Source organism: Carassius auratus, chromosome 22, assembly GCF_003368295.1.
Source record: "Carassius auratus strain Wakin chromosome 22, ASM336829v1, whole genome shotgun sequence".
Taxonomy (NCBI): domain Eukaryota; kingdom Metazoa; phylum Chordata; class Actinopteri; order Cypriniformes; family Cyprinidae; genus Carassius; species Carassius auratus.
This window is the reverse complement of record NC_039264.1, coordinates 32,638,115-32,710,203: the sequence shown is the minus strand read 5'-3', so window position 1 is coordinate 32,710,203 and position 72,089 is coordinate 32,638,115. Positions and strand designations below refer to the sequence as shown.

At 37.4% G+C, this 72,089-nt stretch overlaps 3 protein-coding genes and 1 long non-coding RNA gene across 4 annotated transcripts; 2 read left to right on the top strand and 2 right to left on the bottom strand.

Moving 5' to 3' along the window:
* The first annotated feature begins 15,181 nt into the window (after positions 1-15,181).
* LOC113040591 (GTPase IMAP family member 2-like) lies at positions 15,182-27,681 on the top strand. Its single transcript, XM_026198893.1, has 2 exons — positions 15,182-15,185; positions 27,104-27,681. Exons 1-2 carry the CDS (start codon positions 15,182-15,184, stop codon positions 27,679-27,681), a joined length of 582 nt encoding a protein of 193 aa, XP_026054678.1.
* A 7,048-nt stretch (positions 27,682-34,729) lies between these two features.
* Positions 34,730-51,860, top strand: LOC113040589 (trichohyalin-like). The gene is given in 6 exon segments (XM_026198892.1): positions 34,730-35,882; positions 46,229-46,861; positions 47,034-47,077; positions 47,079-48,309; positions 50,026-51,412; positions 51,494-51,860. Coding segments are annotated over 6 exon segments (4,305 nt in total). The 5' UTR covers positions 34,730-35,239.
* Positions 37,443-38,212, bottom strand: LOC113040424 (uncharacterized). The gene is made up of 3 exons (XR_003275223.1): positions 38,106-38,212; positions 37,884-37,953; positions 37,443-37,667 (listed from the first exon to the last, which is right to left on the bottom strand). It is a non-coding gene; the product is annotated as an uncharacterized LOC113040424 (long non-coding RNA).
* Positions 51,861-55,129: 3,269 nt separating the features above from the next.
* LOC113040419 (uncharacterized) lies at positions 55,130-68,836 on the bottom strand. The gene is made up of 5 exons (XM_026198771.1): positions 68,583-68,836; positions 62,691-63,020; positions 62,293-62,616; positions 61,757-61,863; positions 55,130-55,197 (listed from the first exon to the last, which is right to left on the bottom strand). The coding sequence occupies exons 1-5, from the start codon at positions 68,683-68,685 to the stop codon at positions 55,177-55,179; spliced, it is 885 nt and encodes a 294-aa protein (XP_026054556.1). The 5' UTR covers positions 68,686-68,836; the 3' UTR covers positions 55,130-55,176.
* Between the last annotated feature and the right edge of the window lie 3,253 nt (positions 68,837-72,089).

Genomic DNA, 72,089 nt, shown 5'->3' with positions numbered 1-72,089 from the left:
AAATAAAAAAGTAAGTAAGTGAAATTTTCACTTATTTTTCACAAGATCTTGAAGTGTTTCTGTAGCTCAGTGGTAGAACATTGCATTAGCAAGCTCAAGGTTGGGGGTTCGATTCCCCGGGAACACATGATCGGTGAAAATTGTTAGCCTGAGTGCATTGTAAGTTGCTTTGGATAAAAGTGTCTGCTAAATGCATTAATTTAATATTATTTCATTAAATTTTACTCAATAAAATGTACTTATTATTATTTAATTTTTTTTACTTAACTTAGTTAAGTAGATTTACTTAATTTCCAAATGTGTTAAATTTACTTGAAAAATGCTTGTGCAAAAACTTGCCAAATAAAAATTAAGTAAATTTACTTATTACTTTTTTCAGTTTATGTACCATTTCTTTGAAAGGTTAAGGTACAATATCAAGAGCCAGCCCTGATTGGCTGCTTGATTTTCATTTGAAAAGAACGTCCAGTTCGCGTCTTTCTTTTGGCAGAGACGAAGTCATAGCATGGTTCTTACAGGGCTTTCAGTAAAATCAGCAGTGTAATATTTGCAGTGTTAAAAGTCATTAATTCCCAAAGAGTTTAATTTAAATTAATTAATTAATTAAAATTAACCGCCGAATTGTCTGGACTCCGCCTGGAGGCGACGACGACATTCTTTCCTCAAGTGACAGAGACGGTGAGTTGGATTGCTTTTCCCTAGATAAAAGTACACTGGAAAAACATTTTTTGTTGATAATTTTACTCAAAATATGATTGGTGGTGAACACATTTAGAAATTACTAACTGCGAGTGGTTTTGTCAGGTTTAATGATGATCGTAAGGTGCAGAGAAGTAAGTTACAGAAGCGTTAAAGTTTCTCATCATTCGGTTTCCTCAAAAAAGGTGATTAACGTTACGTTACGTGTAAAATAACTTTTTGCAATGTGCTTACAATGTAAGTCATTTATGCTCTACATTTCTTTCATTTTTGTTCGTTGAAACGTCCTCTCTCGCCTCTGTTCCCGCCAAGGCCTGGATTTACTGGAGTGTGGCGCCGAAGACTGAAGCAGCTTACTTTACATTTGGTAGGTTTTCTACTCAAATGAGAGAATTCATCAAATGGTAAATATATTTGTTTTTGAAAGCATTGAGTGCGGCATTTCATTACGCGCTAATAACAAATTTGTTTTTCTGACTCATAACACCATGTTGAAGTGTCTGTCTCGCCGCTGCAGATGTGCAGTCTTTCTGCAGCCAGAGCTGCCAGAACGCGGAACATTTACCAGTCATTTGATGGACGTTATCTAATGCAAAACTCTGAGAACTAGAGCATGTTTAAAAACTTCTATTCGCCACTGTCTTGCGTTTCTTGTTCTCAGCCCTGAATGTCATGTCTGTCATTTCATATTTGAGTCAAGACACAAACGCGCTATCATCAAGTTTTTCTTAAGACAGTTAACATTACGTTTATGCAAGTATCGAGAAAGTACGCGCAGCCCGGCACGTCATCTGTAGGAGAAGAAAATACAGTCTGTGGCGACGGTTTGCAATCCATCCTGTCAGTTCATAAACCAGCACGGTTTGTTAAACCGAGGGAACAGTTTCAGAAACCGATGGGACGGGTTGCAAAACCGTCGCCACAGATTGTATGTTTTTCTGCGTATGAAAGTGAGTTAAAGGTAACGTAGGTGAAACTGTAAATCTGTCAGTCTTTCAGTTTACTTCGGTGTTCATTCATGTACTTTATCAAGTCATATGGCATCCTATTTTGGGTTAAATAATGTCCCAAATGCTTCCAGGTATACAAAGTTACGTGTTAATGGAGCAACATGTCTGAATCTATCTATAGTTTCTTTTCACAATATAAATAATAAAAAGATAAATTCTTAACAAGTAATGTATTATAGTGTTCATTTAAAGATGTCTTATCCCTAATGTTACTCATTAAAATTATGTACAAATGTAATTTTTGAATAAAAGTTGTAAAAATACAAATTTATTTAATAATCAGATTAAATAAATACTTAAATTGTTTCAGGCCTCCATGTGAATATTGCACAATGTTTCAATTAATTAACCCTAGAATGAAGGCTATATATATATATATATATATATATATATATATATATATATATATATATATATATATATATATATATATATATATATATAAAATAAAGTTTATGATTTGACACCCGTTTTATACACAGCAAAAAAATCTAAGTGAAATTAACTCTGCTGGGAGTACATGTGAGACCACACTCAAGAGTGTGAAAGTGTTAAAATAGGAGTGTTAAATTAACACTGAAGCAGAGTTAAAGTTAATTAGATAATTAAGTGATTAATTGAGTGATGATTGACCATTATTGACGAGACCTGATGTTAACATGCAGAATCCCAAAGACGAAAATCACTATTTTAATGGTTGTCACCATTATAGTGGTCAGTGTTTGCTTAAGTTGGGCTCTTGACCCCTAAAATGTTAAAGTCAGATTTTAATTGTCAGTTATAACTAAGTTATAAAACTGATGAACAAGCAAATGCTCTTGTTATTCCTGAATTACTGAGTTAAAGTTACATTGTTGATTATTGCAGCCCTGTGATTCTTCAACAATGTATTTCCAGCATTTTAAATACAATCTGAGGAATTTGTTAAAAGTTGTTTGCTTAATTTTTTTTCAAAAGAGGCTTTTGGTTAGACATGCAAACATCAAGAATCGACCTGTGAATCTCAACAATGGTGAAAATCCAAAAAGCATGTTGCAGTGCATTCTGGGTGCCACCTATCAAAATTCATCCATGACTCCCATGATGCATTGCGGCATGCATAAATTATTAGCAGAATTGTTTCAGTAATTTATTTTATTCTTACTATTCTATTTTTGTTTTTTAATGTTACTTTTAGTAGTTTGTTTCCTAATGTTTAGAGTTGTTCTGTTTTTCTGAATATGCTGTTTGTCACCGTTGTTGAGATTCCTACACTAATTTTTTATGTATGTGTGTGCCTAAAACAAGCTTTTTTTTTTTAATTATCAGAACAACTTTCAAGAAATCCTTTTAATTAACAGGTACTGTACAATCACAGAGTTGTTATAATCAATGAACTCTGTTTAGGCTTTAGTTGAGTTTTGTGATTCAGGTCAAATGCCCATGTTTAGATTTTTTTTTTCTTGTCTGCACTCTCAGAAAAAAAAGTACAAAACGGTACCTTTAAGGAACAAAAGCTTGTCACTGGGGTGGTACCCTCAAAGGTACATTATTGTACCTTGAGTCAGAGGAGCAAATTTGTACCTTACTTTATTGTACCTTCTAAGGGCCAATACTGTACCTTTGAGGATCAATAATGTACCTTAGACAAAGGTACAATAAAGTACCTCTGGAAAAAGGTACAATTTTGTCCCATTAAGGTACCACCCCAGTGACAAAGCCATTTTGTACCTTTAGGTGGCAAAAAAGTTCCTTTTTATTCCCTAAGGAGTGAAAGAAAATGAAGGCAAACAACAACTAACTGAATTTTAAGACATTTATTTTAGTCCTTAAATGGAAAACAGTTTAATTCACAGATTCAATAATAATTCATCTCACAACCATACAATGTAACAACCCACAATAAAATGTAACAATGTTTAGGATGTCATGTCTGATATAAAAACATTAAAACTAATTAATAATTACATTTTTTTAAGAAGCATTTCACTGACAAACTGACAACTTACTGCCACTCCAAAAACAAAATGAACAGCGATATCAAAGAATAAATACAATGGAACCATTTATATTTTCCTTCTTTCAATTTCATGAACATCACTAATAAGAACAGCAATATAGTGCAGAAAAACATGAGTTTATTATCAAAGACCAAGCAAAACACTTTAGCACACCACACCAAAGTAAAGAGAGTCACTTAACAAATAAACTAAATGACACTTGATGTGTTCTGGATTAAAAAACACAAGCTTTGAGCTCATCCACAACCCTCTTCAGCCCTCCCAACACAGCTTAACATAAATGCCCCATACTAACAAACAGTTTATCATGGACACAGTATGTATCTGCTGTAGCCTTCTCTGAATGTACCGGGACAGACTCGAGGGTTAGTGTCACGGTTTCTTTCCACTGCTGAAAAAATTGGTTGAATTTGGCTTGCTTCTTAAACGATCCTTCAAAGAGGCATGAAATCATCCTCTCAGTCAATCCATAGTCCACTGCTTTTCCATCAACATCATTATCTAGACAAAAGAGAAAAGAATAACAGCAATGTTAACCACCACTTTGGTAACAACATACAACAATTTAAAAAGGCCGACTGTAACGTTAGTGTAAGTCAATGGGGAAAAAGTTTGAGTCTAGTTCGCACGAATGACGAATTCGTTTTACCCCAAACAAATTACATTTTATCTTGAACCACTAGAGACATCAGAGCCAGCGGCAAATGTCAGAAGGTCTATCCGAGCTGAGGCTGCTCTCGGCGGATACATGATGATGGAGCTCCCGCTGATCATGTGGAGCTCATGTCTCCGAGATCGGCGAAACACATTTTTTAAATAGACGCTCTCTTTATAAATAAACCGCATATTTAAAGACTACATCATACTTTCAAACAGTCACTGGCTATCGATAGTCACATTCCGCCCAAATGGCTTTGCTTTAGCTTTAAATATTCCAGAACAAGAGACTGTTGGGCGGCAAAAAGGTTTTTTTTTTTTTATCGTTCTCCTCTGACGCAGTCCAGCTAGCTCACATAAGTCAGAACAAAAGATTTTTCGGCGGCAAAAACGCTTCTCATCCAACTCTGACGCAGTAGTTTTACAGCTAAGCTATAATGATGGGGAAAAAACGTTTTTGCCGCCCATTAGTCTTTTGTTCTGAAATATTTTTATATTTCACGTTAACATTAACTATTCGGCTGCAGAGATTTGCCGCCAAGAAGTTAACGTTAGCTCGATGGTGAACTGTAGCCAAGATAGTACTGCTACTTATAATAATAATATTTATTTATGCTATTATTATATAATAATATTTTAACTAACGTTAACTAGTTAACGTTAATAATGGCAATCGTCAACGTGAGTCTAGCTAGCTAATGTTGACTTCAGTGTTGTAGTCGAGTCACCAACTTTCGAGTCCGAGTCGAGTCTCGAGTCCCAGTGTTCGAGTCCGAGTCCAAGTCTAAGTCCGAGTCACCAAAGAAAAGTCAGAGTCGAGTCCAAGTCGAGTCACCATTACCAGAGTTCGAGTCCGAGTCGAGTCTCGAGTCCCATATTGGATTTTTTTTTTTTTTTTGAGGAAACAATAGCAACCAACTGAGTTGGTAGGCATTGAAGTCCATTATATGAAGAAAACGTCCTGAAATGTTTTCCTTAAAATACGTAATTTAAGAAAAAAACGCCATGGATATCCTGGATGGCATTGGGAGGAGTAAATAATTAGGAAATTTTTATTTTTGTGTGAACTAATCCTTTAACACTGTATTACAGAAATACACTCGGCGAAAAAAAAAGAAATGTGCATATTACAATGAGTGTGTGAGAGAGAGAGACAAGAGTGTGAGTGTGTGTGTGTGTGAGAGAGAGAAAGAGTGAGAGCGAGAGAGCGTTTGTGTGTGAGTGACCAAGTGATTTAGCATGAGTGCGTTTGTATGTGTTCAAGTGAATGTGTGTGTGTGTGACGGCACGCGCCTGGTCAGAAAGCAACGTGTAACGATAAGGGCCGTTCAAATATCGCGTCTTTTGCACGCTCAAGTTCATTATTTCCAATATACTGTAGGCGCGCGGTATGCACGCTCATAATGGAAGCGTATGCGCGCTCATAACGGAAGCATCCAGGCACGTCCACACCGCAACGAGTTAAAAACATCTCAACTTTTCAGAATGCCGCAAGTGCACCGCGGGTCATGTGACAAGAACTAACCAATCAGTTTCATCCTTTCCCGCAAGTGCCCGAGCGCTTTGGAAAAAAAGTAAAGTGAAAGTAAAGTGAGTGACGTCAGTGAGTGTGTTATCAAGCAAAGAGAGCAATCGGTAGCAGTGTCTGTGAGGGAAAATAATAGATCCCGGCCGGTCTTGGGCACGAAACATTTTTTTATAACATTTTTAGTCAAAAACAACGTGATGAATGCTAAAGTCCAATTTTATATATCCTCGAGTCCGAGTCCAAGTACGAGTCATCAGTCCACGAGTCCAAGTCGAGTCACGAGTCCAGAGAATGGAGTCTCGAGTCGGACTCGAGTCCAAAGAATAGTGACTCGAGTCCGACTCGAGTCCGAGTCCAGGACTCGAGTACTCCATCACTGGTTGACTTAGAGTATGAACTTGGCTAGCACTAACATTAACAGTAAAAGTTAACTTCCAACTTTGAATTAACACCACAAACACTGATTAAAAATTCAAATACTTTACCTTTGAATTTACTTTTCTCCTCTTCAGTGACCTCTATCCCCAAAGTAAATAACTCCGTGATTAAATCCTCCGTTGATAAATGGCGAAGGGCCATCCTCCCACCTTTGATCGACACTGACAGAGACTGACAGTTGGATCACTGTCGATTCACTCATGTATCCTTCCACACTGCAATATTTATGCTTCCGCCGAGTCAAACTCTGGTTAGCCTGTAGCTAGATCCTTTCAATAGAACACAACTTAAAGCGTTAACAATTGTTTGTCTGTTTTATTCTAATATAAATAGGGTAAATGGTTTGAAAATCAAATTCTTCAATACTGTTTGTGAATATAAATGATTACATAATCCTCATTAACATGATTAAAAATGATTCAAAGGGACACTTCACAAAAAAAAAAAAAAAAAAAAAAAAAAATCTGATTTATTTTGCCCATATCTCAAAACTTTACACATTCTGATTTATTTTGCCCATATCTCAAAACTTCACAGTTAATTTAGTTTGACAATTATTGAGTTTGATAGTATAGGTTAACTTGTGTTTCTATATTGAGAGATGACATTTTCAGCATCCACTAATTCCTGCCATTTTATATTTAAACATTAAGGTACAAATATGCAAGGGACAAATATGTACCTTACACCTCGAAAAGCTCACAATGTACAATGGAAGGTGCACAATTGTACCTTAAAAATACATTTTTGTACTTTTAAGTGTACATATGCAAAGTTTGTACCTTAGGAAACAAAAATCGACCTGTATTGTACCTCTTTTTCTAACAGTGTGTTTGTTACAATTCAGTTGTAACAGCCAAACCAAATCTCTCTTTAAAATTGTAAGGCTCAAGAGCCCAACTAAACCAAACACTGACCACTATAATGGTGACATAAACATAGTGATTTTCATCTTTGTTGATTCTGCATGTTAACATCAGGTCTCGTCAATAATGGTCAATCATCACTCAATTAATCACTTAATTATCTCATTAACTTTAACTCAGCTTCAGTGTTAATTTAACACTCCTATTGTAACACTTTCACACTCCGGAGTGTGGTCTCACATGTACTCCCAGCAGAGTTCATTTCACTCTGGATTTTTTGCTGTGTAGACAGTTCTCATCATACTCGTAATTAGGGGTAATCCCAATTGTTTCACCACATTTACTTATTTAAATAACTGAAATAAGTTATAATTTTAAGTAAATTTAAGTAAAAATAAGTAAATTTTTTGTATTATTATTATTATTATTTTTTAATCCTTTTTCAATAGAATTGGTCCAGACATCTGCAGTGTCAAGTGAAGGAAGCTCCTGTGAGTCTGATGACTCTGAGTAGGGCTGCACGATTAATCGCATGCGATTGTCATGCGTGTCTTTGTCAGTAAAGCCGGTTCTGTGATTAGCAGTAAATGTCCACCACCTGGTTTCAAATGGAGCGGCACTTCCCAGCTAGAATTTTCTTTGTTCTAAAATGTTCTAAGAACATTCCCATGGATTGTTCTAACAATGTTTTTAGCGGGTAGTTTTATTTTTGTTCCCAGAACGTTCTCTCAAAATATAGGATAACGTTCTCTAAAAACATTCTACAAATGTTTATCAATAACATTATTAGAACATTATTCCATAACATTCTAATTAAGATTTAAGCGGATGTTTAGATGTGGATGTTGATGTCTGTTTAAAAGTAATAGCTTGGTTTGATGTCACCATAATGCTGGTAATTGTTGGCTTTAGTTGTGCAATTTGACACTTGACTTGTCGGTGTTGTTTTTTAGCTGCTGTCATCTTTATTGTGGCTAAAACAGCAAACAAATGTGTGGTTCAATGGTGCTGTTTGCTTGCTGATGATTGATATGTCTGATTACTTGTTTTCACCCAAGCTACTGTGTGGTGTTAGTTAAGTATTATTTATTACAGTGATTCAATGGTCAACAGCCTGACACCCAGTTGAATTTAAAACAGATAATTTCAAAGATTCAAAAGAATTTGTCACACAAACATCAAGATTCAGTGTATGAATCTCAACAATGGTGACATGCTTTATGCTGCAATGTATTCTGGGTACATCATGCAAAACTCATCCGTAGCACCCAGAATGCATTGCGGCATGAAGCATGTCACCATTGTTGAGATTCTTACACTAATTCTTAAGGTCTCTGTATGTCTAAGCATCTTAAGGTTTGAAGTGATTCTAAAACAATGCAGTTTAAAAAGATCAGATAAAAATAAAATGACATAAATTGTCAGGACCCTGTGTATTGCAACACATCTGCTATAGTCACTAATATTAAATTAATAGCGTAGAACAGACTCCTGGTAAAATCAGTTGATCAGATTGTTACATTAAGACATCTTTAATATCAGCCAGTAACCAACATTATCGAATGACATCTTTTTCTCAATGTTTTTGCTGTAACAGGTATAATTACAGCAGCTAAATGAACGCTAACACTGAAAAGACTCATACTTCCTAAGTACTGATCAGCATAATGGTGACATCAAACTAAACTATAATTTTCAATAAACCATCAACATCTCTGTTAATCTCAATAAGAACTTTTTTACATTTATGACAGAAATAACTCTTGTTTATAATAAGTGAAGATTGTCATGTTTTTGGAGTATTTACGCTAGAGTTTGACACCAAACAGAGGTTGGGTTTTCACTTTCAACCAACATCTGACTTCTGAGCAATGTCAGTCCACATCTAGTGTGATGGGAATCCGTAATTCACTGACAAGCTGTGGAATATCACGTTCATAATCGCAGATTAATCGCATGCGGTTATGAACGCGATATTGCGTAGCTTGTCAACGATCTACGGCTCTGTATATTAGGTGCGGCTCCATTTGAAAGCAGCTGATGGACATTTACCGCTAATCACAGAACCATCTTTACTGATGAGACACGCATGACAATCGCATGCGATTAATCGTGCAGCCCTAACTCTGAGTGTGAGTGATGGTGACCCTTCAAGAACGGAGCAGAATGCTGAAGATGACGCCTGAAGTGTGAGTCTGTCTCATTTATATGTTATTCTGTGTGCAGTAGAAATTTAAAAGGCATAAATGAATATGAAAAATTAAAGTTTAACTGGGCAGGCACAGAATTTTAGTTTAAGTTCACACATGGAATTTACTAATTACTAATTTAAGATATCAAACTGCAAAAAGATAAATGGTAAGTTGACCCAAAAATTGAAAAAATTGTTATAATTTCTCACTCTCTGTGATTCCAAACCTGCAAGACTTGCATTCATTTTCCAAACACAAATTAAGATATTTTGAATGAGATAATTTCCTTCCATCGACAGTCTACACAACTACCACTTTAATACTTCAAGAAGTTCATAAAGAGATCATAAAACTAATCCAAATGAATTGAGCAGTTTAGACCAAATTTTCTAAAGAGACTCAGTCACTTTACAATGAACAGAATTACTTTTTTTTTTTTTTTTTTTTTTACATTGATCAGGGAACATAAACAGAACATTTGGACTAAACCACATGATACATATAAATTACTTCTCTTTATGGATTAGATCTCTTTATTAAGTATTAAAGTGGTAGTTAAGGGGCAGAAATCTTACCCACATAGCAACATTTTGTCGGCCCAGATCCGGCCCACATCTGGCACCTGTGGAAAGATGATCTGGCCCACATGCAGCGTGGAATGATGGCACTTGGGCGGACCGCTCCTGTTTGCCAGATTTGAGCCACAAGCAGGCCATAGCAATGCCACATGTCAGCCAAGAGTAAAGAAATTAAACAGAACTGGACCTTATCTGAGCCACAAAATATGTGTATATATTAAATATGAAGTAATTCCAGTCTCAATAAGCCTGTTAACAAGCAGAATCACTGAAGGAGAGTAGAGAACAGAAAAAGAGATAAGCATAAACACAAGAACTACAACTGACTTCAGCCACAACCTTAGATGAAATCAGCTGAAGATAAAAGAAGACCTTAAATCTCTGGAGATGTCACCAGAGGAGGATTAAACAACTCCATTAAACTGCATTACCAGCTTCACTTATTACTAACCAGACTGACTTTATTTCTGTTAGACATCTAAAAAAATTTTTTTATTGAGAATTAACAGAGGTTTAACTCTAATGTGTTTCACCATAACAGTGATTAGTGTTTCCATTAGTTGGGCTCTTAACACTTATTGTATATTTTGTCTTTTTTTGGCTGCTGTGACGGTGTGTTTGTTAAACACATTTGCAGCTTCAAACAATGCTAGAGTAGCTTGATATCAAGTGATGGCTGTTATCTGTTGTGGTGTTATAATCATCATGAAGTACACTGGTTTACTAAAGTTTTTTTTTTTAGTCTAGCAATTATGTTGTTCCAATGATCCATTCATATTACAAACCCTGTGTTTCTGCCACATGAGATCTAGCAGTTTTGTAACAATCAGTTAAAATCTTTTAACAAACATGAGCTTAAAAAACTTAACCTAAGCTGACACACACAGATATAAACAATCAGCACATGAATCTCAATAATGGTGACAATCAAAAATATTTAGATAAACTGATCAATTCAGAACTTCACTGAAAAGCTACTAAGTCACAAACGAAAACAAAAGCAAAAAATATAAGCAAATGTTTTGAATTAAACAAAATAATAGGACAATTCAGCTGCATAATTTATTCATGTTGCAATGCATGCTGGGGTTTTGTACTATGCTATTACCCAGCATGCATTGCAGCAAGGTACATTTGATTTTCACCATTGTTGAGATTCATGTGCTGATTGTTGATGTCTGTGTGTGTCATCATAGATCGACTTTTTCATGTTTGTTAAAATCTTCTAACTGATTGTTGTAATATTGCTGGCTCTCATGTGGCAGAAACACATGGTTTATGATGTGAATATATTAATGAAACAACTGTTAGATAAAGAAAAAGCAAATCAGCCTCTTTCATGAGGATTATAAAACCATCAACAGATAACCGCCATCACCTGACCTCAATTAGCTTGCTTTGATGCCACAAATGTGTTTAACAAACACACTGTCACAGCAGCCAAAAAAGATAAATGATAGAATAAGAGTTAAGAGCCAAACTAATGGAAACACTAATCACTGTTATGGTGACACACATTAGAGTTAAACCTCTGTTAATTCTCATTAAAAACTTCTGTAGATGTCTAACAGAAATAAAGTCAGTCTGGTTAGTAACAAGTGAAGCTGGTAAAGCTGTTTGTGGAGTTGTTTAATCCTCCTCTGGTGAGATCTCCAGAGATTAAATGTCTTCTTTTATCTTCAATTGATTTCATCCAAGGTTGTGGCTGAAGTCAGTTGTAATTACTGTGTTTCTGCTTGTCTCTTTTTCTGTTCTCTTCTTTCCTTCAGTGATTCTGCTTGTTAACAGGCTTATTAAGGCTGAAATTACTTCATATTTAATATACACAGATTTTGTGGCTCAGATAAGGTCCATTTCTGGTTAATTTCTTTACTCTTGGCTGACATGTGGCATTGCTATGGCCTGCTTGTGGCTCAAATCTGGCAAACAGGAGCGGTCCGCCCAAGTGCCATCATTCCACGCTGCATGTGGGCCAGATCATCTTTCCACGGGTGCCAGATGTGGGCCGGATCTGGGCCGACAAAATGTTGCTATGTGGGTATATTCTATGAAAATATTTTCAGTTGTGTTACAAAGATAACAAAAGGCTGAGTAAATTGATGAAATGTTCATTTTTAACGAACCCTGTAATAAAAGTATATGGCCATATGTGTCACCCAAGATGTGTGCTAATGCCAGGTTGTGAACAGAGCCACTGTGTGTCTACACAATCAACTTAGCAGAATGATTCCTGAGAGGGATGTAGTCATTAATTGTTGTTTTGTTGTTGTTGTTGTTTTTTTCTTTCTTTTCAAGAAATTTCTCCCAAGACCTTCAAGGTCCCAACTGACCTCTGAGTCAGCTGTAAAGGAGGAAGAAACCGATTGTCTAAAGTTAGACTACATTTCAGAATAAGAATATCTATAGTTTTGCTGTATTTTGCTGCAACTGTAGTCTGTGTTCTTGTATTTATTTTATTTTTTGCTGATTTTGTCATATCTGTTATCTAGAATGGACAGCAATGTTGCATCCATTGGTCTCCTACTTCATTTGATTCCCACATCATCACAAGGCTGCAAGGGACCTGGAATGTCATCCTGTCAAGCTGAAAAAACATCTTCAAAAAGGTACATTTGGACATTTCTGTCACTACATATTGTCTGCCTCAAAATATTGCCAGATGGGTGGTATATGAAAAACACAATTAATATAAAGAAAATCAGTTGGAGAGCTGACCTTGAGTGTTACTTGTCTCTCTTATCTGCAGGCACTAACAAGAACAGCTTGATTGCAGAGAAGAGACCACACAGACATACCTGCTCGCTGATGGGACAACGAGGAACATCATTCATGGATGCTACACAACTCAGATCTACACGTCATATTTGTTCATGTCTAGGTAACTTTGATGATGTTGTGTTTTATTAACTATTTTATGTTTCTGTACAACACTTAATGGACGTAACTAATTAACCTCTACACATCTGGTAAATGCTTTAAAGTTGCCAGTTTGCCCATTTGTTCAATAAATGTTGAAATGTATACATCTGTCTGAAGACTCTTGATTTTATGTCTAATCTTGTACATTAACTTTATTTTTAACATAATAATTAACTTTTTTTTTTGTTTGCACTGAAAAGAGGACTTAATTTATTACACTTAAAACAACCTCAGGGGTTTTAAATACACGTACTCAGTAGATGATCGTTTATATGTCACAGTTAGACATTGTTTAAAATGAAATGTGAAAATGAAAAGGATTGAATAAATTCTGATTTTAATTCAGCGTGTGTGTGTGTGTGTGTGTGAATTTTATATATATATATATATATATATATATATATATATATATTATATATATATATATATATATATATATATATATATATATATATATATATATATATATATATATATATGTCATATCAAGGATTGTACCCTGTCGAAGCCAATTTTGTACCCTTTTTGAAGGGGCCATTTTTGTACCGTTAAATAAAGGTACAAAATTGCCACCACCGGTACAAAAATGGTCTGTTAAGGTACAAATCACAAGGGTACAAATTTGTATCCTATGCCAAGGGTACACAAAATGTACCCTTGAGGGTACAGCCCCAGTGACAAGCCATTGTACCCCTAAGGGTACAATTATGTGCTTTCTTTTCTGAGAGTGTATTTATAATTGTAATAAATATAATCATTTACAATAAAAGTGGTAGTGCCTAATGAGTGTTTAATAATGATACAACTATTTGTAATAGTAATAAATATAACCATTTACAATCTGTTATCATTGCATCCTGTTAATGTATAACAATACTGAGGTGCAAATGTATCTGCCACACTGTAAAAAATAAGTGTAATTTTAACTGTAAAATTTTGTAAAAACGCTACGGAAAAAAACTGATAATAGGTTAACAGTAAGTTCCCGTACTATATACAGGGAAAAACTGTAAAAGATCTAACAAAGCATTTAATGTAAATTTACAGTAAAATTCTGTTAATTATACAGCTTTTAGAAGTAAAAAAAGAACAAATCAATGTATAATTTACAGTCTAAAACTGTAAACTGATATTCCCAGAATTCCCTGCGTGACACTCCACGTTTGAAAGTATTTTGTTTAAATAATCATGTTTTTAAATAGTTCTTGTTATCAGTTATGTACATTTGAGCTTTATGTTACATCTTCTGTTGCTTAATGAAAGTTTTTTGCATTATTTAAGTATCACGTGTGTTACCATGATGGTGTTTTGTGTTTCCATAAATGTGCACCTTCTATATGTTAATATATACTTCTGCTTGTGGTGAAGCTACTTGTGATGAGCTTTGATACTTCATGTGGCTTTCTCTTATACAGTACCATCTTTATTATTATGGTGGTTGTCAGTATTTTCAAGGTACAAAACAGATTTAATTTTGTGTGTTGTTGAATTTACTGGTTTAAATTCACATTTTCTTGTTTGTAAATTACAGCTTTATATTGTAAAATTAACAGTTTTTGACGTAAATGTGTTTACAGTTTTCTGTATTTTTACAAAATTATTCTGGCATCCACAGCTGCCAAAAAGTTTTTGTAAAAACAACAAGAAATTTTTTACAGTGCAGTATAAAGTGTAACTAGCATCTAATTATTATTTACACTTGCACTTAGCCTACTGTAAATAGGATCTATCTTTAAGAAAGTATGTTAATTCCACATAAAATAGTAACTGTAAAAGTAATTGTAAATAGTCACTGCCATAGTTTTCTTTATTGGCAGATCATTTGTAAAATAAGAAAAATTCACTTAAAATATTTATTATTATTATTACTATTATTATTAAATTATTATTTTGTGTATATTTTTTGCCCATGATATACCATAAATGTGATTAGCTATTAATTCATTAATCTATTAGTTCAAGTTTAAACTCAGAGTTGGTTGAACCTTCTTATTGAAATGGGCCCCTTGTGTTTCCAGGTTTTTCAAGCCACATCGCTTCAATCCCAGTATACTTTTACCCAACTATTATTAAAAACCTTACTATAAAAATACAACAAAACATTTTCTTATGAACTTATGTGAATTATTATGACAAAATGCATTAGGAAGAAGAACTGCACCTGCTATTAGTAGCATTAGAGCTAATGTTAGCATCAAGTTACATTAAACAATTTATTAAATTATTACTACACTTTTACTCAAAAATCACTTTAAACCCCGATCAGGTGTTTGTAATAACTTCCTTTTACGATCATGGGTATAATTTAGTTGTTAACTGTTGGTTGAATATGCTATTTATACCCTTTTGCATCGCTGCACAAGTTAGCATTTCAGATTTACATTTTCAATATTGTTATACACATGCCCCAAATCAGGGCCGTGCAGAGACCTTTGGAGGGGCAGGTGCTCAAAGTATAAAAGGGGCACATGGAACAAGGCTTTAAATAGCATGGTTCAAAATATCAATACAGCAATATATTGTGATGCATTCCTTGTCGATTCGCGTGTCGATATGGATGATTATGTATTGATACGGCAGCAAATGCTGTGATGCAGTTTTGAAAAAGAAACAGATTAGAAGAGACAATTTTAAGTCTAAAAGTAAAAAAAGAAAAAATAAATAATTATTTCCACCTAATAATAACTCTGGGATTAGAAACTGAAATGTAATAAACTGTCTCAACCTGATGGCTTTTTCTTCTCTGTTCTACAGAATAATTAAGAACAGTGGTTATAGTAAAAACTACAGAAAACACTTGTGCCTCTACATTTTCCTCTTTCTCACCAGACTCTGTCTCCTGGCTTGCTGTTCCCTGCTCTCTTTCTGTCACTTGTGCCTCTACATTTTTCTCTTTTTCTTACTCTAACTCCATATCCTCATCTGATCTATTACTTTTCACTCTCTGTCCATCTAGGAACAAGGCTCAATCTACTATTTCAGCAATTAATGTATGATTTTAACCATCAGTACTACTCTTGCACCTAATCAATAAGTCCACCTTAAATATTGATACAAAACATTAAAAAACTGATACACTGGAATTTAGTGATTAATATTATTATTACTTTTGTAGTTCTTGTTGTCTAAAATTGAACACCTTTCAGGGCTCCAAATTGCGACTAAAACGGTCGCATTTGTGACCATAAATATTAAAATGCGAATGAAGTTTTTGCTGAGGTTGCCACTGGCGACTAGCCCTATGTATTTACATGCTATCTCTTTAAAAAATGTAATGCCTTTTCTCGTGATTGTTTTGCATTCACATCATCTTTTGTTATGGATCATTATCATAAAATCGCCTAACTCAGTGGAAAATTAATATAAAAGATTATTCTGTCTCAAGAAATATGAAGTAAACATCAGTAAATATATCCATATATCTCCGCAGATATGCATCTTTGGTCTATAAATCCTTATTGACGCTGTTTCAGTGAGTCTATGTGAACACAAATAAACCGCTGCTGACGTGACTGAATATGAATGAGTGGTGAATTTCTATTCTAAATATGACTCATATTATAATACTCATATTATAAAATACATATTTATCATTTTGCACTCCTGACATAAATTACTAAATAACTGTCACTGCAGCAATGTTTTATCAAGACATTGGTCAAATATCGAAGCTAGAGTCTTTAAACTTTCAATTGATGCACAGTTAGTCCAGATCAAGTAAGACCAAGTGATGTTTAACGTGCTGTGAAAGTGAAACAATAATAAACTGGAGCCATCGCCGATGTTTGCAAGCAAAGGGGTCAAAACAATTAGATTAATTTAGCTGTGCCTCATATGTGTCCTGATCTAAACTGAAGATGGTCTGAAACTGCATCTCTGTAATGAAGTCACATATGAGTAGATGGTTTTCAATAAGGAGATCATAATGTTTTAGGAGTTACAGAAACTGTAGTCTTATTCAACAAAAGTCTATCAAAGTTGTCTGATGTCTAATTACTATAAATGTATATGATAATCTCAATCATCCATGTTCTGTTCTTGCATCCATCAAAACAGCTCAACAATAACCAGCAGGCCTCCAACGCAGATTATGATGGATTTCATGGAACTTGGCACCGAGGTCATCTGTATCCTGTTCATCACACATCTACTCAAGATGATGCTGAGTCCACATGCACTCTCACTAATGCAATACCACAATCTTCATCTCTGAACACAGGCCAATGGAGGGTGCTGGAACGTGACGTTGCCACGATTATGAATGACTGTCGGAACAGAGGTTACAGCGTATATGCTGTGGTAGGGGCAGTTTCCAAACAACAATCAAAACAATCTCATCAATAATTTAAACATACCAAGCCACATATGGAGTGCTTTCTGTTGTATTGATAACAATTTGATTGCCCGGCGTTCTAGGGTTACATCGCAGTGAACCAGGGGAATAACCCTCCCAATAACATAACTGTGCAGAACCTGGAGACTCAACTCACTGTTCACTATGGGGTTAATTTTCAAGTGTTTGGAGGCCGATGTTAGGTTTAGGCACTGAAATAGACCAATGATACTTTAAACTCTGCATGTTACATTCTAGCTTTGCCTTTTATCTTCAGCACTTGATAAACATGTTTAGATAAATAGGATTTAATTGTTACTGAAAAGCTGAAAATAGCATACGCTACCATCTGCCATTATACAATGGTGTTTTATGATTGCCCATGAGGTAAAGTACGATACAAAAAAATGAGTACACCACTGTTGAAGCTATTCTGTTTGACTGGTTGCACTGTCAAAATTGTTGGCTTTTTATTAATATATATATATATATATATATATATATATATATATATATATATATATATATATATATATATATATATATATATATATATATATATATTAGGGCTGCACGATTAATCGCATGCGATTGTCATGCGTGTCTCATCAGTAAAGATGGTTCTGTGATTAGCGGTAAATGTCCATCAGCTGCTTTCAAATGGAGCCGCACCTAATATACAGAGCCGTAGATCGTTGACAAGCTACGCAATATCGCGTTCATAACCGCATGCGATTAATCTGCGATTATGAACGTGATATTGCACAGCTTGTCAGTGAATTACGGCTTCCCATCACACTAGATGTGGACTGACATCGCTCAGAAGTCAGATGTTGGTTGAAAGTGAAAACCCAACCTCTGTTTGGTGTCAAACTCTAGCGTAAATACTCCAAAAACATGACAATCTTCACTTATTATAAACAAGATTTATTTCTGTCATTAATGTAAAAAGTTCTTATTGAGATTAACAGAGATGTTGATGGTTTATTGAAAATTATAGTTTAGTTTGATGTCACCATTATGCTGATCAGTACTTAGGAAGTATGAGTCTTTTCAGTGTTAGCGGTCATTTAGCTGCTGTAATTATACCTGTTACAGCAAAAACATTGTTTTAGAATCACTTCAAACCATAGGATGCTTAGACATACAGAGACCTTAATAATTAGTGTAAGAATCTCAACAATGGTGACATGCTTCATGCCGCAATGCATTCTGGGTGCTATGGATGAGTTTTGCATGATGTACCCAGAATACATTGCAGCATAAAGCATGTCACCATTGCTGAGATTCATACACTGAATCTTGATGTTTGTGTGACAATTTTTTTTTTTAATTTTTGAAATTATCTGCTTTAAATTCAACTGGGTGTCAGGCTGTTGACCATTGAGTCCCTTTAATAAATAATACTTAACTAACACCACACAGTAGCTTGGGTGAAAACAAGTAATCAGACATATCAATCATCAGCAAGCAAACAGCACCATTGAACCACATATTCGTTTGCTGTTTTAGCCACAATAAAGATGACAGCAGCTAAAAAACAACACCGTCAAGTCAAGTGTCAAATTGCACAACTAAAGCCAACACTTACCAGCATTATGGTGACATCAAACCAAGCTATTACTTTTAAACAGACATCAACATCCACATCTAAACATCCACTTAAATCTTAATTAGAATGTTATGGAATAATGTTCTAATAATGTTATTGATAAACATTTGTAGAATGTTTTTTAGAGAACGTTATCCTATCTTTTGAGAGAACGTTCTGGGAACAAAAATAAAACTACCCGCTAAAAACATTGTTAGAACAATCCATGGGAATGTTCTTAGAACATTTTAGAACAAAGAAAATTCTAGCTGGGAAGTGCCGCTCCATTTGAAACCAGGTGGTGGACATTTACTGCTAATCACAGAACCGGCTTTACTGACAAAGACATGCATGACAATCGCATGCGATTAATCGTGCAGCCCTAATATATATATATATATATATATATATATATATATTGCTTTTCTGTTCTCTTATTTCTGAGCCATTTTGGATAAAAGCATCTGCAAAATGAATCAATGTGTACAATGTGTGTTTTTCTCAGTGTGTGTGTTTCTCATTTAGAAGAAAGGAACTGAAACTGCTGCATTGTTTTCCTTTAATGACTGATCATGCAAGAAGTGTGTAGACCACAACAGAGCAGTCAAACTAACAACTGTAAGCAAAAGAAAATATGTAGAGCATGAACTTCACATGAACTCAGATATGTGTGATATAACCTCCCGAGGAAGGTGCATTGACCATCAAACACTGATAGGACAGCCATATCTGTAGAGGACAGATATTTCAGAAACTCATTTTCATATTCGGTATTAAAAGCATTCACTTCAAAATCAAACACTTACTGTAAGCCATCAATCGTACTGCTCTCTCGCTCTCTTCTCACAATCTTCATCTTATCTACAACCCCAAATCAGAAGTAGCCTAATAAATGTATTTTAATACATGACATTTTAACAGAATATTTACACAGAAATTACATTAAAATATATATATATTTTAATCTATGTGCTTCTGTATGGGCTCAATGCTTTCATTCATATTTCGCTGTATATCCTATGTTTTTATTAATAATTTGGGTGTATTAATGTTCATATTTGTCTGTGTATAAATTAACTGAATTAATTTCGAGTTTGTATTCATCATTCACAGCTGCTGAAACAGCCTTTAAATTAGTTTGGGCACATGAGGACATAAATTAGGTTAAACTACTGCATGTCCGCCCATAAAATAATAAATAATTATTTAAAATACCAACTGATTACCAGCACACGACCACCGATCCGTGACATTGCCACGATGTCGCAGTTACTTACTGGGAACGTCACAAAGTTATGTTGTGGCGACGTATACACACCTTTCACATTTACGTTTTTTTTTTTTTTTTTTTTATTCAGTTCCATCACACAAATGATTAATGTGAACAGAAAAACATTGCACATCTCAAAGCATGCAAAATAACTGTGGCAACAACAAAAATTACAATTGAATACAAACGTACATATAAACAAAGACAAATAAAAATAAGAATACAAAAAAAAGATACAAATTAAATAAATAAAAAATAAAAACTGCATTAGGGCAATTACATAAATTTGAAAAGCTTTAGAATTTGTATTGTTTTTAAAAGCTTCTTGTTTTGTGATCTTATATTAGAAAGGGTTTCAAAATATATTTTAAGATCAGTGTTACAAAATGTAATATATGATGGTTTCTTTTGAAATACTTTTAACTTATGAATATAAATATTTGCTAAGATAATTAACAGATTAATAATATACATATGTTTATCAGAAAAAGATGGGTTTTGATAACAAAGTAAAATATCGTGAGGTTCTAAATTAAGGACTTTGTTTATTTTTTTTGTTATGTCTATTTTAAAGTCAACCCAAAAAGAAATAGACCAAGGGCAATAGAAGAATAAATGTTCAATATCCTCAACAGATGCATTACAAAAGGTACACTTATCACAAACACTATGAATATATCTGCTAACAACTGCATTTACAGGATAACATCTGTGAATCATTTTGTAAAGTACTTCTTTTACTTTATTAGAAATTACATATTTATATGGCAGCATCCAAATGTTGCGCCAAGATATACAGTGAGGTTTAAGCCATTTTGATTTACATGGAGGACTGGATCCAACATTAAGGGAGTTTCTTATAAAACTATTATTAAAACGCTTGTCAAAAATAGAGAGACCATTTACAAAAAGTTGGAGATTTTGTTGGCTTGTATTATTGATATTAACATCAGAGGATTTTGGTTAAAATTAGTTAAATTCTTTTTCACTTACAAAAAAGCCATATCTTGTAATAAAATTAGGATAAGTGTAAAATTGCCCATTATTGTCAATAAGCTGGTTTACAATTAATATGTTATGCCGAACCCAATTCTCCATATATAATGACTTGTTACTATGAGTGATATTAACATTGTTCCATATAAAACACCTACTAGGAGAAAAATGATGTTTGTACAAAAGTGACCAGTAAAGCAATGCTTGTTTGTGATAATTGGCCAAGGCAATGGGGAGTTTACCAGTTATATAAGGGCACTGCAACAAAAAATTTAATCCCCCAAGTTTTTCAAATAAATAATATGGGACAATGTTGAAAATACTTGTCTGATTTAATTATAAAATAATTATATGATGATAAAATTTGGTTGAAAATTGTAAAATTAAGAACATTTAACGCACCATCAGATAGTTTATTAATAAGGACCCTTTTTTTTACTTTATGAGGCTTTTTTCTCTAGATGAAATTAAAGAGAATTTTATCCATTTGTCAGCATATAACCTTTGGGGCATTAAGTGAAGACAGGATGCTGCTCTCGAAAGACCTTCTGCTTTACTTAATAAAATTCTTCCCTGAATAGAAAGATCTCTTGCCAACCATGAATTATACCTCTTTTGCATTTTTTTCGATAACGGGTATAAAATTTGAGTTGACCATTGCATCAGTATTTTTAGAGATTTTGATACCCAAATAGTTTACCATGCTCTTAACAGGAATATTACATACAGTGGATAGGTTGTTATTTTTGAGCTGTAGGATCTCACATTTAGATAGATTTAAATTCAATCCAGAGAATTTTGAAAAATTATCAATGATATTCAAAGCCAGAGGTACCTCAGAACTGTCACTAAGAAAAATTGTTGTGTCATCAGCAAGTTGCGATATTTTGATTTGTCTTTCATTAACTGTAATACCTTTGAAGGAATGTTGATTTATCATATTACTTAAAACTTGAGCTACAACCAAGAAAAGGAATGCAGAAATTGGACAACCCTGTCGGATACCTCGGTTTATTTCAAATCTAGGAGATGTTTATTTGGCAAGTTTAATAGAACTACACATTTACGGTTGCCACGACAAAACTGCAGTTATGTAACAGTTACGTAATGTTGTCAGCAGGGGAACGCACAAAACCTGATTAATATTCATGAATGTAGCAACTCATTAATCCTTAGTAATCCTTTGTGTGTTTTACAGTAATTATTATAAGAATTTGTATCATTACTATCCTATAAATATTTTTGTTAGTTTTTTCCCCATTTTTTTTTTTTTTTGACAGAAAAACAACCACCTCTCAAATTAAAATGTTCAGTTAAAATGACTAATATGCATTCAAACATGGTTATCGAATTTACTTCTAATTACTTAAGTTATATTAAATAATACTTTATTATTATAAAGCTTGACTGACTGATGTTGAAAGTGTATTTAATATATATATTTTTTTTCATTTTACACATATTTATATATACACAGCAAAATCCCCAGTGTTAATTTAACACTCTGAGTGTGGACTCATATAAACACTGAAGCAGTGTTAAAAGTAACACTGAAGCAGAGTTGAAGTTAATGAGATAATTAAGAAGTTAATTGAGTTATGATTGAGCATTATTGAAGACACCTGATGTTAACAAGCAGAATCACCAAACGAGAAAATCACAATTTGTGTGTCACCATTATAGTGGTCAGTGTTTGCTTTAGCTGGGATCTTGGCTTGTAACTTTTTAAGTTTGTTTGTCAAACCAAGAGCAAAAATCATCTCGTGTTGATGAGTATGTTTTAATGTAATCGTTGTTTGACACGAGTCACTGAACTCATTTACAGTCTTTTCTCAAAGTAAAACTTCCATTATTGATTGTAACAGCTTTGATTCCACAATGAAAAAATCTGTATTTTCTATACATTGTGTAGGTATCTCTTGCAAGTGATTCTGATTTTTTTTTTTTTTTTATTAAAGAATTTTAATTTTAGGCACACACAGATAACAATAATCAGTGTATGAATCTCAACAACGGTGACAAACAACATATTCAGATAAACAGACCAACTCTGAACATCACAAAACTAGATACAAAATGAACATAAAAACAGCAAAAATAATATATAGTTAGAATAAAAAGTTAAAAAGACAGTTCAGCTCATAATTTATTCATGCCGCAATGCATGATGGGAGCCATGGATGAGTTTTTATTGGCTACAACATGCTTTTTTGATGGTCACCGTTGTTGTGATGCTCACGCTGATTCCTGATGTCTGTGTGTCTAAACAAAAGATTTATTTTTTACATATAACTAACTATTAAAAACATGTCATACTATGTCAGAAATGCTGGGTTGCTTACTTTTCTTTTTCACTTAATTTATGTATGCAGTAAAGAAACTTAAACTCAGGCATTCAGGTCACTCTATAACAATTAGCTCGAATCACAATCAATAGAACACATGATTGCCTTTGCTGTGGTCTGTCTGTATGATATAATTCAGTCACCACAGCCACATAAAATCTAAAGACAATAACTGAAGGGTCAAGATCCCAACTAAAGCAAACATTGACCACTATAATGGTGACACACAAATTGTGATTTTCTTGTTTGGTGATTCTGCTTGTTAACATCAGGTGTCTTCAATAATGGTCCATCATAACTCCATTAACTTCTTAATTATATCATTAACTTCAACTCTGCTTCAGTGTTACTTTTAACACTGCTTTAGTGTTTATATGAGTCCACACTCAAGAGTGTTAAATTAACACTGGGGATTTTGCTGTGTATATATATATATCTCAGTCTGACGAGTAAACTAAAGTATTTACTAGCCAATGGCGATTCAATTGCCAAGGTGTCTGCAGAGGGTTGGAACCTAACCAGCAGTCATTATTAGGGCCTGAGCACAAAAACTGAAATGTGTTCTTTTTGATAAGAGGAACGTTCCCCTCACATTTTAATGAAGATAAGAGCAACTTTGTCCAAACCATGGCATGCACTTTTCGTGAGGTTTTGAGACTGACCTACTTTCCATTGCAATTTGTAACAAATAATTTCTTCAATAAAGTAATTCTAAATCTGATTCTGATATTTAAACAGACAGTGTTTTCTAATGCTAAACTTTTTTTTTTCAGTTTGGTTTTTTATCTTTTTATTAATCTTGTGCATCCATGCACCAATTTTATTATGCAATTAGAAGCTACTTTTTATGTCTTTATCTTAATACATGGTTTTATTTTAAAAAAGGAGCTTTACACACAACCTTATCAGAGCTAATGATAATGACCTTTATTGTTATACATTTATGTAGTCTTGATTTAGATGTGTAACATGGTTTTACATTTAAAAGGGTTGTAAATCTAGTCCAAGTAAATATTAGCACGTCATAGTCAACTTTTATCAGGTAATTTCAATACAACAAAAATGTGGCTAGTAAAAATGCTTTGTTGCTAGTAACTTTGGAAAACCACTAACCACATTGCCTAGTGAGCAAAAAAGTTATTGTCAAGCCCTGCTCGCTATAGAAAACATGTCTATTGTTATAACGAACAACTTTCAAGCACAAGAGATTGACAGATAAACTGTTATGATTGGAGTTATGGATATTTGAGCAAACATTTCGCTTTGCACATTCAGTTTTAACAGCATTAAAAAAAAGGCAATTTTTATTTTTTTATAATATGTGTTCTATTGTCGTTTATGCAATAAATGCAGGACCCTGATTGGGTGTGGTTTATATAGGACTAAAAAAGTGTGTAAGATTTACAGAATCTTGGACCCTTTGATCAAACACGTCAACGATATGAACAATATGATCCAGAGAGCCCAGCCCCATGAGCTCTCTCCAAGACAGGAGTCCTCTGAACCTGACCATCTTCAGTTGGTTTCTGTGTTTCATACAGTTCTGTGTCATTGTACAGACAACCTTGTTTTGCGTCTTTATTAAAGACTGTCTTTGCACATGGATCCTTTATAACACCCTTGACAGTAGTCAAGTATTGAAAGTGAGATACAAGTAAATGCATAATGCATTTTGTATCGTTGGGTAAGAATAAGAAGCACTTCAACTAGTACTTTGTGTCTTTTATTCCAACATAAAATATATGTTATACATATGCATAAATAGGCCTGATGTTTATAGTATCTGAAAAGCCCAGAAGAAATGCCATTAGAATTTTTTACTTACCCCATTGATGAAAATCATCAATTATTGAAATGATCAGAGTGTAACTTCTGATGAAATGTGTGTTTAATTAATTAGATAATATAGTACGAGTGATTCCAAGAAGCAGTGGTTCTGTGATAATCATTTAATATAAAGAATTTTCTAAACAGTGTGGTCTTCTACAGTGTCAAGCAGTCACACACAGACATCAATAATCAGAATATGAACCTCAACAATGGTGACCATAATAACAATAAAATGCTGCAGAGCATGCTGGGAGCCATAGATTAGTTTTGTACTATAATAATACCCAGCATGCATTGCTATTTTGTGTGTGTGTGTGTGTCACCATTGTTGAGGTTCATATTCTGATTATTGATGTCTGTGTGTGACTTATTGCTGCCATAGAAAAAAGATGAATGTGCATAAAGTGTTCAGTATTTTTTGTAAAACTGATTTCGATTAAACCACAGACTCTTTAAACATATTCCATTATAATGAAGTAAACTAATCATGCATCAGGTACTTTGTCAGTTTTTGGACTCTAAACAGCTTCATAATTGACAGTTGTCATCACCAGAAAGCTGCATAACAACCAATATCTGTTAATATTTTCTCTGGGCATTTGAGATACAACAAACATGTTTTAGAAACACATAGTTATAACAGCCAGAGAAAAGACTAAGACAGAAATCAAGGGTCAAGAGCCCAACTAAAGCAAACACTGATCTCTAACATGGTTACTTCAAATGAAACAATAAATCAACATCTAAACCTTAGTTCATTCTCAATAAGATCTTCTGTAGACGTCTGACAGAAATAAAGTCAGTCTGGTTATTAATAAGTGGAGCTGCTGATGCTGTTTGTGGGGTTGTTTAATCAGATCTTGAGAGATTTCATGTATTTTATTTCAGTTGATTTCATCTAAGTCTGTGTCTGAAGTCAGTTGTAATAGTTCTTGTGTTTCTCTTTTTTTCAGTGATTCTGTTTGTTAACAGCAGCTGTTCATCACTAATTCTCAATCAGCACTTAGTTAATCACTTAATTACTTAAATGCAATGTACATCTTCTTTCAGTGAACTCAACTGAATTAAGTAAAGAGTACTCGTAACTGTTAGTTTTTTCAACTTAAATGGTTTAAGGCAATCAGTTTCCTCAAACGGTTTGAGTTAACCTAACTTGTCAGGTATTTAAGGATATCGGTTTACTCAAACGGTTTGAGTTAAGTTAACTTATCGGGTTTTACAGGGAATGAAAACTATGAACGTATAAATCATACTTCGTGTGAAAAGGAGGTTTACTGCTTCTATTGTTCATTTCAACTGGAAACTGTAGCAATTCATACATATAGGAACATAATTCCAGATTTTGTTTTATTTTATTTTATTATTTAAAAAAAAAAAAAAATGAATATTCCGAGTCTTCAGAACCAAAATGATTGATTTGTGAGAGGAATAGATGTGATCACCATCTCCGTCCACTGTAAAAGCTCAGAGCATGTGTGCAGTCTGTGCTTAAATTCAACAATTGACGCCAAAGAAGCCTTATGCCAAATGTTTCCTATTTAAAGCTATGGAGGACCGCTGCATGTAAAAAAAATAGCTGAAGTGTACTGACTGAGCATCAATATTTTGATGAGTCGAGTGTGAGAATGTGTTGGGATCACACACAGGGTAGTAAAAGCCTGAAATCTTTTACCCTTTACATTTTTTTCAGTCCCCATGAGGAAAACAACGTATAAATCATACAAAATGTTGTTTTTGGTTAATGTACACATGCAGAACGTTTTCTGTGCAGTTTGTAATTAGGAGCAGAGAACAGAATATACAGTTTGTACAGTATAAACCCAACATCTGTGTGTTTGTGCTCTTTTTCAGTAAGTGATTTGAGGATTGTTCTGCTAGGAAAGAACGAATCTGAAAACAGTGAAGTGGGAAACATTATACTGGATACAACTGCGTTTCAGAGTAAAGCCCTGTCTTATTCACAGCATCTCAATGAGAAAATCAGTGGACAGGTGGAGAAGAGACACATCACAGTCATCAAAACTAACCTGCTGCAACCACATCTCCCACAGCATCAGATAGTAAAGGGAGTGAGAGAATGTGTGTCTCTGTCTGCTCCTGGACCTCATTTAATCGCACTCATACTGCAGTATAAGGACTTCACAAAGGAGGACATGAAAAGTGTGTATAATGTGCTGAGTCTCTTCAGTAAGCAGGCCATTAAACACACAATAGTGGTGACAACTGATGAAGACTCATTTTCATCCAAAATCACCTCAAAGCTATGGAATAATGTTATTCATAATTTAATAAAGGACTGTGGAGGAGGACATCTTAAGTTTGATTCAAAAGACTCAGGATGGCGCTCTGAGATTTTGAAAAGGACAGAGGAGATACTCAAGAAAGAACATGAAGAATTTCACTATTTTAGTTATGAAGTTGTAAAATAAAGATTATTATAAAGAATATATTCTGTCTCACTGTGATAAGTAGCAACATGGAACCATCTGTTTCAAACACGACCGATGTTATATTGTAATTTTAGAGCAAAACATTATATTAATCTCATAAATTGTCAAGTTTCGATGCTATGTTAAGCAAACATACTACCTATCCCTGTTGCTAGGAGCAACTGTTTTATAATTGTAATTTTGAAAATTAAATTCACGTATAAGACTTTGTGGTTGTTTTTAAGAAGGGCAGAAGCAAAGAAGTGTAAGTGTAGGTTTAAAAGAAAAGAAAGGGTCTTAAACCGTGTGAATTGAAATGTGCCTGTAAAAAATAATGTTGGGTATGGGTAAGGTTGGGCATTGTTTGAATTTTTTATGATTCTGATTCTTGTCAGTTCCTAATTTTGATTCCAATAAGGTAAATAATAATAATAAATAAATAAAAATGTTAAAATATGAGATACCATTCACATTTATTCTAACTCTTACTGCAAAATATTTCCTAAAGAACACTTATACAAGGATGTGTGTGCAGCAGGGAATTCACAGAAATGGGGGACAGAAATTGTACTTTTGTCTAATTGACAGGCTTTATTTTTTTTCTTATGTATTTTAATTGGATAAGAAATCCAAATACACTGCTGGATGATAACCGATAATTTGTATTCTATAAAAAAGGGAGGCCTTTGTCCATATTGAGGATTTCCTGCATGTGGTAAGTTATCACTTCAATTGTGAGTTAGTCAGTTGGCTGATGACATGGCTCTTAAAAAAAAAAAAAAAAAAAAAAAAAAAAAAATTCCTTGTTAAATTCGATTTTGTAAATATGTTATTACAAAATTGAAAAACTGCCTGTTAAATTGTCATTTTTTAACAGTCAAGTGCTTTTGGCTTGGAAGGTAATTTAGAAGCACAATTTTTCTCCACACCATTATTAAATCTGGAATAATTGTAATATTCTGTATAAACACAAGAGTATATTTATGAAAACCTGGTTGGATAAAGGGATTCTTTTGGTAGGACAGTTGCTGAATCCTCAGGTGCATTATTGATGCTGATGAGAGCTCGGGACACACGTCAACCCTCACACGCTGGGGCAGGCCAGTCACATACTGCTCTCTGGAAGAAAGGAAGAGTAACGGTTATCACAGAGTTTTCTGGAGACATGTCTCACCAGTGTGTGTGAGACAGCGGCTTTTGTAGCTGTCCCTTGTTGAGGCTCAGCTGTGGCCAGCCAGCCTGTGCTGAGTGCATGCAAGTGTTTCTCCTTGGTTTCCAGGGCGACGCTGATGAGAGCTCGGGACACGCGTCACAAGAGGTATTTCATACTCTATACATACTTTTCTGCTATACCCTGGTGACACTTTCTGTGGCAGAATTAGTTTTTCATCTAGCAAAAAAAAAAAAAAAATTAAAAAAATGTATTAATTTAAATGAATGAATAAATACATTTATATAAAAAATAAAAGTCTATACATTTATTATTTACAAAATAAACTGTTAGTAAACCAAGTGCTACCTTCTGTTGGTCCAAGTTTATTTGAAATATTAATTGGAGGAAAGTTTTGGTATTACCTACGACAGCGTTTTATTACCAGTTCAAAAAAAAAATCGAAGATTACGAGATTAAAGTCGTAATATTTCGAGAATAAAGTCGAAATTTTTTGAGAATAAAGTCGTAATACTATGAGAATAAAGTCGAAATATTATGAGATTCAACAATATTCAAATAAATCCCAGTGGCCTGCAACTTCTCCCGGTGCTCTCAATCCAGGACATTTGCATCCGCAATAAAAAACTTTAATGATTTCATTTCGACTCTATTCTCATAATATTTTGACTTTATTCTTGAAACATTAGACTTTATTCTCATAATATTTTGACTATTCTCAACATTTCGACTTTATTCTCGAAGCATTACTATCGACTTTAATAAAAATTTCAACGTGGCACTAAAACGCCACCGTAATTACCTAATAAATATATCTGTCACAGTGTCTGGGTTGTGTTCCCTGGGTTTCCACTAGATGTCCTCCTTTCCCCACGGTGTCTGTCACTTCATTTATCACATTCCTCACGTCCCTGCTTAATTATTGCACCCAGCTGCCACTAATTACGTATCATCACACCCTGTCAGTTTCCCATTAGCGTTTGTCTCTCCTTGTGTATATAACCCGGTCTGTCTTAGTATGTGTCACGGAGTCGTTGTTTATTTATATCCGTCCGTTCTTGCCCTTGCCCTTTGTTCTTGTTTAGTTTATGTTTGGATTGCTCTTCTGGTTTTCGACTCATGCCTGGACTGTTTATTCTACCAGAAAGACTCGGGAGATAAAATGTACGAAGCATACATTTATTGACAACTCAGCAAGCATAATTATACATTTCTTTGGCGGAAGGCCCCGTCCATGGTTCGTAATCTGCATTTCCTGTCTGAAGACGAAGGCAGGGGCGCAGCCGACCCCCCCTGGAAGGTAAGGACAGGACCATTCTGGTGGTGGTGGGGAGGGTGGAGGTTTTTGTCCAGCGGCATCTGCGAACTCAAACATGTGTAAGTACGAACTTTTATACCGAACTATAAAGACGTGATTGGATAATGATGAAGGTAATTAGTGACGAAGTGAACAGAACTTAGGCTAAAGCTTTCATTTCTCTTTGGATTAACCCCAAATAAAGACGTACTTGCAATCGGTTCTATCTCTGTGCTTCATTGGATCCCGGCCGTGATAGAACAGCCTATGTCTCCTCCCCAGCCACAGAGCGGGAGAGGAACGGATTTGAGGGAACTCGCCTGGTGGTTTCCCGGGGGACCAGGGGAGGTCGCCGAGGAGGGAGTGGTCAAGAGGAGACTCAGCACTGCTCTCAACCATGGCCTCCCTTCGACCCGGGGCTCGTGTGGGATGGATTAGAGCCACCGTCTCACCATGGCGGACGGAGAGGAGAGAGGAAGCGCACGTCCTTCACGGTGGCGTCACTGCCCATGATGGCCGCTAGTTCAGCGCCACGAGGCAGGATGGACACCAACACAGCACCACAACACAAGGTGATCACCAGTCCAGCGCCACGGTGCAAGATGGCCGCCAGCTCAGCGCCAATGCCCAAGATGGCCGCTGACTCATTCTTGGATTATTTCTCCACGCTGTCAAAGATCTTAGAGATTCCCAAGACTGTTCATGTCACAGCTGCTGAGCCAGCGTCACAGCCCAAGATGGTAGCCAGCCCAGCACCACACTACAAGATGGCTGCCAATCCAGCGCCACCGCACAAGATGGCCGCCAGCCCAGCACTACAGCACAAGATGGCCGCTAACCCAGCACCAATGCCCAAGATGGCCACTGGTCCAGAGCCACGGTCCAAGATGGCCGCCCGTCCAGAGTCATGGCCCAAGATGGCCGCTAATCCAGCGCCACAGCACAAGATGGCTGCCAGCCCAGCACTACAGCACAAGATGGCCACTAACCCAGCACCAATGCCCAAGATGGCCACTGGTCCAGAGCCACGGTCCAAGATGGCCGCCCGTCCAGACTCATGGCCCAAGATGGCCGCTAATCCAGTGCCACAGCACAAGATGGCTGCCAGCCCAGTACCACAGCACAAGATGGCCGCTAACCCAGCGCCGATGCCCAAGTTTGCCACCGGTCCAGCGCCACAACACAAGATGGTCGCCAGCCCAGCACCACAGCACAAGATGGCTGCCAGCCATCAAAATAAACATTTTTTTCTTACTTCTGCTGACTGTAATATGCAGAAGCCATTCCGGCGGATGATGTAGGATGTCAGAGTTTAGTGATTAGTGACGAACGCGGAGACAAACAAAATGCCGTTCATTAACTAGAAGTACAAAACATCATCATTATTATTTTGACCCTGTCTGGGCTTCGTGGAGAGCGGGTCCTTCAACAACAGTTGGATTTCATCATGATAAGGTACTCTTTTGCTGAACTTCTCTCATTGGAACATTATTTACTTCCCGACGTCTGTGTTTAAAAGACCTTGAAATCATGTCGGCTTTTACGTCGGCCAAAATATTTACACAGAGGATCACGGCGGAATGTTTATACTACTGGGACTGGCATTAAAGTTTTATGTTCTCTATCCAAGGCCTCTGAAACACACAAGCATTCTCTACTTAATGTTTGCCATGCAAACTTGTGTTTTCCACAGCTGACTCATCAGAAATTGCGAATTGAAACTGCTCGATTTGCACATCTAAATGTTCGTTCACTGAATAATAAGACTGCTGTATTTCATGATATCATATTGAACAATGCTTTGGACTTTTTTTGTATCTGTGAGACTTGGCACCAGCCAAATGATTTTATAAACTTAAATATGAGTGCTCCACCGGGATATACATATATTGAGAGGCCACGTCAAAGTGGTAAAGGTGGCGGTCTCGCTGTCCTTATTGTGCTCATATGTCGACCTCCAAAACCAAATTCTATGTTTTTTAATGAACTCACAGAGCTACTTACATCTCTTAGTGCTCTTTGTCCAGCAATGATTGTGGCTGGAGACATTAATATTCATGTGGATAACTCTAATAGTATTCTAATAGTTGATTTCATTGAAGCATTAGACTGTTTTAACATGATTCATCACGTGAAATTTCCCACTAATAATAAAGGTCACACACTTGATCTGGTATGTTCTGTTGGAGTGGACATTGATCAACAAGATAGTAGTGACTTGTGTAGCTTCTCACTTTTAATTTAAATGTACCACTTCTAAGTGGTACTCAAACAAGGGTATTAGTTTTAGAAATGTCAAGAATCTTAAATTTGACAGTCTCTCCTGCCTAATCTCAGAGCACTCAGCTGTTGAAACTGTTGATCACTATAATTCTATTTTGCCATCTGCTTTGGATGAATTAGCCCCTAGGAGAGAACGTGTTGTTTCATCTAGTAAATCTTTTCCTTGGTACACCACTGAGTTAAGGGCTATGAAGATGAAAAGTAGGCAGCTTGAATGCCAATATAAGAGATCAGGTTTGACTGTTCATAAGCTTATGTATGACGGTCATTTGAGTCAATACGCTGAAGCACTCAAAGCAGCAAGAACAAAGTACTACTCATCTATTATTAGTGATGGTGCTGCAAACCCGAGTAAGATTTTTAAGACCATCAAAAGCCTTATTGCACCGATCAAGTCACCAATTTGTTCCTCTGTGCAGGAGTGTAAAAAGTTTCTCAGTTTCTTCATGGAAATTTTTTTAAATATCTATAAGTCTATCAGTTTGGTACCCTGCCCTGGAGTTCCTGTGATCTTTCCACCTAGTTTTCGAGAAATTGCATTTTCTAGTTTTAACATAGTCACTAATGATTGTATTCTGAAATTAGTGATGGCAATGAATACAACTACATGTACTCTTGACCCAATTCCAACATCTGTTCTAAAGGGGTGTCTCTCGTCAATTTGTTCCCTCATCTTGAACATTGTGAACACCTCCCTCACTACTGGTTCAGTTCCAAAAGCCCTTAAAGTTGCAGCTATTACACCAGACCTTAAAAAGCCTGGTTGTGATAAGTTAGATCTATCCAATTACAGACCTATCTCAAACTTATCCTTTCTTGCTAAAGTTTTGGAACGTGTTGTCGTGGCACAACTCTACTCACACTTGTCTTCCAACAAGCTTTTTGTACCTTTTCAGTTTGGGTTTAGAAAGGGACACAGTACAGAGTCAGCCCTGGTTCGAGTTATGAATGATCTGCTTGTCTCCTGGTCTGATTGTACCCAGTTTGTTGTCTTGGGAAACAACAAATCTGAACTTGGACAGGTCTGTCATGGTGTTCCTCAGGGATCTGTAATGGGTCCTATATTGTTTAGTGTGTATATGCTTCCTTTGGGACAAATTATTAGGAAATATGGTTTGGGGTATCACTTTTATGCAGATGATGACACGCAAATTTACATCAGCTCCAAGTCTGATTCTACTCTCACCTCAACAGTTCTTTCAGAGTGTGTGCTGGAAATAAAAATGTGGATGCAACATAACTTTTTAAAACTGAATTGTTCTAAAACAGAGGTTCTACTCATTGGCACAGCAGCGGCTATCCACAAGGGTAGCAATCTTAATTTAATTATGGATGACAGTGTAGTACTTCCATCTGCTCAGGCTCGTAATCTTGGAGTGATTTTTGACACTGACACTAGTCTCTCACATTAAGAGTATTACAAAATCTTCTTTCCATCACCTCAGAAACATTGCAAGAATTAGGCCTTTCCTCACTCCACCTGACGCTGAAAGGCTTATTCATGCATTTGTTACTTCCAGGATTGACTACTGTAATGCACTATTCATTGGCTTACCTGCTAAATTAATCAAACGCCTGCAGTATATCCAGAATTCAGCAGCTCGTATTCTCACATATACTCCATCACATCAGCATATCACAGGCGGGCTTTATAGTTTGAATTGGCTTCCTGTACAGTCACGTATGTTTTTTAAACTCTAACATTAACATACAAAGCTATACATGGAACTGCCCCTTCTTATATTTGTGACTTAGTCACCTGATACATGCCTTCTCGTTCCCTTCGGTCTGCTGATTCTCTTACTCTCTGGGTACATTTCTACAACACTGTTTTTACATACCTTACTGCATGTTTCGCCACAGTTTCAAAGTGAAATGTCCACTGAGGGGCGCTAAAATGTGTTCAACACGTGAACCATGGCACATTTTTATTACATTGATAAAGGAATGTTTTGCTGTGTTTTTACTACGTTGCTTCAGGTACATATTGTGGTGGTTCAGAATTCAAATATAGGGGGGCTGTTGCTCAACCATGCCATTTGAATTTCCTTATATGCAAATTTGAACTGTTTTGTTGAACCGTGGTAAAACAAGATTCAAACCAAAGCTTGTCACCTCTCAAGTATGTCTCTGTACTCCGTACTGAGTTTCTGAATAAACCTACCATTGATGAAAACCCATATATTTGAAGCTAGATATGTGTTATGCTTACATTCAAAGGCATCAGTTATCAGATCTCCCAGCATATTAAAATTGTTTTTGAAGTCATGACATAATATTCCTCAAGTATATTTCATTTTGAGCTCAAGATTTTATGTTGAAAATTATTACATTATGACCATTTTATTACAATAATAGTGCAATACTTACTACATTATGTGCAGTTTTTGCATTATAAGTTGCTACAGGTTATTTCAAGTCAGGTTTTGGACTTCCCCATTTTTCCTTGGGTCTCCGTGGTGTTGTGATTCATCATATTCACACAGCAGTGGTGATGAGAGTTTAGAGCACGGTTTAAAGAGGAGAAATCAATTTACATTTAAAATACTGGTCACAGTTTATTTGGTCACTTTCTAAATAATAATAGTAACACATCCACTACCGATGCAAATATGTTAGAAATGATGCATCACAATATAAATGACAACTTGAAGCCAATGCACATTTTTTGAACTGATGCATCACATTGTTAACTGTTTATGCCGATGCAAGGAAGGAATTTTACATTTGAGACCAACACTGATGTATACTGTCTCTAAATATTGTTTTCAGTGACGACTACTGGAAAAGCGAAGCTGAACTTTGTGATGTGTGGAAATAATGCAACACTCAAGTCTTCAGTGTCTAAAGCCTTTCGAGGGACTATCAATAAACAAAAGAATAAACTTTTATCTCAAAGAGAGATGAGTAATGTGTGTGTGAAGAAAGAGGAGAAGGCACATGGACGGCAGATCAGTGTAATAAAGCTTCCAGCTCTCTCTCAGCTCTCAGACGAGGAAGTGATGTGTCAGACTCTCAACTCTGTGTCTCTCTGTGATCCTGGAGTTCATGTTTTCATCCTCGTTACTCCTGTTATTCCACTTAATGAGGAAGACAAAGCAGAAATGGAGAAGATTAAAAGAATATATAACTCTAAAGAGCATTTCATGGTGCTTTTCACTACTGAACTCAGTATTGACAAAAAAATCACAGATTTTGTACAATCTACAGAATCTCAGAGGATTGTGAGTCTCTATGGGAGTTGGCACAGTGTGATGGGGTTAAAGGACCAGAGAAGCTCAGAACAGATCTCAGCCCTGTTTGATTGTATAGAGAGCATGAAGACTGAGCCCTATTCCCTTCAGATGTACTTGAGAGCTCCAGAGAAGAGAGTCAGAGAAGAGCTAGAGGAGAAACTGAGTGTGAGAGACAAAGAAATCAAAGAGTTACAGCAGAAGATCAAAACACTGGGTGAGTGGATTCATTTTTCTGGATTAAGAATCTTTGTGAGAATACATTTATAAACTCAATGGTTATTTCATCTTATTTATAGTTCAGTACAATACATCTTACACTGGGATAACCATACATTATAACTGCAATAAGCAATTTGTAAAAAAATATGTTGAAAAGTGGATCAGACCAAGCAGCAAACACTTGTAGCCAATCAGCAGTAAGGGACGTATACGCTCATGATGCTGTGGGGCAGCTGTTGCCTAATGGTTAGAGACTTGGACTAGTTACCAGAAGGTCGCTGGTTTGAGTCTCTGTGCTGGCAGGAGTTGTAGAATGAACAGTGCTCTCTTCCACCCTCAATACCCAGGACTAAAGTGCCCTTGAGCAAGGCACTGAACCCCCAGTTGCTCCCTGAGTGCTGGATCTATAGCTGCCCACTGCTCCGGGTGTGTGTTCACTTCTCACTGCTGTGTGTGTGCACTTGGATGGGTTAAATGCAGAGAACCAATTCTGAATATGGGTTACCATACTTGGCAAATGTCACGACTTTCACTTACATGCTCAGTACAAAGAAAAAAAAAATAAATAAAAAAAGAACATTAGCAGAATGACTAAAGAAAAAGAGATACAAAAGAGAAAAACAGTCTAAGATATATCACTTTTTAAAAGTAAGTGCCATGATCAGGCAGGCATAAATAAGGAGCTGAGTTAATATATAAGAAGAAGATTTCATGTCGTTGCTAATATTTTATTTCTGAAGAAAGTTAGACGCACATAGTGATTAAAGCCAAAATATTACATGCCATGGATGAATATTTACTGATTAATCCAGTAATCCATAATGTTCAAAATTCCACCTGAGATTCATAAGCCTTATTACAGGGGGTTAAAATGACTTTAGAAAGATGGCAGCAGCATAATGTTGCTTTCACACAGAGTATTCTTTGTTCAGAATATTCTTAAGGATTCTTTTTTTGTTGTTGTTGTTCTAAAATTTGCATGGCTATAACTCAAGAAATATTAAAGATTTAAGACATGTCATTCACTCGGTGGCCCTCCTCGAAACACCTCTTGGGCACGAAAGCTGCAATTGGGAAACTTATTCTATTCATATCACACAGATTGGTTTCTACATTTATTTATGATTTGTTTCTGGATGTTGATCATGTTCATTTACATTGCTGTCTATATGAGGGTTAGAGAGGTGTCTGAATCCATCAAAAATATCTTCAATTGTGTCATGAAGACAAACTAAGCTTTTACGGGGTTGGAACAACATGGTGGTAAGTGATTAATGACAAAATGTTCATTTTGGGGTGGAGTAAGCCTTTAAAAATTATGATTCCAAAAGAAAAGTTTCTTAGGAACCAGAATCTAAAATCATATAAATATAATTGTAATGCTTCTTGAGTTACAGGCATACTTTGGAAAAATAATATTCATTACACTCCAACAGTTCTGTTAAATGCAGTTGTTTTGACAGAAGGAAACGAGATACAACTCTAGTTCCAATGTTATGTGTTCTTTATGTGGCCCGGTGTGAGTGTTAGTGACTACACCGGACACAGGAATTAATTTTTTTAAGGGGATCGTTTATTCCAGACTGCACTTAACAGTGCAGCGTTAATTATGCAAATCTTAAGGGTGTTACATAGTAAGGCTTGTTACAGTGGTTGAAATCAATAAAGATGTTATTTTTTCTTTACATCAAACTCTCTTGTCTCTTTGTTCTCAGTCACCACATTAACAGGTCAATTACATGAATATAACCAACATAGACAACGATAGTGGACTCTTATACTGAAAAAAAAACAAATACACAGAGTGTTACAAAATTTGTCAGCATGCATAGAAGATCAAATAAGGCTGCTTATGTAACATAACATGCATAAAAATGAAATTAGAAGCCACATTTCCTAGGAACATTAATACATTACACTGGCTAATATTCACTCAATCTCAAATCACAGTAAATTAACACTTGTACACTTTAAACGTCAAATAATTCAAACTTACTGTTCATCATCATAGCATCACCATAGCATTGTACACGCTTTCACAGCCAATGATGAACTCAATTTCCCCTCTGTGGACAGTAATAGACACAATACAACACTGGTTCTTAACATTTGGAAAACACGACACCAGAACAACTGTAACAATCTACTGGTTACAAAAAAACGCACATATGCATGAGTATTAAACAATTTTTAGAATGGATTAATTAATAACACTCACTCTGTTGCTTCACACTCGGCCTGAGGAAACAGAAGGCCTACAGAGCTCTCTTCTCCCCTCTATAATCGACCAAGGATGACCACTAATCACTTAATGTTCAAATCACATCATGCCACAACAAAATTATCTCAATAGTAAACTGGCATTGATGATAGTTCAACACTTACGCTTCGAAATCTATTGTCGATCTGATTTTGTCACATGGGTACGTGTCTCGACAGAAATCACGGTCACTCAGCACAATACACAGCCATCCGCATGAACAAAATATTAAAGAAGGCTTTCCAGTCACTATATGTGCATCTCTCTCATTATATTGATAATAAGACGGAGTTTTATGGCTTCGACGCTCCACCACATGAGCAGCATTCAAAACACGTTATGAAAACGCGCTGTTTTCAGGCGAATCTCGCGACACTTCCAGAACGTCACACATTCACGTTTCTTAAAGGGCTAGCGTATTGGATGGAACATGCTACAGTGTGATACATGCTGAGTCCCTTAACATCAAGCTTTTACTAATCAGTCCAGTGATAACTTTTGTAACTTTTGACCTGGTTACACTCTCCCCTGCTGATAGTCGACGTCCCCGGTGACTATCAACCCTAATCATCTTGTCTCCCTTGAAGCTTCCCTGTGGTATAGAGGACCATGCCAGCTAGCACCTGGGAGAGCACATCAGGACTAAAAGACACTGCATTACATGTAGACTTGGGTAATCGGTTTGGGTTACTATGCACTCCTGCAGTTGTTCTAGGTGTTTTACGCACAGCAGGATAAGGCACTTCTGGCTTAACACACTCTTCTCTTTTCTTTCTAGGGGTAGGCACCGGTCTCATCGCTGGATTCTCAGCAGGTAAGTGGACACTTTCGGTTTCTGTTTCCCGAAATACTGGCGTCACTTCCAGGTTATCATCATGTGTCTCATGACTCGCTGGTCCTGACCAGTCACCGCTCATACCAGATTCCTCTTCCTGATCATTGAGATAGTCTCCGAGCTGAGGAACGGGCTGTTTTGCAGACTCCGAAGTTGAGACTAACGTCAGTTTCTCCCCAGGACACAGAACTTCCTCCACCAGAACGCACTCTGTCTCCAATGAGGGGATTTCTGACTCTGCAGGTGAGGTAGGTACCTCCAGCACAGGGGACTTCCGACGCCTTGGAATGGGCACTGGGACTGGACTATTGCAGGGCCTGAGGTTGGATCTGTGCACTCTTTTTACCATATCCCCTTCGACAGACTCCACAGTGTATGTGGTCCCCTGAACCTCTACCACTCTGTAAACGGTGGAAGACCATGCATCCTGAATTTTGTTTCTTCCTGGTGGTCGGTGTCGCAGGTACACATGTTGTCCAATCTCTACCGTGGGGCAATATACTTTCTCCTCATGCTGAATTGCTCTTTCCACAGCCTTCCTTTCTGCATATTCCTTTGCTCGAACATGGGCATCTCGGAGACGTTCCTGGTGTACTTTTAACCAATCAAGTTTGTCATCCGTTATAGGCTCTTGGCCCAACAGAGCATCAACTGGCAGATGCGGCTGAACCCCAAATAACAGATAGTACGGTGAGTACCCTGTGGATGAGTGTGGCGTCACATTATATGCATAGACCAGCTCTGATAAATGTTCTGGCCACTTGCGCTTCTTTTCGGGTGGGAGAGACTTCAGAAGGTCATGAAGGGTTCTATTGAACCTCTCACATTGAGGATTGCCCTGGGGGTGATGTGGTGTCGTCCGAGTTTTCTTAACTCCGTACAACTTGCAGAGTTCCGCAATCACAGCGCTTTCAAAATTTCTGCCCTGATCAGAATGCAGACGCTGCGGCACTCCATATTTCAGGAACCATTCTCTGAGGAGCATTTTGGCAGTGGTCTCAGCCTTTTGGTCCCGTGTGGGAAATGCTTGACTGAACTTTGTGAACACATCAGTCACCACTAGAACAATTTCTCGCCCATCCGTGGCTGGTTCCAGGATTGTAAAGTCGACTGCTACAACCTCTAGTGGCCGGGAAGCCAAGAATGAAGCCCAAGGCGCCTTGATCTTGGGTTGCGGCATCTTTGCTAACACGCAGCGCTGACATCGCTTCACCCACCTTTCCACCTCCTCATACATTCCTCCCCAGAAACATCTCTGTCTCACCAGGGCTAATGTCCTCTCTATACCCTGATGGCCCATCTGATCGTGAACGTTCTTCAGGACTTGTTCTATCAGACAGGTGGGTAACAACATCTGGTGACATTCTCCAGTGTGGACGTCATCGATAACACGGTATAAGAGACCATCCTTCTCTCTGATCTTTGGCCATTGTTTCAGCAAAGAACGCACAGACCTGGACAAACCTAACTTCTCTTGCTTGGTAGGTTTCCTTTGACGGCTCCAGAACTTCTTGAACACACTGAGAGTTGGATCAGACTCCTGAAACTGACGAAGTTCTGACTTTGAATATCCTGGCAAAGTGGGGGTATTCTCACACCCAACATCCTCTTCTCCTGCCAAAGATGCCTTTAACTGCCAGACTTTGCCACCCTCAACTCCTACTGCTACGAGGTCTGGTCCCAGAGCTGTTCCTGTCCTGAGGGAGTTACAGATTGCCACACAGCCATCATACTCTGCATCTTCACTTTCAAAGTCTGGTTCAGCGGATCCTGGTATCCTGGAAAGGGCGTCAGCAGCAGTGTTGCATCGTCCAGGGCGGTACTTGACATCGAAATCAAACACAGCGAGTTGAGCAGCCCAGCGTTGTTCAATGGCTCCCAACTTGGCAGTCCCGAGGTGGCAGAGGGGGTTGTTGTCCGTTATGATGGTGAATTTGGACCCCAGCAGATAACTTCGGAACTTTTCAGTGACCGTCCACTTAAGAGCTAACAGTTCCAGCTTCATGCTGCTGTAGTTTTTATCATTTCTCTCAGCCCCTCTCAACCTCCTACTGGCATAAGCGATGACTGTCTTCTTACCCTTTTGATGCTGGTACAAGACTGCTCCTAACCCAAGGTTGCTCGCATCAGTCTCAATCACAAAGGGAAGAGTGAAATCAGCATACCCCAGCGTTGGTGCACTGGTAAGCTTGTCTTTGAGACGTTCGAATGCCGTCTGACACTGAGAAGTCCAGGAACTCTTATACAGTTGAGCTGCCTTGACGTGACTTGTCTCCCTAAGGCACGCATTCACTACATCATGCAACGGCCCGGCTATCTGGGAGAAACTTTCGATGAATCTCCTGTAATAGCTACAAAACCCCAAGAACGTTCTGAGTTCCTTGAGAGTGCCGGGGACTGGCCACTCCCGAACTGCACTTATCTTATCAGGGTCTGTACTCACTCCTTGGGATGAAACTTGATGGCCAAGGAATCTCACTTCCGGCTGCAGGAAATGACACTTCTCTATTTTAATCTTCAGCCCAGTTTCCTTCAACCTTCTAAACACAGTTTCAAGTCGCACAAGATGTTCGTGAAAGGTGGACGAGTACACCAACAAGTCATCCAAGTAGATAAGCACAATTTGGAACACAAAGTCACTCATTATGGCCTGCATGAGCCGCTGGAACGTGGCGGGCACATTGCATAGCCCGAAAGGCATCCGATGGTATTCATAGAGGCCAAACGGCGTGGTGAAGGCTGTCTTATGTCTGTCCTTTTCATGGACTGCAACTTGATGGTAACCGCTAGCAAGGTCTATTGTCGAGAAAACTTGTGCTCCGCCCAGTGCATCCAAGCTCTCATCGATGCGCGGCAATGGAAAGGCATCACGGTTGGTTTTGGAGTTTAGTTTCCTATAGTCCACGCACAGCCTGAGACTTCCATCAGCCTTGCGCACCAGAACAATGGGTGAAGCATAGGAACTCGAGCTTTCCTGGATGACACCCTTCCGGAGTAAACCTGAGATATGCTCTTTGACCTCTTCAAACTGGGTCGGTGGTATCCTGCGATATGGCTGAGCTACAGGAGTATCATCTGTCAAGTGGATTAAATGCTTCACTCGGTCTGTATATCCCAGGTCCTCATCATGGACAGCAAACACATCTGCATACTTCAAAATTAATGCACCGAGCATTGCTTGCTCTTCTGGATTACCTCCCATATGCAGTCTACTTAACAGGTTACTCAGGTCAGCATCAGACTCTGCTTTATCTTTCTGATCAATTCCCACTTCTCTATGTTCGGCAGAGATGCGCTGGAATCTCGCCTCACAGGCGTCACTCTCAATACACTGACAGAGGGTAAGTATCCCAAGCCGAACTTTAGGGGGCAGCCAAACATCTTCTTGGGAGAAGTTGACCACTTGAACTGGAAACACTCGACTTCTGGATGACACTAAGGTGGGCATAGGGATCAAGCCACCTGGTAATGGGGTGGTTCCTGGTTCCAGCAACAGCCAAGCATTGGTGTCAGTGGCTTTCTTGTTTACTCTGGCATAAACTGTGGCTACAGAGGATGCTGGTACATGGACTTTGCCCTTACCACCAACTCTGGCTGTTGACATAGTTTTTCCTAGTTCAACTTCCTGTACGCGAGTGAAGGCTTCCCTCCACACGGACTCCAGCTTTCCTCCTAAAGTGGTGTCAAACTCAGTCAGTGCTAACTCTCTGCATCTCTGGGTGATATTCATGCCAATGATACCAGGGGGAGTTAAATCTGGCTCTGAAGAATCCCCATCACGGACTATCAGAAACCCACACTCAGGTATAGTAAGCCCCATCACTTGGATGTCCAATTCAACATACCCCAGGTACGGCAGGGGTAGCTTGTTCGCTGCAGTTATTCTTAGCCACTTAGAGGTGCAGTGAAGGTCCTTGTCTTCTCCGTGGAGGTGTTCTCTGAAGAAGCTTTCTGTTAGGGTACTCACATTACTTCCCGTGTCCAGAAGACATCTAACTGAAACACCATCAATGTGAATATCAACTTCAGGGCACTTGCCAACTGCACGCTCTAAGAACCGTTCTTTTGTTAACTTGTTACATCTCGAGCCTTCTGGTTTTCCCCGCATTGCTCGGCTCACAGCAACGGAGGGACCCCGTTTCCCTGTAACGCAGAACTTGTGGTGGCAGTGGACTGGTCTTTGGAACTACGTGGTACAGGACACTGCCTAGCTACATGTCCCACCCCTTCACATCTTAAACAGATGGGTTGGCCGTCATCTGTATACTTGGGCTTGAACTTTGGCTTTCCACTCTGGCTACCACTGGGACCACCCTTTTGTACAGCAAGTTCACGAACTGCATTAGTGAGTTCTCCAATAGCTTTACCCTGCTGCGTGATAACTTTTACTACCTCTTGCAAAGCTGAAGCCATGTCACTTTGTGCAGCACTGGCGGGATTTAAATGTTCTGACATCTCCCCAGAACATGTACTCACGATATTTCGACTCCTGGCCACATTAGCACCACGGGGTCTGTCCTCCACAACCCACATCATGGCCTCTTCACGGACATCAAACAGGGTGGACTGAGGCTTTTCTCTGACCAGCTTGCGCAGCTCTCTACGCAGAGTCGCATCTCTTATGCCTTCGATGAACTGATCTCTTAAAGCCAGCTGGGAATCAGACACCGCGTAATGGGACTGTTGGAGAGCAGAATTAAGAAGCTGAGAGAGAGCATGGGAAAAGTCACGGAAGTCTTCTCCCTCTAGCTGTCTGCGTGCATAAAAAGCATGTAACAACTGTGGTGTAGTACGTTTCTCTCGAAATGCCCCCCGCAAATATGAAAACAGATCACTGGGTTGCTTGGTCTCCCCACCCATACACAGCTTAACTTCATCTAAGGCTGAACCTCTTAAATGTGAAAGTATGAAATCAACTTGGTCATCAACGTTCAAACCCCTTACCCGAATTACACGTTCAACCTCATCAATGAACTCATCTACAGACTGACCATCTTTAACATGATCACCACTGAATGGCATAAGTTGACGTTCCCTTGGAATGTAAACATAAGATCTAGTGGCAACATTACTCATATTAGCAAGGGTTGACATGACTTGGTCGTGTCTTCGACCTAGCTCCAAAATTTGTGACTGCAATTATGCCACTGGATTACCTAGATCATCATGACCCACAGCCTCAGCATTGTCCATATCACGGCTGGCTCCAGCCTGAGCCGCTGGCACATCATCGTCCTGGTCCATGCTCTTACAATGTCTCTACCTCGAATGGCACACAGTCACAAAACACAGTCACAGTCACAGCGGATTAACCTGAAGGGGCTATTTTCTGCAGTCGCCTTTGTCAACGATCTCAGCGTCGAAGTGAACACCCTCCTGCGTTCCTGAAAGCTGGTCCCGTGCTTCACCGCAGGCTCTCCAGGCACGTCCCACTTCACGTTGTCAACCTCCTTGGCACCGCTAACTCGACCCCTCTTCACCACTACCGTTGTCTATGTTTCTCCTTATCCACCTGACTGTCACCCCAAAATTAGCAATGGAACCCCACTCCTGGTACCAAAATTCTCTGTGGCCCGGTGTGAGTGTTAGTGACTACACCGGACACAGGAATTAATTTTTTTAAGGGGATCGTTTATTCCAGACTGCACTTAACAGTGCAGCGTTAATTATGCAAATCTTAAGGGTGTTACATAGTAAGGCTTGTTACAGTGGTTGAAATCAATAAAGATGTTATTTTTTCTTTACATCAAACTCTCTTGTCTCTTTGTTCTCAGTCACCACATTAACAGGTCAATTACATGAATATAACCAACATAGACAACGATAGTGGACTCTTATACTGAAAAAAAACAAATACACAGAGTGTTACAAAATTTGTCAGCATGCATAGAAGATCAAATAAGGCTGCTTATGTAACATAACATGCATAAAAATGAAATTAGAAGCCACATTTCCTAGGAACATTAATACATTACACTGGCTAATATTCACTCAATCTCAAATCACAGTAAATTAACACTTGTACACTTTAAACGTCAAATAATTCAAACTTACTGTTCATCATCATAGCATCACCATAGCATTGTACACGCTTTCACAGCCAATGATGAACTCAATTTCCCCTCTGTGGACAGTAATAGACACAATACAACACTGGTTCTTAACATTTGGAAAACACGACACCAGAACAACTGTAACAATCTACTGGTTACAAAAAAACGCACATATGCATGAGTATTAAACAATTTTTAGAATGGATTAATTAATAACACTCACTCTGTTGCTTCACACTCGGCCTGAGGAAACAGAAGGCCTACAGAGCTCTCTTCTCCCCTCTATAATCGACCAAGGATGACCACTAATCACTTAATGTTCAAATCACATCATGCACAACAAAATTATCTCAATAGTAAACTGGCATTGATGATAGTTCAACACTTACGCTTCGAAATCTATTGTCGATCTGATTTTGTCACATGGGTACGTGTCTCGACAGAAATCACGGTCACTCAGCACAATACACAGCCATCCGCATGAACAAAATATTAAAGAAGGCTTTCCAGTCACTATATGTGCATCTCTCTCATTATATTGATAATAAGACGGAGTTTTATGGCTTCGACGCTCCACCGCATGAGCAGCATTCAAAACACGTTATGAAAACGCGCTGTTTTCAGGCGAATCTCGCGACACTTCCAGAACGTCACACATTCACGTTTCTTAAAGGGCTAGCGTATTGGATGGAACATGCTACAGTGTGATACATGCTGAGTCCCTTAACATCAAGCTTTTACTAATCAGTCCAGTGATAACTTTTGTAACTTTTGACCTGGTTACACTTAGACATTTCCTCTTTAAAAGAAATAAGTATAATTTTTGCAAAGTGACCGACATTTGGTTTTTGATCAAAGAAAATTTGCACATTTTAAAAATTTTCTCCTGGAACCATACTGAAGTTCCAATGTCTCTGAAACTGAACCATATAGAGCCTTAAAAATTGAGATGTACAAAGGAAAGTTTAAGACCTAATATCTAAAAGGGCACTGAGATTTACATGTAATAATACTTGCAAACTTTACAGCAAAAAACTTGAGAAGTGCTGTTTCCCCACTTTTGAAAGGTTTCTATTTGCACATCATGCAAGAGAGATTGCTAAAACCACATAAAATTACACAAAAACATTATGAATGCAGTATTAATCTATATTCAAATCAAATAGGTAAACCAGTTTATTCCTTTGACACAGCTCCAGATGGTGTGAAGCTTAATCTGGTTGTGTGTGGGAGTAACAGTGAATCAAAATTCTTCATATCAAACCTGATCCTGAACCAGAGCGAGGGAAGATCAGAGCTGAGCTCAGAGTGTATGAGGAGAGACGTGGAGATGCATGGACGTCTGATCAGTCTGGTGGAGCTTCCAGCTCTGTTCAACACTCAGCTCTCAGAGGAGGAAGTGATGCGTCAGGCTCACCGCTGTGTGTCTCTCTGTCATCCTGGAGTTCACACTTTCCTCCTCATTCTTCCTGATGGTCCAATTAATAATGAAGACAAAGCAGAATCTGAGAGGATCCAGAGAATATTCAGCTCAAGAATCAACAAGCACACCATGATCCTCATAAAGCAGAGTTCAGAGCATCACACAGCAGAACTAAAAGAAGAAACTCAGTATGTCATTGAGAGTTTTGGAGGACGACGACTTTTCGTTGGACCAGACACACAAGGGTCTGAGCTGGTGGAGAAATTAAAGCAGATGGTTGAGGAAAACAGTGGTGATTGCTTCTCCACAGAGACGTTGTTGGATGCACAGATGGAAAAACTGCAGAAATTTGAAGAAATGAAGAAGAGAATCCATTCTTTAGAGACATGGTTTCAAACACAAGGTAATGATGAGAAATTCAGAATGAATTAAACACTTTTTCGTGATTGTTAAAGTAAAAACAATAAGCTTAAATGCAGATTTCAAAACAAATGATGCTTCAGTATAAATGATATAAAATTAGCAGTCTTCACTTGAAGTTGAATAAAATGTTGTTTTCTTTGATTTATCTTTAGATCCGAGAAACAGAGAAGATGAACTGAGGATTGTGCTGCTGGGAAAAAACTGGAGTTGGGAAGAGTTCAACTGGAAACACCATTTTAGGAACAGAAGCATATATATCAGACTTTTCTGGAAAGTCTGTTACTAAAGTGTGTCAGAAAGAGACACATGAAATCAACAGAAGACAAATTACTGTGATCGACACTCCAGGACTGTTTGATACTGAACTCAGTAATGATGAAATCCAGAGAGAAATCAGAAACTGCATCTCCATGATCCTGCCTGGACCACATGTGTTTCTCTTACTGATTCCACTGGGACGATTCACTCAAGAGGAAGAGAAATCAGTGAAGATCATCCGAGAGACGTTTGGTGAAAACTCATTAATGTACACCATAGTGCTGTTTACCAATGGAGACAAACTGAAGAATAAAACCATTGAACATTTCTTGGCAAACACCGGATCTGCTCTTAAAAACCTCATTGCTGAGTGTGGAAACAGATTCCATGTGTTTAATAATGAGACCAAAGACCGAACACAGGTGACTGATCTACTGCAGAAGATAGACGAAATGGTGAAAGCAAATGGAGGGAGTTACTACTCATGTAAGATGTTCAGAGAGATGGAGAGAGAAATACAAGAAAAACAAAAGAAGATACTGACAGAGAAAGCAGATCAATTGAACAGAGAAAAAGAAGAACTGATAAAGAAACATAAAGAAGAGATAAAGAAGTTGAAGACAAAGATGGAAGAAGATCATGAAAAAGAGAAAAAGAGAAGAGAAGAGGAATGTAAAGAGAGGGAAGATCGATATAAAAGAGATATCAAAGACATAGAGGGACAAGAGAGAAAGATACGAGAGGAGCTGAAGAGAGAACGAGAGGAATGGGAGAAACAGAAACGACAAGAAAGACAAAGAAGAGAAGAAGAGGAGGAGAAAAGCAGAAAGAAAGAGCAGGCAATGTGGAATGAATATAATCAGAGACTTAAACAAGAGATGGAGACAATGAAGATGCTGATAAAGGAAGAAAGACAAAATCGTGATACAGAGAGAAAGAAAATAGAAGAAGAATTTATAGCAGAACGATATAAAAGAGACATTAAAGATATAGAGGACCAAGAGAGAAAGATACGAGAGGAGCTGAAGAGAGAACGAGAGGGATGGGAGATACAGAAACAACAGGAAAGACTAAGAGAAGAAGAGGAAGAAGAGAAAGAAACACATACAACTTCATTTAATGAATTTATTGAACTTCATAAAGGAACTCCTGACACTCAGCGCCCAAACAGTAAGTCACACAATTATTAGCTAATTTTTTTAATTAATTTGCAAAAAACTATACTTTTATTTTACTATGCTTTGCTGTTCAGCAGTTTATGTAGTTGCTATATTGTTGAGGAAATGGATCACTAGTTTATATTAATTAATTATGAGTAGCATCATTTCAGAATTTAGATCAGTTAGTTACAGCGGGGCCACAAGCTGAAACCACAGATAAATCACAAACCAGCATTAAACACTTTAACTGACTGCGCACTACAAGTCTAAGGGATAGTTTTTCTAAACAGGGCAAATTAGCACGAGAGCGAAATTCCAAAACAGCACAGATGTGGAAAAAGGTGTGGAAATTTCTGCAGGTGATTTACTAACAACGTACAAATCAAAAAACATAGACACAACTAATATAATCTAATTTACAAGTGAAACCCAAACAAGTACAGGTTGCTTTGGGATTCAGGTGTATGTGCTTAAATGGACAAATTTTGGTGAATGAGGGTGGCAGTTATGAGCAGTTATAAACGAACGAATGAAACACATTTGTAGCGTTTGTATTGTATTGTAAATACATTTGTATTGTAAATCCGAAGCAAGATGCAACCTATAGCAATGTGTCATGACAACGACGTCTTAGATAATCTGACGGCAGATAAAAGTAAATGTGAAATGAATTAGAGATCTTTACAAAAGTGTGCATCAAATATACTGAACACAGAAGCTCAAGCACATTACGCAGGGACATTTCTTATTGTTGGTTTTAATAGGTTTGGTTTACAACTGAAAGATTCCCAGGTCCAGAAATGTTTGTACACGAAGAAATTTATTCAACAAATCTTCTCAGAGGAGTTACGTCTTTCGCCATTTTGGAGAATACCCAAGAGCGTAATCAGTGGTTGGCAAACCCACTTAAAAGCACATACCACAAAGGATCAGGCTTAGAAGAAACGATACAGGGGCCCGTTCTTCGTACGTCGCTTATTACATCCGAGATCAAATAACACATGCAAGATGATATCATCGTGCTAATCATGATCCGGCTAATTGGGTTCTTCGAATACACCTGTTGTGTATGATTAGTATCGCTGGATTGAGTTATCTGAGATAATTGCGCGTTCATGTGCTGTCTTAAATATTTTTTTTAAAGGTTATTATTTTAAATTATTTTCCCTGGATCAGTAGCGGTGGTAGCAGACATATTTTGAGTATCAGTTCTGGTTGAAAAGAAGCGATCTAATCCTGTTTACATGAAATAAGCTGCTCCCGAGCAGGTTTAAGCTTACGGACCTGTTGCTATGACAGCAACTCCGGGATGAGCTTCGAAGAACCAAAAGATCCAAGATCACGCCAAATCGTCAACATTCAAATCCAGCTAACTGAGTTAGCGACGTACGAAAAACGGGCCCCAGATCTGTTGAAAACAACAACAACAACAAACACTTGATCGGACCCGATCCCGATTCTTGAGATTGGCTCGTAAAAACCTTTTTTTAAAAACAGAGAATATTCAGAGACGACAGTTAGCCTTCATCTGATATAATGGGGTAAGATACCTGTATAATGGATAGGGAAGCAATGAGCCAGAAATGTTTTTTTGAGAATCACTGAGAAGGACTGTTAATATGTAATACTTAAAATATTAGGTTTGAGTCAAACACTTGTTGGTCAGAGTCCCAAATTCAATACTACATTTTTGTTCATCTGTAAACTCTATTATTGTCATTTTCAGATGATGAAACGGATCCAGAATGTTTGAGAATCTTGCTGTTCGGGAGGACCGGAAGCGGAAAGTCTGCAACAGGAAATACTCTCCTTGGAAATAATTTGTTTTACAGTAAAGACAGTTCATGTTTAGTGACCACTGCTTGTACAAAGGTCATCGGTGAAGTTGACGGTCGGTCAGTAGCTGTTATTGATACTCCAGGACTCTTTGACCCCTCACTGACAATCGAACAAGTGCAGGAAGAAATCATGAAATGCATTTCACTGACAGCACCTGGACCACACGTGTTCATCGCTGTGTTTAATATGGGAAAAATCACCAAGGAGGAGAAAGACACTTTAGAAATGATAACCAAGATATTTGGCCCAGAAGCAGCAGATTTCAGCATTGTTCTCTACACCAGAAGAGACAAATTTAAAAAACAAACAATAGAGCAGTATGTAGGGAAATATAAAAATGATGAACTCGACAATCTGATCAGAGATTATGGAAACCGATTCCTGGCTTTTAACAATACAGATATACAAGATCGGGAACAAGTAAAGCAGCTGTTAAATAAAATAGAAGAAATGAGGAAATCTAAGCAGGCCAGATGTTTCACTAATGAGATGTTTGAAGATGCAGCAGTCTCCATTGAACAGAGAATGAAAATGCTAAAAGAAAATGAAAGAAAAAATCAGGCTCAAGTTAATGAATTAACAGCCATATATGACATGGAAGACAAAATCATGAGAAAGAGACTGGAAGAGAAAAAACGTCGGGCGGATGAGGAGAGAGAGAGACTGAAAAAGAAGTTCAGAGAACAAGAGGACACACTCAGAAGAGAGTTTGAGGAGAAAGACAAATCAGAGCAAGAGAAACAAGAGCTCGAGGATCAGAAACAATCAGAGCTGAAAAAACAGCTAAACGATGAATACGATCAAAGAATAGAGGAGATGAAGAGAGAAAATGAAGATCAGAGAATACAGTATGAAAATCAGCAAAAAGAAAGAGAAGAAGAAGATAAAACCAGAGAAGAAAAATATAAACAAGATCTACAAAATATGAAATATGATCATCAACACATCATGTCAGATCTAAGAATGAAACAGGAAGAGGAAATAAAACAGAGAGATTCAGAGGAGCGGATAAGGATGGACCAAGTAGAGAAAGAGAGAGAAGAATGGAAGAGAAAATTAAAAGAGGCAGAAAATGACGAAGAGACCAAACGACAGCAGAGAGAATGGGAGGAAGAGAAGAAACGACAGATGAGGGAACTAAAGGAAGAGGAAAGGAAGAGGAAAGAGAGGCACGAGGAACAGCTGAGAGAAAAACAAGAAGAACTGGAGAACAAGGAGAAGAACTTTGAAAGAGAGAGAGAAGAAGAAAGACAAAACAGAGAGGAGGAGAAACAGCAACAGATAAGAGAGAGAGAGCAGAAATATAGAGAATATGAAGAAAAGAAAAACGAAATGGAGAAGCTGGAGCGAGAGAGAAAAGAAGAATGGAAGACAAGAAAACAAGAGGATGAAGAGAGACGAGTGGCGAAGAGAAAGAGATGGGAGAAAATGATGAAAGATCTGAAGCAAGAGCAAGAGGAGGAGATCAGGAGAAGAGAAAGAGAGGAGAGAGAAAGAATAGACAGAGAAGAAAAAGTGTGTGATGAGATGAAACAGACGCATGAAGAGGAAATAGAGAAGATGAAGAATGATCGTGATGATGAAACTAGAGCACAAGAAGAGGAACTGAAGAAGTTCAGAGAGAAAGCTGATCAGCAGCTTCAAGAGCTGAAGAACAAGATAGCCGAAGCCTATGAGGAGGAAAAAATAAGAAGGGAAAGAAGCTCATGTCATGTCATGTGAAACATCTTTAATTATATAACCATTCATTGAATTATTCATTGTAATCACATTATCATTTGTCCAACATTTTAACTATTTAGTCATTTATTATTTGCCTTTTATATTTACCTTGCTTTTATTGTTCACAACAGCATCAACACTCTGCTCATTGCCGCTGACAAAAACAACAACAACAACAACAACGTGTATACGAATGTTTTTATTTGTATAATTAATATGTAACTTTTACATATGGCAACTGCAAAGCATCCGGTGTGTAAACATCATATATACACTTAAGCCATATTTTTAAACATGTTGAGCATTGCTTTAAATGCGCTTTAAATGCGTTCTCCCATCCGTTGTCAAACGCACAATCCACCACACAATTCATATTGGAATAAACTGAAGTACTGGGTCTGTGCTAGTGGACACACTATTATGACTGTGTTTCAAAGGATATTTGTCTTCAAGAGTAAGAGAGTGTCACCATTTTATGGTTTTAAACATCACAGGACGATGTTGTGAAGCAGTCATTTTCTATAGCTATTGCTTTGTTGGATTTGCTGGTCAGACAAAGGAAAGACAAAGTAGTGAAGTCCGAATGAGCACTGAAACTCCATTAGAAAACCACAAAGCACTCCTGCTTTCTTTCTATTATTTAACACATGATTGTTAATGACCATTTTGATTACAGGTTAATGGGTTTTAGGGATCAGACAAAACAAATATTTTCTTACAGGATCTGGCGTCTGGGGTTGGATCGAATATTGTAAGTCAATGTAACACGGGTCTTATTTTCTTATGATACTTATTTTCTGGTAACAAAAAAAAAAAAAAAAAGTTTTTCCATTAATAAAGATCTCATTCTTTTTCTTGCTCTCTCTTTTTTTTTTTTTAGGAAATATTATTCCCCATTGAAGGTGTTAATCACAAAACAAACTGCTCCTGCATGTCCACTGCGAATCACAAATTTTGCTTTTTAGACTATATAATTGCTTTCAGCATATTAAATAATTGTACTGAGCATGTAGAAAGTCATTTGTAACATAAATAAATCCTATAGATAAACTTGTATGTACAAGACTACCGGTACTTTACAAGTTAATTAAGCATTTTAAACTCTTTTAAAACTGTTTTACAACTTTGAAATGACACTCTGGTGCTTCTGACTCACAGTCTGTAAGTATGTTTAAATATTCAAAGAATTTGCCACTGATGATTGCGCCATTGCACGGACAGCTCCTTGATGAGATGCGCTCGACTGCCAGTGATTCGGCTGTCATTAAGGAACTCGAATCTGTCGTGCATGACACCTTGAAGCCCAACCAAAGCAAAACCAAAGAGGTCAAAAAAATCCTGTGTGCTGTAGGATCTGCTTGAGGCAGCCTATGCTCCAGTGGCTAAAGTAATCGGTGCTACTGCTGCAGACAGGGCACGGGAAGAATTTGGCAAATACAGAGAAGTTACACCTATACCTCTCTCAGAAGATCCGCTTAAGTGGTGTTGTAAGCATGAAGGAGTGTACCCACTCTTGTCCCTCCAGACAAAATGCTATCTTTGTGTTCCAGGGACCAGTGTCCCAGCTGAAATAATTTTCTCCACAGCTGGACACATTATAACAGCTCAAAGAAGTTGGCAGAGCACATTGACCAACTCCTTTACTTGCTAAAATGTACAATTTCGAATGAGGCAGTGTTGATGTATTTTGAGACTATTGTGAGAAGTCCCGTGTTAAAGTTTTAGTTCACCCAAAAAATGAATGTATTCATCACCCATGTTCACTCACTCACATAAGTCATCTTTACATTATTTCAGATTTTTCACATCTTTTCTTATCATTCAGATCTTTAAAATTGTTTGGAAAAGAGTACTACAGTTCTCTTTACAAGAGTTTATTATACAATATGTGCAATGAAAGATTTCCGCTTCACAACAAGCCTAGAAATTATTTTACATTCTCAAAGGCAACACAGCAACTACAACACTTGAAAAAAAAAATATTGTACTTGTTACCTTGTAGGTTATTTAAACATGGTAACAGTTCTATTTAGAACCGTATTATCCTGAGGACCTTTCATTTGTTAAGATGGTTCTTTGCACTAGAGTTCAGGATTCTTTTTCCCACCTTTTTGTTTTTCAAATTTGTAACATGTCAAAGCTTCATCATTACTTGTTTTCTGGAGCTCCAGACAGACTGTCAACCCACTCTAAACAGTTAAAATACTGAACTTTCAAATCGTATTAATAATATAAAAATACTGCTAAACAAAAATTAACTGCTATTAAAAAGAGTATTTATAACACCAGGTATTACAAGCATGGTTCTTTACAGTACCTTATATAAAAGTGTTCTATTTAGCATCAGAAAGGGTTCCGCTATTGTTACAAGCCAAACAACTCTAATTTGGTACTGTTTAGATAATTTTTTTAAGAGACAAAAGACGTAAAACAGTAACAGTGTGTGTATTTACATGTACCCCCCCATACCATTTATGAAAAGATTTGAATACACTGATTAAAAAGAAGACATTTTAAAAAGAGATTTTAAAAATGACCTTTTTATACCAGCACCTGACTAATACGAGCACATTCCTATTCTATTCTATTCTATTCTATTCTATTCTATTCTATTATTTTCTATTCTATTCCTATCTATTCTATTCTATTCTATTCTATTCTATTCTTTTCTATTCTTTTCTATCTATTCTTTTCTATATATTCTATTCTATTCTATTATTCTATTCTATTGCTAACCTAGGTGCACTGTGCTAACTGAGACTTGACATAGCACTTGTTTGCTTCGATTGTCCTCATTTGTAAGTCGCTCTGGATAAAAGCGTCTGCTAAATGATTAAATGTAAATCTAAAAAAATGTGTTATTTCCTGTCATATGTTCTTCTTTGAAGAACATTTAACATACATATAACCTTTCCATTCCACAACAGATTCTTTATAGTGGAAGAACATTCTTTATTTTATTTTATTATTATTTTAAAGCAAGAAATAGCTTCTGAGATATTTATATTATGAGATATAATATTTCTACCTTCCATGTAAAAATACTTAATAAAATAAGTGGGATGTGCATCCAGTCGCTAAGTTAATAATGAAAGAGTTTCATACCAGTTTCCCAGTTCATCTAAAAAAAAAAAAAAATGTTTTACATCTTGGTGAATTTAACAGCTCGATGACACACATTATTCCCTTTCGTAAGATTTGAAAAATCTTGTTGCGCTGAAATGCTGATGATGTCACAGTGATTGGTGGGCGTGACTTACAAATCATACACTCATACCTCACCTCAGCAGTGGCATCTCTACAGTCAATGAATCATTCAGTTATTCTCCTGTGGAACCTGAATGAAAATACAGAGAGAATCACAGAAATTAAAAAAAAAAAAGTTCTAGAGTTTAATCACTCTCAAAAACTCCCATTAAAATATCTGAAACTGTTAACACTGAAATAAATACCTTATATACAGATTCGTACATACATTGCACTTTCTTATTTCTGAAGAGAGAATTCACCAGGAAGAGTTAGGGTCAGTCAGTGAGAGAGTGAAGGAGACAACAGCATTTCAGCGATGACTCATCTGAACACCTCTGATTGGTCAATGCTTTAATAAGCTCAACAGAATCGTGTGTGATTGATTATAATGCGCAGCGCTGTTTAAACGCGTATGGCTCTGGATCAGCGCCAGCAAGTGAACACAGATCTGAATTTAGCAGCTGATGATATGACTCGCTGAACGCTCTCACGCCGGTGTGATTGTATCAAATATAGAAAATATTAATCGGTTATTTTTTGGTCTTTTTGAAGCTGCATTCAGTTTGGCTCTCCTATGTTAGAAGTTACACGTACAACAAACTAATGTCACAGGTATCGTGTACTGTAATCGAATGTAGCCAAAATGTTTGCTTTGCAGATCCATTTGAAAGTAACTAAAGCATTTATAACTTTTATTGCATTAAGATAAGAGGAGCGTCGCCCACAGTAACGAAGTAAAAGTACAGATTTTTCCCCAAAACTTTACTGAAGTAAAAGTACCCATCTTTAAATATACTCCAAAAGTACTAGTTACCCCAAAAATGTGCTCAAGTAAATGTGACAACTCAAATGTAACAAAGTAAATGTAACTTGTTCCTACCCATATCTGGTTTCTGTTAATAAAAATAAACCCTTTTCATGTGTTAACTACATTTTTTTTGTTTCAGTGAACTATACATTTTAAGATAATCAGGTAACTTACACTCACCGGCCACTTTATTAGGTACACCTGTTCAACTGCTTGGTAACACAAACTGCTAATCAGCCAATCTCATGGCAGAAACTCAATGCATTTGGGCATCTAGATGTGGTGAAGACGACTTGCTGAAGTTTATACTGAGCATCAGAATGGAGGGGATTTAAAACTTTGAATGTAGAATAGTTGTTGGTGCCATACGGAGTGGTCTGAGTATTTCAAAAACTGCCGATCTACTGGGATTTTCCAGCCTGATCTCACAATCAAAACGTACATATTTAGATGTAAATTAAAACTGTCCAATACATATGTGCCTTTACGTATTTACAGTGTCCTTTACGTATTATCTGACTTAATTACAGGTTCAATACGTATCTAAATTTACGTAAAAACAAACTCAAATACGTACAGATAGAACTTGTTCTCTGACCAGTCAGTTATCCATAGAAATGTGCTCATGAAGCTGCTTTTCAATGCGTATCGGATTAATTTTTTTAAAATTATGTTTATTTTCCCTTTTTAGATTTTTTATTTTTTTTTATAAATGTAAGATCCCTATACCTCACCGTAACCTAAACCTACCCATTTCATACAGAATGATAAAAGAATAAAACATAAAACACAATTTTAGTAAAAAATATAAGATTAAAATGTTATTTTGAGCCACTAACGTTAATCTTACACCTACCCATAAACCTACCCATAACAATTTCTTAAAACTACATAAAGTTACTGTTTAAAATTAAACAAATAACGTAATATTAATCATTTATTTTTTGCGAAAAAATATCAAAAGTGGTACCAAAAGTAGTTCAAATGATAATGAGTTCCAGTCGCAGTCCTCTCTGGAGGTAATAGTTTTTATAGGGTACAGAGCAGAATTTAATTTATTAATCCGTGAAATTATGAATCTGTCTTCTCTCCTTGAAGGCGCACTGGCGCACTGGCGCAGTACTGATTTCAAATGTCTATCAACTGAAACACGACATGTCGCAGTCTGTGACGAATTATGTGAGAACCAATGAGAGTTCGTTATCAGTGCCGTAAACCATGTCATAATGTTCCTGTGGCGCACTGGCGCTATTTTCAAATTTGAATCATGGGCTTTGACTGTGACTGACGCTGTTGCTGAGAATGAAGATAAAAATCGATTGATTTGGATATGTTCCTTGCAAACATCTGGATTCTAAAGATATGGAGTACAGCAAACAAATAAAGTGGATGAGATTTGTAATTTTATGCTGGGATTTTGTGTATCCATGGTTTGCAGCATGGTTTGCACATAAATGTTATTCCTATTAAGTATATGAGTAAACTGCTTTCAATAAATTCAATAAAAACATTTATTTATATGACAATTAAATACAACAGATTTAAATCATTAAAGCCACAATTTTAATATTAATACATGGGAATTCATATAAATTCACACTTTACATTAGATAATTTACGTTTTTTTAGCTGCTAACACGTAACTATTTGTACGTTTTACTGCTATAAATACGTCTAAGTTGTAAGCTTTTATGTACATGAAAACGTAAGTAAATGTACGTGTGGTAGAACCACATTTAACGTAAAAATACACACGTATTCTCATGAGATCACGTTGGATTTTCATGAACAACCATCTATAGGGTTTACAGAGAATGTACAGAAAAAGAGAAAATATCCAGTGAGTGGCAGTTGTGTGGACGAAAATGTTGTTGATGTCAGAGGTCAGAGGAGAATGGATAGACTAGTTAGAGATGATAGAAAGGCAACAGTAACTCGAATAACCACTCGTTACAACCAAGGTATGCAGAATGCCATCTCTGAATGAACAACATGTTGAACCCTGAAACAGATGGGCTACAGCAGCAGAAGACCAAACAGAAAAAGTCTATTCCGAGTTAAAATATTAGTATTTTAAATGAATATCTAGCCATTTCATGTTGACGTCAACATGAAACATTAGCATATTTATGTCTGGCCACTTATTGCATGCACAGACCAGGGAAAACTTGAGTCCCCCTCCCTCTAACACAGTAGGGTTTCGGATAGCGTCATGTCTCGAATACGCTGTGCTCTGCAATGGGAGGGTAATTTATTTTTTTAAATAGGCTGTTCCCGATGCGGTGCCCGATGCTGTTACGGAGGCCGAGGCGGTGCCCGAGACCGTTCCCGAGGCGGTGACCGATGTTGTTCCGGAGGTCGAGGTGGTGCCCGATGCCATTCCCGATGCGGTGCCCGCTGCTGTTCCGGAGGCCAAGGCGGTGCCCGAGGCCGCTCCCGATGCGGTGCCCGTTGCTGTTCCGGAGGCTGAGGCGGTGCCCGCTGCTGTTCCGGAGACCGAGGCGGTGCCCGAGGCCGCTCCCGATGTGGTGCCCGCTGCTGTTCCGGAGGCCGAGGCGGTGCCCGAGGCTGTTCCCGATGCGGTGCCCACTGCTGTTCCGGAGGCCGAGGCGGTGCCCGAGGCCGCTCCCGATGCGGTGCCCGATGCTGTTACGTAGGCCGAGGCGGTGCCCGAGACCGTTCCCGAGACGGTGACCGATGCTGTTCCGGAGGCCGAGGCGGTGCCCGAGGCCGCTCCCGATGCGGTGGCCGCTGCTGTTCCGGAGGCCGAGGCGGTGCCCGCTGCTGTTCCAGAGGCCGAGGCGGTGCCCGAGGCCGCTCCCGATGCGGTGCCCGATGCTGTTACGGAGGCCGAGGCGGTGCCCGAGACCGTTCCCGAGACGGTGACCGATGCTGTTCCGGAGGCCGAGGCGGTGCCCGAGGCCGCTCCCGATGCGGTGGCCGCTGCTGTTCCGGAGGCCGAGGCGGTGCCCGCTGCTGTTCCAGAGGCCGAGGCGGTGCCCAAGGCCGTTCCAGAGGTCGAGGCGGTGTTCGTGGACCCTCCAGAGTCAGGGTTGATCACCGTCGACCTTCCAGAGACAAGGCTTGTCACCGGTGATCTTCGAGAACTGAGTCAAGTCATCGGTGATCTACGTCCTCCCATTGGGCTGACCACAAGGATGTGGTGGTCTTCCGCTCCGCCCTGGGGCACTCAGGCCTCGACCGCGAGGACGTGGTGGTCTTCCGCTCCGCCCTGGGGGACTCCGGCCTTGACCGCGAGGACGTGGTGGTCTTCTGTTCCGCCCTGGGGTACTCAGGCCTCGACCGCGAGGACGTGGTGGTCTTCCGCTCCGCCCTGGGGCACTCAGGCTTCGACCGCGAGGACGTGGTGGTCTTCCGCTCCGCCCTGGGGGACTCCGGCTTTGACCGCGAGAATGTGGTGGTCTTCTGGTCCGCCCTGGGGGGGTTTCTGCCTTGATCACATGGGTGTGATGGCCCTCTGTTTCGCCCGGGTGGGCATCACTTAACGTCATCCATGTACCCATGTTTTGGTGTTCGTTTTCATTCGTTTTTCCTGTTTTTTTTTTTTTTTCTCTTTTGGACCTGGCCCTCCGTCCCTCCCCTTTATCCTCCGCCGGTCCACCTCCCTCCTGGGTTTCTTGTCTGTTTATCTTGTCTCTGTTTCCCCATTCTACCTGGTCCTCTTGTCTCTGTTTTACCATTTTACCTGGTCGTCTGTCTCTGTACCCCCATTCTACCTGGTCCTCTTGTCTCTGTTTTACCATTTTACCTGGTCGTCTGTCTCTGTTCCCCCATTCTACCTGGTCCTCTTGTCTCTGTTTTACCATATTATCTGGCCCTCCATCCCTCCCCCTGATCCACCTCCGTTCCGCCTCCCTCCGTGATTTATTATTTTGGAGTGTGTGGAATCCACTCCTTAAGGGAGGGGTTCTGTCACAGTCTTCTGTCTTTCTGTCTTTGTCTTCTGTGAGCACATGGCTTGTGTTGTGTTATTTGGTGCCATGTGCTCTCTCCTTTCCTTTTCTGACCCCGCCCACCTTGTCACCTCTTTACTGTTTAGTTGCTCCACCTGTGTTTCTCTCTGGCTCCCTGACCCATTACCTTATTCACTCATTACACCTGTTGCATCCACTCACTCTGTACACCTGTGCACATAATCACGCACACAGCTGTTCCCTATTTGTTCACGAGTATATAGTTTCGTCTCACCCACCACTCTGCCTGGCTATACTGTAATGTCTATGTACCTGTGTTTCTCATGCTCGTTTTCCTGCTTGCCCCTGTGATTAGTTTTGGTTTTGTTTTTGCCATGTTGGCCTTTTAGTTCTCGTTTGCTCTTGTCAAAATAAATTGTCTCTTCCCTGCACTTGGACCCAGATCTTGTTCTTTCCACGGCGCCGTCTCTACCGCGCCGTGACAGTCTGTTCATAAACTTTATATACTTCCTAAGCCGGGATCCAGAATTGTTGATGGGTGTTCCGTTTCTGATATGCACTGCATGGAGTAGACCAATCACAACAGACTGGGTCATCAGACCAATCAATGCATATTAACCTCACGTAAAATTAATAAAATTCATCGTAAAAAAAAAAACGTTTCGGGAGTCTTTGAGCAAATAAGGTAGAAATACATGCATATTATAAGACCATGCATGCATATAAACCTGTTGTTGTGGACTCCGAAAATCAAAATATTAACCTTTCATTGTCCATAATGGGATCACTTTTAGACTTAAGGACTATTGAATTTTAATGCTTCTATTGTGTTTTTTTCTTTTATTGATTGGCATTGTGTTATAAGGCTAGTGTGAAATTTCATGGAACCTTTTTACCCTATAAAGAACTTTTTGTCCAGTGGAAATGTTCCATGAACGTTTACATTTAGATAACATTCGCATACTGGAAAATATAGGAGCAGCGTGAGAGTAGACGCCTCTCACGGATCAAACAAATGGCAAAACTCAAGCTCCTTCTCTCTTATACCAAAATCCTCCAACATTTATCTTTGAAAATGTATTATTTTACACTTCTTTTGACTGTTGTTTTGTTTTGCTCTATGCATTGCACTTCTGAATTTTTGTCAGTTCATCATATGTCAACTCGGCTTTTGTATAACTGTTTGCCTGAAGAAGGATATTAGTTTTAAATTAAAGTTTTAAATATGAATATTACATTGCTTTACTTCACTAACCATTTGTAGCTCTTTGGATCACTTTTATAAAGGATGGATACACTATTGGGCTTCAAAATCTCAGGTCCCATCCATTACAATTATTAAGCTTGGAAGAGTCAGGATATTTTTAATATAACTCTGATTGTTCTTGTTGGAAATAAGAATTCATATACATTTTCAATGGCTTGAGGGTGAGTAAATCACGGGTGATTTTCAATTTTGGGTTAATCAGCTCTTTAAATATGAACTGTTCAATTAAACATAAACATAGTGTGACAATGTGGGAAATCTACCATTATGTGTATGGCAAATTAATCTATTCACTCAGAATCAGGATGGTACAATAAAACAAGTAGAATAAAAAAGTCCTTTTCTATCAGCTGTAATACTCACCCACTTTTTTAATATAACTCTGATTGTTCTTGTTGGAAATAAGAATTCATATACATTTTCAATGGCTTGAGGGTGAGTAAATCACGGGTGATTTTCAATTTTGGGTTAATCAGCTCTTTAAATATGAACTGTTCAATTAAACATAAACATAGTGTGACAATGTGGGAAATCTACCATTATGTGTATGGCAAATTAATCTATTCACTCAGAATCAGGATGGTACAATAAAACAAGTAGAATAAAAAAGTCATTTTCTATCAGCTGTAATACTCACCCACTTTTTTTTCTTGCAGCAACAGTAAACCACAACAGAGGATGCAACTGCAGCCGAAACCAGCGCAACAACAATTGCTGCTATAAGACCTGGAGATGGATCTGAATCTGGTTCAGATAAAGACAGTTGACAATACAAAAACATAATTGTCAATAAAGCTCTTTCCGATTCTGAGACAGTGAATGTGATGATTTTTTTGAGTAAATAATGGGGTCATTTTCATTTTTTAGATGTACTATCCCTTTAAGCTTAAACTTGTTTCCGCTACACTACTGTAAAAGTTGTAAATAAAACAAAATTAATGGAGTAGTTCTTTAATTTTTCAAAATTTTATGTATGATTAAATGTGATACCATTTTTGTAAGTGTTTGTGAAATTAAGTAGCAATTTCTTAGTAAACATTGTTCCAACACCATTTTTGAATAATTTGGAATAAACCAGGTTTATTTAATAATCACAACTCAGATTTTTTTTTGTGCGGTTTACTATATACTGTATAATAAAGTCTCCTTTAAATCGATTGTAAATATACTCACCACTGACAGAAACCAGAAATCGCTGTGAGCTCGCACGGCCTCTGATCTGTAGTTCATAAAGTCCAGAGTCTGTAGTTCTGGTCTTCTCGATGGTCAGAGATCCATTCCGATCCAGCTTCAGTCTGTCTCTGAATATCTCATCAGCATTGTTTAATGACGTGTCATTATTTTCCACATCAAATTTAGCCAAGAGGACGCCTTTATCTCCAAACCTCCAGACTATTAGATCATCTCTCTGTACTTCAGAAAAATCATTCCGTAGAATTATAGACTCTCCCTCCATCACTGACATTGACTTCACTCCATCCGTCTCACCAGCTACACCTGAATAAAAATCAGGTCAGAGCTGGAGTATTTTAATACAGCTTTTACAGCATGCAGTGTTGCGACATACTCACCAATAACAATAACGTCAAATATCTTGGTCGTAGTATTTTTTCTAGAGATGCTGAGTTTATATTGTCCCATGTGTCTGATTCTGGTGTTTCTGATGGTGAGAGATCCAGTCTTTTGATTCACCTGCAATCTGTCTCTGAATCTCACGCCATCAGTGACAAAAAATGAAGTCAGGTCTTGCTTTCTCGTTATTTGAGAAATGACAGAGTCTTTAGGTCCAAACAGCCACAGTATCGTATCATCGTTCTGTATTTCAGCAAGATTTGTGTATAGAGTAACAGAATCTCCCTCAATCCCTGTCACTGTCTCGACTGTTTCTGCAGCAAACAAACCTGCAGAACATAAATAAAAAATTATAGCTATGGTTATTAAGCGTGTTTTCGACCCAAAGATGTATCTTCTTCATTTAATTCATTTTACATTACATTTATGTGCTTGTTCAGTGCAACGTATTTGTGTGGCTTATGTTTGCTAAGTGTACTATAAATCAGTATCTATATTAATCTGTATGTTTTAAAAATGAATATAATTTAAGAGCTATTTTAAAACCGTAAATTCATAGCAGTTTTTTTAATGTGATATTCCTTTAACCAACTTGCTTGCTTTATGATAGTATTTTAAGTCGTCCTTTTATATTTTTTCTCTAGCAATGAATACATGTATCCGTTGTGGTAAAAAAAAAATATTTAAAAATAATTGCCCAAAGAAGTAGTTCTACCACTGTATTGTATATTATTTTCCAATTAGGGTGATGCAGAGGAAGTGATCTGAACACCCTGCTCAGGAGGTCCTTCTGAAACATTACCGATTGCACCACTTCCAGGGAAGAAACCGTCAACTGCCCTGCCTCTACACCCATCACATCTGCTCCTTTAAAACCACTGGAAGAAGTCTCGACTTTCAAGATCACACAAGCGCTTATCTTCACATGAGAGTCATTTAACATTCCATTGTGTCACCTGATTACTCCTAACATATTAGGAGCCATTAAATTTTTTTTTTTTTAAATCATGAAACTGGTGTTCTTTTAGCCGTTGTGATTTTAAAACACATCTGATTTCGTCATTCTGTGGTCACAGAAGTCAAACACATTGCAGCTTTTCCATTACAGACTTTAGAGCATATATCGTTATTCAAAATAAACTAAAAGACAGTGAGCCACAAACTGCCCACTTATTTCCTGGAGCCAGCCATCCTCATGAAACTGACAGGTATCCTCTTAGAGGAGAAAGTAGTTCTATGTGTTATCGTGATGAGGCAACAGAGTCGGAGTTAGATTCTGTGGATTATCTAACACTTGAAAGGGAATTAGACTTTTGACGAGCCCCGCCCCCCTTAGTTACTGTTGCTACCTCCGACAAACAAATGGTCAAACACGACCAGCGCGACATATTGCCATGTCGGGAAGAGGTATACCAGTGCATGTCAGTGACCTTTTTTGGAGCAATACCTCCGCGATATCCTCCAGATCGAGGCAAAAGGGTTTACAGTATGCAATGGAGGGATAAATTCAAAATATAAAAATACGCAATGAAGGAGACACGACTACTATCAAGGCTAATGCTTACCGGTCTCAAGCGAAATCCCATGACCTGTACCTCAAATGCAACCAGCACCGCCTTGTGGACCAGTCATGCTCTTGCACTGCCGGGTAAGTTCTCTTTTATATGTTATGGTCTATTATTGTCTATTGCGAGTAGTGATTTTGTTCAAATACAAGGGTATGTTAGCTAGCTAAACCTACATGTGTGTCAAAGCCATTCAAAGCTTACTAACATTTCTCTGTTGTTATGAGAATCAGGATCATAAAGTTTTATTTCCATTGTTGATTAATAGAATTCACAAATAGAAAATTGTTTTGGCTTAAAAGGTGCATAACAGATAAAATAATAAAATGAAATGCATAAAATAAAATATAAGGCATTCAGATATCCATTTTATTTTATTATCTGTTATGCACATTTAACTAAGCTTCGTAATGTTCGACGCATTTAACTGGGAGTGGGGCCGTCCACACGGTTTTATCCTTTGTCGGCTTTGGGAATGAAAAGAATACAACTCCTCCAGACAATCTCTCGGGGTATCTAGTGTCCGATTTACAAATGCCGTGGGCACACCGCTTCATCATCTTGCTTGGAGTTAATGTTTGTCGGCGCTGCTCACATAGTAACAGTTGCTATGATGTGTGATTGGACAATGGCCGTTCTGGGGGAGGGGCCGGCGAAAGGCTAATTGGCCTTTTAGCTGCTATCCAAGCACTTTTACCGCCATTGCAATGAATTTTATATTGCTTGTGATAGATATGAAGGACAGATATAAAAGACTTTGGCAAATACATTTTTAACTGGACCTGTTGTTATTGTTGCACATTATTTTGGACTTGAATTTTGTATTAGATTTACTCGATGCTTTCCCCATTTAATCAATCATATAGCCGTTCTTACACTGAAAAAAGTAATAAGTAAATTTACTTAATTTTTATTTGGCAAGTTTTTGCACAAGCATTTTTCAAGTAAATTTAACACATTTGGAAATTAAGTAAATCTACTTAACTAAGTTAAGTAAAAAAAATGAAATAATAATAAGTACATTTTATTGAGTAAAATTAGGTGCAATTTTCCTTGGCATCACTTTTACTATAATCAATCAAATTACACAACACCTATTTCATCAGAGATTAGACTCCGTACAGATCAATAATTGATGACTATCATCACCAATATAAAGTATAACCACCTACACCTAGGTACAGATTGACACCTGATGGCATTTCTTCTGGGCTTCTGGTTTACAACAAACGTGTTTTAGAAACACACAGTTATAACAGCCAGAGAAAAGACTAAGACAGAAGTCAAGGGTCAAGAGCCCAACTAAAGCAAACACTGATCTCTAACATGGTTACTTCAAATGAAACAATAAATCAACATCTAAACCTTAGTTCATTCTCAATAAGATCTTCTGTAGACATCTGACAGAAATAAAGTCAGTCTGGTTATTAATAAGTGGAGCTGGTGATGCTGTTTGTGGGGTTGTTTAATCAGATCTTGAGAGATTTCATGTATTTTATTTCAGTTGATTTCATCTAAGTCTGTGTCTGAAGTCAGTTGTAGTAGTTCTTGTGTTTCTCTTTTCTTCAGTGATTCTGTTTGTTAACAGCAGCTGTTCATCACTAATTCTCAATCAGCACTTAGTTAATCACTTAATTACTTGAATGCAAAGTTTTAAAACTTACATGGTTTAAATAAAGGCAATCTTTTTACTCAAACGGTTTGAGAAAAGTTTACTTATCGGGTTTTACAGTGCTATTTTTTTTGTCTGTTTTCTTAATTGCAGAATTTTTATCATGTGCATCCAGTCCTTCGTGCTGTCTTTGCTGTAAACTGGTTTAAAGGGACAGAAGTGAGAGACTTATTTACCCTCATTTGATAAAACTGTTTTGAAAAAAAAATATTTTACATTTAGAAATTTCTAGAATATCTGTTTCGGGTTTTTTGTTAGTGTAAAAACTTTTCCAAAATAAAAAAGTAAGTAAGTGAAAAGTTCACTTATTTTTCACAAGATCTTGAAGTGTTCCTGTAGCTCAGTGGTAGAACATTGCATTAGCAAGTGCAAGTTTGGGGGTTTGATTCCCCAGGAACACATGATAGGTGAAAATTGTTAGTCTGAATGCACTCTAAGTTGCCTTGGATAAAAGTGTCTGCTAAATGCATTAATTTAATATTATTTAATTAAATTTTACTCAATAAAATGTACTTATTGTTATTTTATTTTTTTTACTTAACTTAGTTAAGTAGATTTACTTAATTTCCAAATGTGTTAATTTTACTTGAAAAATGCTTGTGCAAAAACTTGCCAAATAAAAATTAAGTAAATTTACTTATTACTTTTTTCAGTGTACTTTTGCAACTCAAAGCAGACAAATAGGCTCTTAACTTGAACAGACTTTTGTATTTTATTTTATTGTAATTTTATTTAATAGATTTTATTGTAAATGATTCGGTTTGGGATTTAAATTTGCTTTTCTACAGAGAAATCATGTTGTTGAAATGGAAATGTTGTGATTCTTTTCAGTTATTTGTAATTTTAAAAACTCCTTATTTTTCCTGTTAACTAAACACAAAATTTGAAGTTAAACTAAAAGTTGGTTAAAATATTAAACATGCACAAAGTTTGTACAACTATTGACCTTTAAGTTACGTACAGTCAAAATCTGCTAAAGCTGGTTGCCTTAAAATTATAAGTAGGATCAAATTATGATTTTTTTACAGTGTGGTCTGTTGTTCGATGGTTGAAGGGTGAGCAGAATATACAGTATATATATATATATATATATATATATATATATATATATATATATATATATATATATTAGTGGTATATATATATATATATATAACGTGCTGCGTTAACGCGAGACTCTTATCGGGCGATAAAAAATATCGCCGTTGATCTATTCTCAAAGTTGGGTTGGGAGCTGGGTCTATACTAAGCATACTATGATGACTTTTACCTTGATATTTTATATAACCGACTCGCTGAGGACAGCCTAAAAAGATGCTCAGGACAGTTGACGGGCCACTGCTGCGCATCGTCACGAAAGCTTATCTTTTTCACATGTTTTTAAGCCGTACCGCTTGTCGATTTAAACATTAAAGCATCCAAACACAAGATGCGGAAAAGATGAACAGAATAGCTGGTTACTCGCGGGCTGTGTTCGGTGCGGAGAGAGAGAGACACTAAACCGAGATCTCTTCTGTGAAGTTCTCCTCGAAGTCCCTCCTGCACATAAACGAACAAATACAAATCACAGTTTGAACAAACAAAAAGATGTGAAAGAGCCCAATTCAACACCACGGTGTTCTGGTGTTCAGGGATCGCACAGAGAAAGGCGTCTCAAAACACTTGAACACCGAATTTGCTTATTTTTGCTCTTGTGCCGACAAATACATACAAAATATGTCAAAATATCCACCTTGGAAATTATGCTTGAAAAAACTGTCAATTATTTTTAAGTGAAAGTAAACAGTTAAGGAAAAAAATGGGATGTGTATTATATTGGATGCGTTCATCGTCTCTTAAAGTGACCGCGCCTAATTTAGCTACTGGCTGCTGTAATGTTAAACCAAGAAAATGAAAGAAAATCACTCACTGCTCTTGACTGAATTACTTTGTAGTTTTAACAGTCAAACCAAAAATTATTCAGACACCAGGTATAATTTTTGATATATATAGCAAAACTGTAATAATGTGAGAAATGTTGAAGGTGTCTGAATAAATGTAGGTTTGATTGTATATTTCATTTTTACATTGAAGACTATCCAGTGCTATTTTACATTTAATTATTTTTAAATAAGTGTAAATAAGGTTTCTTTACCTTGACACCTACAAACTTGACAAAAACTTAAACACTGTTGTGAAACAGGCGTAAGGTTGTTTGCACCCTGTGCAATGTGGAATTAGTTTACAGCTTTTTCAAGCACTTTGTGATGCATTTTGGAAAGAGGAGGTGAGCCCCTTTTCTAATGCACCATCTAGCTTGATAAACCCCTTCTCAAAGACTTACTGTTTGTCAATTTTATTTGGGTAACACACATATTCTGAATGCCTTCGGCAGAATTCGAATGAACCATTTTAATCTAGATAAATCTATATATATATATATATATATATATATATATATATATATATATATATATATAATTTGTTTTGTTTTTTGACTGCACAATTGCATCCAGATTGTGGACTGTATAGGCTGGTGAATATTACCGAATTTTACATTTAATAGGCTACAGAAATCCCCACCAGATGTCGACTGGGAAAGATTCAAGAGGCATTGGAGTGCATAACGGCGCATGCATTAGAACTAAACCAAACCAAGACCTAAATTCACTAACCGTCCAAAAGCAGTAGGGTATGAAACAGCAGTAACATCCTAGAGCTGTAGAGATGTGTAGATTCCGAATGTATAATGCAGATGATCAACTGAGATTCTAACATTTCGGTTCCTTTTAATCTCCACTGTGCTCGTCATTCATGAGCCACACCCAGGTGCTTTCAACTTCGGATGTCTCACAAAAAATAACCTAAATTTCAACATAGAGACGTTACAACAAATCTCACATGTGAGTGACCTAATCCCCGCCCTTTAGACACCTTTACTTTGTAAAGCCTTTGCTTTACATTGTAAAGTGAAAGTGATGTCTGGAGCAGTGCTGGAACTAGAGTTTTAAACAGGGGTGGCCCAGGCTAATTCAGAGCATCCATAGACCTAGAAATTGCTACAATTGCTGATTACTTCACATTACCCAACATTAGCCTATTACTTCCATAACTTCTGTTTTTGAACAGAAAGATTTGTAATGCTTTTTAAAGAATTATTTTCTTTTAATTTTTGATATTGGCAAAAATATTTCACAATATAATTTTTTTTGCTGTACTTTGGATCAAATAAATGCAGGCTTGGTGAGCAGAATATAATTCTTTAAAGTTATTTGTGTGTATGTGTGTGTGTGTGTGCTCTTGTTTTTGTGTCATATCAGGACACATCTCTGTATAATGACATGGGTATGACACAGGTATTACAAGGAGAGGGTGACTTATGAGGACATAAGCCATGTCCCCATTTTTCAAAACGCTTATAAATCATACAGAATTAGTTTTTTTTTTTTTTTTGTGAAAGAAAAAAGGCGCAAAGTTTCCTGTGAGGGTTAGGGTTAGGTGTAGGGTTGGTGTAGGGCCATAGAATATACAGTTTGTACAGTATAAAAACCATTACACCTATGGGATGAACCCACTTTACACAAAAACAGTGTGTGTGTGTGTGTGTGTGAACTGTGTGAACAGGCATGGAGAAATGATTGCAGCTGAGTGTGTGTGTGTGTGTGTGTGTGTGTGTGTGTGTGTGTGTGTGTGTGTGTGTGTGTGTGTGTGCGCGTGTGTGTGTGAACTGTGTGAACAGGCATGGAGAAATGATTGCAGCTGAGCAACAGAGAACAGAAGTGGTTTCCTGAAGCCTATTGCACAAGGCTGCTTGAAAATGAGCTAAATGCCCAATGGACAGTTCCTTTTTCAGACTGCATCCACTGTTGTTGTTTCACTGAAGCTAGGATTGGCTTTCTCTGCTGTGGTGGGCGTGGCTACCGTTGCTGTGCTGGTTCATGACATCAGATCAACCAGAAGTGAACTGATCAGAACAGAAGAGCCTAACCCTTACCATCAGACTCATGAAAAATCAGACCAGAAGTATGAATTGAGCATAAGGATGATATCCAGACACAATGTTGCTTGCAAAGCTATTTATTAACCGATCGTTTTTGCACCTAAGCAATTGCTATAAAAAAAAAATTAGCAACACAAAATAAGTTGTTCCAAAATGGCACACTTCAAGTTAACTAATCATAAGCACACTTGAAGTATACTGATAATTGGTCTGGCTGTAAGTTAGCATATTTCTCCAGGGATTGAAACAGTTTACAATAAATTAAACTACAGCGTAGTATGGCTGATCGTTTTGAAAGACTGTTAAGATATTGTTGGTCCCAAAGGGTTGCGTAGTGACAACTATTTTTTCACAACAGTGACAACAGATTTTTTTCAATGATTTATTGATTTCAGTGTGAGGACATGAAAAAGAAATACATTCTCATTTACACTTTGAGGAATATTTGAGATACAGTTTAGTCTGGGAAGCGTTTGTTTTTAATAGTTTACATTACCGTTAAACATACAGATATATGCACATTCATTTTGAACCTATTTTAATGGAAATAACTTTAGCATTGCATTCAGAAATAGTGGTTAGATGTGCTTTACATGTTACATGCATCATGTCAAACCTCATATAGCATGACTTCCTCCCAGTAATGATGTGATGTAAACTACAGTGCCTTTGTATGCCAGCTTACTTAGAGATAAAAAACTGGCCAAAACAGAGATAAGAAAAGAGAAAAGCCCTGTTTCAGTATTTGATTCACATCATTCCCACATTGGAATGTCAATCAGGGAAATCTGATCAAATTATTTCATCTGAGGATTCTTCTTACACATTTTAGGTGTTATTGCTTTTATACATCCTCCATATCTTGCCAAATCTGTTTCCTTATCAGTAGAAGAACAACACAATCGCTCAGGTCTCTTTAATTTTCTTGCCTGTCCGATTTTTCTTCTAGCCTATGCTCTTTCCTTCTGATTTTCTTGGATTGCCTCTGGTGTCAGTAAATTAATTATGTATATTTTTTAATTCCTTTAGAACATTAATCATTTGAAATATCATAACCAGAAAGAGAAGACGTGGACTGCCATTGGACACTAAATTTGCATATATATTTATATAAGCTTCATAAACTGAGTTCTGCTAGTTGCGTCCTCCAAAACCAAGTCTAAAATGTCTGGTTTTAATTTCTTTTAAGATAATATTTTGGGAATGACGGCAAAAATCATTCACTTCCTCCAACTACAATCCCTGTGACCTTTGGGTTACAAGTTCAACTCTCTAACAATTAGGCCATGACACATGAGCACTGGCGTGCCAATGATTGAGATCTTTCTGTTGTTTTTCTCACTGGTTTCTGAACGATAATATGTCAATGATTTAAACACGTTTCAGCAGATGATGGTGTTTCAAGTGGCACTTTCCCAAACTGTTTTACATGATGTAATGCTGCATTACAGTACATTACTGTAAAACCAAAATACAGTAACTTGTTGGCAACCGTGCTGCCAGTAACTTACTGCTAAAACACAGGGAAGTTGTTAACAGTGTGCTCATCTGTCTGTATCTATCCCTCCTTTCAAGTGGATGTTTCCCTGCAACTATTGGGACTTATCAGAACCGAGAACTACCTCACTGCTTTTCTGCAGAATAGACAAGTGGAGTGTGGAGTGAAAAGTGTTGCATACTTGATATTTTATTAACACAATCACCATTTTGGTGAATGACAGACTTGTGTAAGGCCCTTCTTTATTGTCATTGTACATCAAGATGTTTTGTACTTCCACAAGGTACAGAACAGAAAAATAAATGATAAAAAACTAAATAAAGACATACATGACATAAAACAAAATAAGATGCTATTCATGGTTTTCCCTTAACCCAAAATACAATCATTTATTGATTTACCTGAAAATTATAACAGTGTTATTGGCACTAGAAAACTTGTAAAATATTACTGATACATTCAAATCGGATATCGTCACTCACACACTTTTAGTATACATTTCTAAAAAAATATGTTTCGCTTGTACGATTGCTGTTCAGATGTCATTTTTTAGATGTTCATTTGTTATTTGGTTTAGAATTATAAAAAAACACAAATATAAAGCTGCAGTCTAATTGAAATAGAAACCCAGAGCATCAATTTCATGTCCAGCTCTACCTTTCATGCCTTGACAATTTCCTGATC

Excerpts from the sequence above, each read along its gene's own strand:
- LOC113040419 (XM_026198771.1), bottom strand. The coding sequence starts at position 68,685 with ATGTTAGAATCTCAGTTGATCATCTGCATTATACATTCGGAATCTACA. Across the intron at positions 63,021-68,582 it reads TACCCTACTGCTTTTGGACG|GTTTGTTTGCTGCAGAAACA; the intron begins GTTAGTGAATTT and ends TATGTTCTGCAG. Across the intron at positions 61,864-62,292 it reads ATTTCTGGTTTCTGTCAGTG|ATTCAGATCCATCTCCAGGT; the intron begins GTGAGTATATTT and ends TATCTGAACCAG.